At 33.2% G+C, this 72089-nt stretch overlaps 3 protein-coding genes across 5 annotated transcripts in view; 1 reads left to right on the forward strand and 2 right to left on the reverse strand.

Annotated features, from left to right (window-relative positions):
• The window catches only part of LOC108905724 (neutral ceramidase), a 79336-nt gene extending 71031 nt beyond the window's left edge, over positions 1-8305 (reverse strand). Inside the window, exon 1 of one of the 2 annotated variants that reach the window (XM_018708723.2) lies at positions 8205-8305. The gene's annotated coding sequence lies outside the window, so the exon portion shown is untranslated. The remainder of the gene's footprint in view (positions 1-8204) is intronic. The other variant, XM_023455643.1, reaches the window with a different exon arrangement.
• A 16754-nt stretch (positions 8306-25059) lies between these two features.
• On the forward strand, positions 25060-58668 carry LOC108905738 (prolyl 4-hydroxylase subunit alpha-1). 2 transcript variants are annotated; one of them, XM_018708742.2, is made up of 12 exons: positions 25060-25225; positions 27778-27821; positions 51119-51311; positions 51504-51655; positions 52182-52287; positions 53492-53721; positions 53781-53941; positions 57340-57579; positions 57635-57859; positions 57916-57981; positions 58042-58207; positions 58330-58668. In XM_018708742.2, exons 3-12 carry the CDS (start codon positions 51136-51138, stop codon positions 58413-58415), a joined length of 1608 nt encoding a protein of 535 aa, XP_018564258.1. In that variant the 5' UTR covers positions 25060-25225; positions 27778-27821; positions 51119-51135; the 3' UTR covers positions 58416-58668. The 2 variants fall into 2 exon arrangements, with proteins under 2 accessions (XP_018564258.1, XP_018564257.1); XM_018708741.1 differs by lacking the exon at positions 27778-27821 and having other exon boundaries at positions 25061-25225.
• A 5260-nt stretch (positions 58669-63928) lies between these two features.
• The window catches only part of LOC108905740 (J domain-containing protein), a 44380-nt gene continuing 36219 nt past the window's right edge, over positions 63929-72089 (reverse strand). The window contains exon 4 of the mRNA XM_018708745.2: positions 63929-65458. Within this exon, the coding sequence (XP_018564261.1) occupies positions 65234-65458 (225 nt within the window). The 3' untranslated portion in view covers positions 63929-65233. The remainder of the gene's footprint in view (positions 65459-72089) is intronic.

Consider the following 72089-nt stretch of genomic DNA (forward strand, 5'->3'; position numbering starts at 1 on the left):
GGACAAAATTTTTATTGAGAAACAACTTGCTACTTTAATAAGGTACAGAAAAATAAAACATTTTCTATTTTTAGTTAAAAAAATAATTGTTAATAATCAATAATGACATAAATGGAAAATTTATTACGATTTCGTCAGAATCATCTTCTTGGTCAATATTACATTCTTCCTGGTGGTCAGTCTTACTAGCAGCTCGAAGGGAGTTGTAAAATCCATGATTCATCGGTGGTATCAAATTAGCCTTACACAGACCCAAAAGACGCTTAATTTTTTACCATCAATTGGCAGCAAACATTGATATAATCTTGGAAATTGATATTCTTCGCGTTTGCGTGTATTTTTTGTTTGTAAGTCTAGTTCTTTATGATTTTCTCCAAAATTATACAAAAAAATACTTTATTGGGAGATTTTGGATCGCAGTGGATTTCTCTGATTTTGCTGATTTTAACAGCCTCTCCAGTAATATCTTTTTTCCAGTTTTGTTTCTCTACCATTGGTTTAAATGTTACAAAATCTTCTTGAGACATTTCTTTTACTTTGTACTGTGGGGCAGCAACTTTGGCCATTTTTATTAGACTAATCCACTGATCAAAACTATCAGGAGTGTATATAGCAGAGTGACGTTTTTTTGCAACTTCAATCACAGCATGCTTGCCGGAATAAAGAATAACCTTTCATATGCCATTTTCTTTAACACTTTTTAAAAAGATCCATAAACAACTTCCAATTTCATCCGGTCCTCTCTTCGATATTTGCTCATGCCATACATAGCAATAGCCTTGATTGCTGCCTAAATCATAAATTGTAAAGTAGTATGCGATTTTACTTTTATAATAAAAATCGCTGACTTCTGACTTGGGCGTAACTAACTCCTTCTGCAAATCAAAGCATGCTGTTATTAGAGATTTTTAAAGCTCTCGGATATTATTTATATTCTTATTTTTTCTTCCAAGCACATAACTTATACGGCTAAAGGGAAAATCCCATTTCTACAAAAGATTTAATTTTAATTTTTACGTTTTTTTTCTTTTCAATTTACGGTGGCTATATCTCAAGAATTTACAAAAAATATTCTTATACTTTTGGCGCCTCGTTAGTCGTTTGGGAGCCTATCTTCCAAAATAAGTCGGGTTTTGCCGACTGCCCGACCTGGCCAGTCCGGGCCTGTAGTAGGGTAACAGCCGATGAAACAGATGAGCTGCTTTATCTAAACTTAGAATGCATGGTTGAGAGACACTACTGAGGGTGCCGACAGTGAAGAACAGCAAACCATGTAGAAGAGTTGAATGCAACCAGTTAGTCAGGTCGCTATGAGAACCAGCAATGTTTTTTTTTTAATTAACAAAATCTGTGTGTTCCTTTATGATATGGTGTTATTATTGAAGCGTGTGGTACTGGAAAAAATCATTTTGAATTTGACCAATCGTAATGAACTCAGATAAGAAATTTTCTAACACACCCCATTCAGTTCCAACAGCTCCAAAAGTACTGATGTTGAGAATGACTGGAACTCGGTCTATCCATAAACTTAAAGTTAAGACATATTTTGCTTGAAACCGGACTACTTATTCCATTCCGTTCAAAAACGGTTATTAGTTATCAGATTTTTCCTTGAGATAAAAACAGTTGCTATTAATCCATCTAATATCAGATTAAAGTTTCCGAGACCCTTATAGGAATCAATTTTACGCCAAGACAGGAGCCAGGTTAGGTTAAAGTGAAATTTTCTGGATGAAGAACAAGCAGGATTTGAGATTAATGTCATAAAAAGTGTGGGAAATCGCATTTTTAACACTAGTTAGATGGAAGTATCACGATTACGCCAGTCGTAATTAATGTGCAGAAGGAACCACATTTAAGAGAAACATTAATTAATGGGAAAAATAACCTTTCCTCGCTTTATCCGGTTATGCGAAAAGATCCACAACAGTATACATGACCTAAGTATATATAATTTGGCAACCAAATAAAGGAAAATCATCCTAAGGCACTTATTTGTTTTAGGCCGATTATTTAATAACAGTTATTTAAATTTTAGCTCAATTTATTCGTGCATATGAACTTATGAATGTATGTACCGGGTGTCAAGGGAGTTAGTAGACAAACTATTGCTCATTAGTTCTCAGAAAATAAGTTTAAGGTTTGGGAAGGTAATATATAGGACGTCCTGAAAATAGTTGTAAAAAATGACACGCTGGAACGTTAAACTCCTTTGTCGACATTTCCATTTTTGAAACCTTTTTGATAGGGACAAAAATAATTTTTTGAGTGTAGATAAGATACGGAGCCTACAAATAATCTGTATATTGCGGATATAATTTAATGTTGCACGGGCTTTAGTCCGCAGAATAGTGGTTTCCCAGAGTATCATTAGTGAAAGAAATAATGTTACTTCAATTTTTCTCCAAAAACTGCTGCAGTTATAAAAATGAATTGTGACACAGATATAATAGTACTAATGAAACCGCACTGCTTTTTCAATGCTCTACGGTGCTTTAAAGTTAGATATAGAAGCAGAGAAATATTTTTAAAACGGCTCTGTTTGCTTGGAAACCTTATGTCTTATAAAATTTAGTTTTAATATTTTTAAATAGTAACGCTTGTTATTCTGACTGACATTGCCAGTTATTGCTATGAGACTGATGTTCATAATTTGAGTTATTTTTCTCATTTCTACTTTATTATATTTACGTCGCTCTTTTGGTCGGTGTACTTAAAAGAAAAGTATTTTATTTGTGCATGTATATAAATAAAACATCCCCTCTGAAATTCAACAAGGATTCCAGCAGTTTATTCCTTTCGCGGCACTATCTGGAAATAAAAGTTCATTTTTCACTCTTGCTTCATTTCCTGCTTTCCTTTAAGTCAGCATTGGATTTCAAAATGATTACAATGGCATGGGATTGATGTGGGTCTTCACTAATTAAAGGGGACATACGACCAAAAGAATAATATGTTGGGAGGAAACTATTTAACCACTAGACTTTATTCTACTGCCAACTAATCGGCGATTCTAGTTTTCATGGTGGTAGAAGTTTTATCCATTGTTATATAATTTCTTTTTTTTTCTTTCTTGTATCGAATTCAGTTGAATTTACTTTTCAACTCACTTTAATAATAATACAGAACATAAATATACAGAACTTTGAAAATGATTACATACAGATTTATTTTTTCCTGTTGGTAATTAAATTTCGGTAAAATAAAAAATGTTAAAACAATACATCATGATTACAACAACCGCTACATTCCGTTTCACCGGCTGAGATTAGTGTAATTTTTCGCGAGACTCTATTCAACCAATAAGCCATCGCATTGTCTCGAGCGTAGACGTAACAGTTTGTCATTGTTCAGTGTAAACGAATCAATAATATTCGTGGCGCCAAGATTTAGGGATTTTTCGTTACCAGTACCAGTCCTGCAATGTTGGTCGTCTAAGTTCGGCAGCCAAGTGGCTTATAAACATTTACAAAAGGTTCTGTATTTCTATTTAGATAATTCTGTCCTATTCATAAATTCAAATTTGAAATTGATTGCTTCCGAATCGAAAGAAACGGAAAAAACTAAATAAAATTTTCCTATATGTGTATTTCCAAGAAATTATAGATTTCATATGTTCTATTTCTCTGACACCCGGTATAAAATATATTATTATCATAGATTCCCACGTCGATGTGAAATTGTCGATTTTGAAGTAAAGAAATGAAGGTAACTACCATTACATCAGTTACCGAGCAAATATGTAGTTTTTCTGTATCGTTAAAATAACTTTGAGCAATGAATCTTTCTGGAGTATATTTTCGTCACGGAGTAAATCCATTTTTTTTCACCTTAAAGGTAAAAAAGTTACTGTTCAGTGCTATTATAAATTGCGGCATAGACTTATAACGATAATTTTAGTTATATGTCATTTTAGACAATCAACTACAACGAGTTGAAATAAGTTTTGAAATTTATTCTTAAAGGAAGGTAGGTCTTAAAAAAGAAGTCACTTACAAAAAGTTTACCTTGTAAGGCTTGCCCAAAAGTGTTAGACTAATAGTTCCTTTAATAATACCTCGGTATTAGATTTTTTTCACCTCCACTACGTGATACGCATCGGAGAAAAGTGTATGGTAGTTCATCGGTAGCAATATCAGTAAAGTCATTCTGACATCAACTGTAATTACCTCAATTTTTTTCTTAATAATTTGTTTTTTAAACACAGTTCAGTTAAATGTTACCAATTTATTTTTAAATCGAAAAAACGTAAACTTAACAGTAATAACAAAAAAATGAGTGGCTACAAAAAAGAACTAAATCAATAACAAAAGCCTAAAATAAATATTGAACATACATAATCTAAAATTTCAGAACTTTTTCTGAAGAAGAGATTTGTTGAAAAGTCAAGAAACCTAAACCGATTACATGAAAACCAGCCTTGAAATTGTTTATCCAAACATTCTATCTCAATAACAGACATAACAATTGAAAATAAATTCACTTTATGTAGAAGCACATGTCGAACACATAAACACATTTACAAACATATGTCGAAAACTCATCGTTTACTAGATACAGTGTGTTCAAATTGGATAAAAAATAATTAATATTTAAAAAAATTTCTAGAACTAATAAATTGCCTTTTTCATTTTATATGGTGGATACCGCAAACCAGTGGCGTGCAGCGAACACCACTTTTGAAGTCAAATATTGTCATTTTTTAAATACAATTCTCATAGTCAAGATATAAAAATTAATATTAATATTAAATTAATTAATAACTAGTCCAACTCTGTCTTTGCGATAGTCTCTAGCTCATTCAGATTGCTTTCCAGAGACATGTCCCAGTACCGAAGTTGGGATTCTATTTAAAGTTGCAAAGTATATTTTAAGCTACTAGAAAATTACGAAAGTGCCTTCCCGAAATTAAACACTTGCTGTATTTTAGTTCACTTCATTTTATAAGCAGAATATTACGCTAAAGCAGTAAAATATTATATATTTAAAATATAAAAGACATCAGTCTAAAATTACACTCAACGTTACTTCTCCAAATTAGCAAAAAATATTAAGGTAGGCGTTTCAAAATGTAATTTTTCTAAAAGCTTTTGGCAGCTATTAAGTAAAAACATGGCTGTTAACAAATCTGGAGAAGTACACGACTGAATAACGCATCTTTCTTGTTAAAAGTTATTTTAAATTTGGGGGAAGAAAATAACGCACAAAATATAGAAAAACAAATTGTCCAAGAAACAGCACCATTCGAATTATTGTGAATACATTTGGAGAAACTGATTCAATTCAAGGTCAAAGAAGTAAAATTTACAGTCGTAGTGGTCGTTCACAAGAAAATATTGAAGCTGTCAATGATAGTGTCACTACAGAACCAAACAAATCAATTCGCCAACGTCCACAGCAATTAGAAATTAAATAAACCACTTTATTGAATATTTGCACTTCATAGTCTAGGCGGTATCTGTTTTGACTTGGGTGAATCGTATATCCACGGAGATTTTTGGCTTTTTGGCTTTCAAATATCACTAGAAATGAAAATTTTTCTAGGCGCATAAAAAAAACGTGGGCTAACTTTTGGCGGCAAATATGTTAAAAAAATTCGAAAAATGTCATATTTTTCTTCCTATTTAATTGTGTATCTTTTCAAGAGTTGATTTTAGGCGAAAATGGTAGAGGAAAAAATTTTTGAAGTTAATTTTTTTACAAAACATGACTAGTTACAAAGCGAATGAATCATGATTATTATAGCAAAAATCGAAAAAATCGCAAAAATGGGGTTAAAAAACAATACTTTTTAGGGAATTTTTTTGGGGTATTTAAATTAGGTATAGGACCTTTATACTTGGCTCAAGAAAGCTTCATGTTATGTAGAATCATCACACCAAATTTCATCAAAATAGGATCTATAGATTTTGCATAATAATTTTGCAATCCAGATTTTGAAAAAAATTTGCAAATTTTCAAAATTTTTCACAGCAAAAACCAAGTCCCTTAGATACTTGAAAATTTAATCACATATAGAAGGGCTCTCAAACTTTCAAACTCTTTTTGAAAAATTCGAATCCGTCAATTAGGAGAGCTCTGGCGCTTGTTTAAACATTGGTCGAATTTTTGTACTTTTAAACAATTAGAATAACTTCGTGAATATTCGATCAAATCAAATTTTTTTAAAGTAGGTTTTAAAAGTTCTTGGAAAGACGCTTCTTTAAAAAAAAAAGGAGATCGATTGATCAATTAGTTACGTAGTTATAGCCGATTCAATTTCGAGCAGGCCCTCTGCTTCCCCCACCACCACCACCGTACGATTTTATTGAATTTCTCGCTTGCATAAATAACTTTAAACACGTTTTAAAGTAGGTTGCAAATGAAGAAAAGTATTGTAATCTTAGACCTGGTAAGTACTCGGAATACCAGGTCTTCGAAAAATTAGCCCGGATGTCCCAGTACATTTAGTGTAAATGACGGTTAACTTTGATCGGCTATAACTACGTAACTAATTGATCAATCGATCTGTTTTTTTTTTAAAGAAGCGTCTTTCCAAAAACTTTTAAAACCTGCTTTAAAAAATTTGATTTGATTTAATATTCACAAAGTTATTCTAATTGTTTATACGAGTAAGTACAAAAATTCGACCAATGTTTAAACAAGCGCCAGAGTTCTCCTAATTGACGGATTCGAATTTTTCAGAAAAAGTTTGAAAGCTGGAGAGCCCTTCTATATGTGATTAAATTTTCAAGTATCTAAGGGCCTTGGTTTTTGCTGTGCAAAATTTTGAAAATTTGCATATTTTTTTTTCAAAATCTGGATTGCAAAATTATTATGCAAAATCTATAGAAACGATTTTGATGAAATTTGATGTGATAATTCTACATAACATGAAGTTTTCTTGAGCCAAGTATAAAGGTCCTATACCTAATTTAAATACCCCAAAAAAATTAACTAAAAAGTATTGTTTTTAACCCCATTTTTGCGATTTTTTCGATTTTTACCATAATAATCATGATTCATTCGATGTCTAACTAGTCATGTTTTGTAAAAAATTTAATTACAAACATTTTTTTCCTCTTCCATTTTCGCCTAAATTCAACTCTTGAAAAGATACATAATTAAATAGGAAAAAAAATGACATTTTTCGAATTTTGAACATATTGTGGCGCCAAAAGTTAAGCCCACGTTTTTTTTATGCGCATAGAAAAATTTTCATTTCTAGTGATATTTGAAATCCAAAAAGCCAAAAATCTCCATGGATATACGATTCACCCAAATATGGCTTTTTGAAACAGATACCGTCTGGACTATTACAAAATACAGTTAGCACAAGAATTATTGCCATGGATTACGTCGCACATTTGTTAATAGGGCTCTTGCAGTGAAAGAAGAACAAAATTATTTTTAGTGATGAAGTTCATTTTGAAATTGGTGGATATGTAAACAAACAAAATTGTCATATCTGGGGTGAAAAATACCCACGAGTAATATTGGAACAACCAATGCATCTACAAAAAGTAACTGTTTGGTATGGTATTTGGTCTGGTGATCTACTTCTTCGGAAAGGAAGCTGGAAACGTTGTTACTGTGAATGGTGCTCGATATCAAACGATGATTAATAACTTTTTATGGGATGAATTGGAGCGTATTATGCAGAATATTTAGTTTCAACGGGATGGTGCAACATGTCATACAACAAAGGAAACAATCGATGTTTTGAAACAGAAATTTGGTAATTGAATAATTTCTCGAAGACATAATTAATCATGTGATCTACCACCATTAGGCTTCTTTTTATGGGTTTTTTTGACGAGCTTATGCTGACAATCCTCAAACCATTCAACTTTTGAAGGAAAATGTAATTGAGCAAATCACTCAAATTGACCACGTGATGGAAAATTTTACTAAAAAATTGGAGGCTTGTAGAGCTGCTAGAGATGGTCACTTGTCTGACATTCTTTTCCATTATTAACCTCAACATTTCTAATATGCAATGAAGATATCTAGTTATTTCGAATGAATTACGTGTTTTATTAAAAAAAAGTTAAAAAATTAACTCAAATTTGAACACCATATAGAATAAAAAATAGCTAGTTTAAATTTAGTAAATAAATATTTAAAAAATACTTTTCCAGGTGTACTAGATTTAATTATATATTAATCTGTAGATTATGGAAACAAATATGTACATATTAAAATAGATTTTCTGAATATATTACCTTAAGAAACGACCAATTTAGTACATTCACAGGCACTGAACTGAATAGCTTCTAGTGTTGCGTATTGGGTACTTAAAATATATTCCAAGTGGCTCGATAAATCACTTGATATCCCCATTTCGAGAGATAATTTGTTTACTTTGCTTCGTATTTACGTACAGTTTTTTTTTTTGTTTTGTCATAGCATAAAAACACTCCAATGTGTTTTATCTGGAGATGTGAAGTAGTTGCTGCTTCAACTTAAACAGGTGGATTATCTTGAAAATTGTTAAATTACTTATTACGATTTTACATTAAAAAAAATTATATGTATTTGTAGTACCTTTATATTGTACAAATAATTTTGTCAGAATATATAAAATAAACCTAAGCTACGAAATATTTTCGATCATAACTTCTCTCACAATCAAATGAGAATTTGGAAATCCTAAATACGATTTATTTATCTACATTTTAAGTTTTCAAAAAAAAAAATTGTTAGTGAAATCGCTACATGAGAAAGCAAAAAGATTTTTTGACCTGCCTTGTTGTTCTCGGGCTAGGTTCTGAAGGGGCGTGACCGCTACAAGAGCTAGGACCTAGGTTTATAAAAAAAGGAATTTGTTTAATTTTGCTTCACGAAAGTGTATTTGCTTGCCATGAAATTTGTGGGTTTTAGGACCTTAGAAAACAGTGATTTGACAGCTGAAAATTAAATATTGTGTTATAGTGTCCAGCATTGCGGGTTTGTTGTATTGATTTTCAACTGTAACATAGTTTCAGATCGTTTAAAATGAATTAAAATATCTGAAAAATAGTACAATTTTCTAGCCTTGTATCTTAAAAACAAATTGCTTGCTGACCTACACTATTCGAAAAAATACCTTTTCAATATTGTTTGTGAAAAAATTGTAGACAATTTGAATTGCGCAAAACCATGAAAATATTAAAAAAGATTTATTAATTGTAAGTTTATTTATATTTTGTCTGTGATAATATTTATAGAGATGTGCACTGAGTAGCTCCTTTGTGAATAAAAAACAAAGTTGTAAACCCACATGGAAAATATTAATAAGATAATATAAAAACTGTTATTTCGTAAAATTGAAAAAATTATAAATCTACCAGTAAAATTGAGAGAAATATAAATATACCAGTAAGCAGAATTTAGGTTAATGGGAGGAGGGATGGTTAAAAGCACTTTAGTTTTAAAAGTAGTCCCTTAATAATTATATATGTAATTTTTATGGTAGTAGATAACTTACTGTAAATTGTTTGGTCTTAAATTTAATTCCAGATTAATTAAAATTAATTTTAAATCACTACATTATACAAAAAGATTAATTGAATGAAGTTTGCCATAACCGTCACTTGTGAGATAACAGACACTTTTGAGTAGTCTCAAAATTCGTGATGTTACTGATTGTCTAAAACTTCAAAACGATCTTGATGCTTTTGTAATTTTTTGTAAACACAATAATTTGTTTATTAATATCGACAAATGCTATATAATCACTTTTCCTCGAAATAAACGTCGTTTCCTATATCAATATAACTTAATTGTAAATTGTAAAAATAAAATTAGAGACCTTGGAGTTATTTTTGATAGTAAAACGTTATTTGATGACCATATTAACAAACTAATATCTCTGGGTTTCATTATGAGACAGTCAAAACAGTTCACTAATTCTAAAGCCATATTACTTTTATATTACACGTTTATATTTATGATGCAACATAAATTTTTAAATTTTTTTTCTTTCAAGTGTAGCCAAACTTTGGACAACGACGATTTTCATAGATTGTGTGTTAAATATAAAATAAGAACTTTAGCTAACAGGAGAGTATTAGCGGATGTTATTAACGTGTATACAATTAATTAATTAATAATTAGTAAAATTTATTTTACTTCAGTTATATGGAATCCTCAATATAATATGATTCAACATAATTTTTTATTTTTTTTTTCTTTCAAGTGTAGCCAAACTTTGGACAACGACGATTTTCATAGATTGTGTGTTAAATATAAAATAAGAACTTTAGCTAACAGGAGAGTATTAGCGGATGTTATTAACGTGTATACAATTAATTAATTAATAATTAGTAAAATTTATTTTACTTCAGTTATATGGAATCCTCAATATAATATGATTCAACATAATTTTTTATTTTTTTTTTCTTTCAAGTGTAGGAGAACTTTGAATGATGACAATTTTCATAGATTGTCTGTTGAATATAATATTATCTTTAGCTAACAGGAAAGTACTAGCAGATGTTATTAACCTGTATAAAATTATTAATGGTACAATCGATTGTGTAGGCCGTTAAGGTCCTACGACTTATTTTTCATTCCTTTTAAGCATACCAATGCCTCCGCATACTGTCCGGTGTGCAGAATGATGCGCTCTTATAACGATATTTGTAATAGTTTAGATTTATTCTCTACATCTTGCTATATACAGGGTGTTAAAAAAAGAGTATAAAATATTTAAGGAGGTAATAGTATGAACCAAAATAAGCAGAAAAGTCTCAATAAACATGGGTCCGCAAAGTAACTGTTGCGGAGATATGGAATGTTTTATATTTTTTAGCCCCTTTTTTTATTTTGCAAAAACGTTGTGTATTTTCGTATAATGGTTGATATTTAGTGAAACAAACAGTACGTATTTGACAGTTGTTCTCAGTGCACAAGTTTTCTTTCGCTATGGCTGGTTACTCTAACGCAGAATTAACAGACATGCATTTCATGTATGGTCGTGCTAATGGGAACGCCACCGAAGCGCGACGTCTTTATGTTGACGCTTATCCAAATCGCCAGATTCCTTCACAACGCATGTTTGGAAGAATTCACCAAAGATTGCGTGATACCGGTTCCTTGAGCAAACAGTGCCATTTATCCGGAAGACCAAGGTCGGTATCCACTCCTAGAGCAGAAGAAGAAATTCTAGCACTGGTAGAGCAGAATCCAGGTACGAGTGTGCGGAGAATATCAGCCGAGGTAGGAATTAGTGGTCCTCTTGTTTGGAGAATCCTTCACGAGCAACTGCTTTATCCATACCATGTGCAACGAGTACAGGCCTTAAATCCAATAAATGATCATCAAGCACGTTTGGTTTTTTGCCGCTGGTTTCTACGTCATGATGCTGAAGACCCTCGTTTTCTTGCAAACATTCTTTTTACTGATGAGGCCGGGTTCACAAGAAATGGAGTGTTTAATTTTCACAATACGCATATTTGGGCCGACGAAAATCCTCATGCTCTAATAGAATCTGGACATCAGGCACGTTTTTCATTAAACATTTGGATGGGTATTGTAGGTGACAGGTTTCTAGGTCCTGTTGTTTTACCAAACCGATTAACAGGCGCTGCTTACCTCAACTTTCTGCAGAACACACTGTATGAGTTTTTGGAAGACATTCCTTTGAATCAGAGGCAACAAATGTGGTTCCAGCATGATGGTGCTCCAGCTCATTTTTCCATGGCCGTTAGAGAGCATTTACACCAAACTTTTCCACATAGATGGGTAGGAAGGGCCGGACCTGTTTTATGGCCTCCAAGATCGCCTGATCTGAACCCTCTAGATTTCTTTGTTTGGGGATATTTGAAGACATTAGTGTATGGTACTCCTGTAAATAGCCTGGAAGAGCTGCAGCTACGGATTAATCAAAAGTGTCAAGAAATCCAAACCAAGGAGGGTGTTTTCGAAAGAGTTCGAATATCGTTGAGACGAAGATGTCGTGCCTGCTTGGAAATGGACGGAGGGCACTTTGAACATCTTCTGTAACTTTGTTTTTTGTTTGTTAAAAGCTTCCTTTGTCGGTTTATTCCTAATAAAATAAAATGTTTTAAAAACGAATAGTGGTCCATATCTCCGCAACCGTTACTTTGCGGAGCCATGTTTATTAAGACTTTTCTGCTTATTTTGGTTCATACTATTACCTCCTGAAATATTTTACACTCTTTTTTTTAACACTCTGTAGATTTATTAAAAATTGTATGTTTAGATATATTTCAAACTTCTCAGAGTGTTGCACTTCAACGTATCAAAAATTGGGACGCGTTAACCTAGCCTAAATTTAAGAATATTTTCCAAATGAATAATTGCCTTTGAAGACCACATTTTTGTAATCACAAGGAGTTAAAATTCTCTTCAAAATTATATAAATTCTGGAGTCGGTATACACAACATTTTTTAACGATTTATAGTTTTTTTTCTTCGAATTGTTTTACTGCCATTTTTCTTTTTTATACTACACATTGTGTTCCCACCAATTCAGTAATTGGATATAATATGTTGAATGGTGTATCAAATAAATAAATAAATAAATACATAAATAGTAAATCCACGTGAAAATTACCAGAACGTAACAAATAGACTATACCCCCAAAATTACCGTTATCTCTAGAAAGGCATAGGCATATGTCTTGTAATCTTTACATCAAAGAACACTGACACATTGTATGAGTTACATCAAGAACCTACCTACCTATTTTTTAGCTTACATATCCTCATGATAGGTATCTCACTGTAACGAAAGACGTAACGCACCCACAAACATCAATGTTTCGGCGTAATAACAAAGCTAAATTCAAACTCAAAAATTGACCAAGAAAGGGCCACTGCACACTAGTCCGATGAGGAAAAAGTACCGACATAGATCGTTAAGAAAAAGAATCGGTACTGACGCTCCGGTACCAAGATTATTGTAAAAATAGTACTCCCTCGATGTCAATGATATCATTTCCTACATTCATGATCATAACGGGTATTATTATAGACCGGCCGATATTTCCTCCTTCTGTTTTCGCTTTCAATGCCACTGTCGGTCGATTTGTAATTGAAATCAGCTGATTCATGATAGGAACTGTGACGATCACGGTGGTGCATCTAGGAGAATAAATAATGGTGACAATTTAGTACTGAGTGTAACAGCGATGTTGTGACAAATATTAAGAGGTGGTTATTTTTATTAACATAAATAATAAAACGAGAGAAACCATTTCTTTTTTAAAAAAAGATACATAAAGCCTGTATCCTTCAAAGATTGAACTGAAACTCAATTTTAGAGCAGTTGTTCAAAAATTATTGAGGATATAGACTTCAAATTTGGTATAATATAATTAAGAAAAATTGTCTTAAACATTTTTGTTAAAAATTGAAAGAACCCCGCGCAAAATCAATGGAAAATGGATCCCAGTCGATTTTGCTGAAATTGCAGTATATTATGTTGACTTTCTGATCAAAAGTCGTCATGGGTCCAAAGCGATCTTATGGATAGAGTCAGAGATAAGGGGACTGCCTAGCCGGGTGTCTTGACCGGTGGATTTCGATCTGCCGAGGTAAGAATCACGGACGCAGGCTGGAATTTGGATGGGTACCCTAAGGCAGGCTCGGGGACGTGGCTGTGGCAGCCTACCAGAGACCTGGGTCGCTCAACATTTGCCGCATGCGTGTGATCCCCGATAAATGGTAATGAGAACAGAGCAAAGAAAATCTCTGTATTAACTCAAGACCATGCTATCATACATAAACTGTACGAGACTTTGCCACCAAGCCACCCGTGTAGTAAATAGGATAGTTTGAAGAAAAGTACTCGAGTAATAAAGGAGAGTGTACAAGGGGCCTAATAAGGCCTAAGTGCCGCGGTGGAAAAACAATTCCACCACTCTCCGACATACATACATAGAGTCAGAGATAAAGAGGGGGGGAAGTATATGATTTTGGCTGTAGGTCTGAGTAAGCTTCACGAAGTTTCATGTTGATGGATTCAAAAACTGAGGCATGTAATGAATTTTGCTACTGGGCAATGCTTTTGGGATCGGTGAACCTGAATTCGGGGATAGCTTAGCTGTCTAAGGTCATCTGGAGGTCAGGTAAAGGTCGTTTCAAGGTCAAACTGAAGAAATGACTTGTATTCAATTTTGACCAGTGAGTGTATAGGTTTTTTTGTTGGAGGGGGACTGAATTCGGGGATAGCTTAGCCCTACAGTCAAGGTCATTTCATTTGACTTAATCTCAATTCAAGCCCCGCAGGTGACTTTATAGGGCTAAGCTATCCCCGAATTCAGATTCAGCGACCTCAAAAGCATACATACTTTCAGGTTAACATTCGTGAAAGGTATTTTCTTTACTTTGACCTTGAAATGATCTTGACTTTACCTAAATGTGACCTTGTAGGGCTAAGCTATCCTCGAATTCAGTTCCCCCCATAAAAAAAAACTTATAAGAGATAATTTTAATGCACGGTCATCGAGCCGCACACTGTATTTATGTGAAATGTTGGATACGTTTGATATCGCAATGTTAATACAATAAGAAAAAAATCCCGATGTACATATTATGTAAGGCATTGTAAAATACATAAAGAGGAATATTCCCAATATGCTTTTATATGAGAAATTTGAAAACTCAGAAAAGATAGATAATAATATCTTGTAATTTAAAATTCGTCCAATATAACTGAAAGGTTTGAAATTTATTACGAATCGTAAAATTCCAAGCGCAAAACGAAAGAAAAGTATGTGAAAAACATGAATTTCTGTAACAATGGATTCGAAACTAAAGCAGGCTGCTCATCTATTGTTTCAATCAGGTTTAAAGCTATTTATAAATTGAAATTGTAGTTATTAATAAATATTAAAAAACTGTATATTTTATCATTAGCCCTCATATGCTTATTTTGTGGTAATAAGGTAATTCAAATAAATTCAAATCAGTCTCCAGAAGGTCTAACTTTTGGACAAGAATTCTAACTGAAAATAAAGCAAATATATCTATAAACAGTTTGTAAGTAAATACACTGATTAATCTGGTGGAAATATGTATACAAGAAAAATAGATAAAATGTGTAGAAAGTGTGAGCAGTGACAGTGAAAGAAAAAAATCTGACTCGATCAGAGCTGCGCGTGATTAGGAAAGAACGCACTCGCCTAGAAGGAATACGATGTAGACGCGGCGATTTGGAATAACGGCTACCTGGAGCTTTTTCTTGCCGTGCCCATCAATGCGCGTTTAAGGGCGAGGATAACTCAGACGCAAACTTATTTGTGTCTGAATGTTGTTTGTTTAGTTTCTGATTATGCATAAATGTATGTACATACTACGGTTTTTTTACAACTTGAAATAAACCCATATTTGATTCATTTTGAACACCCTGTATCTTAAAATCGAACCGGACATATATTTACAGAAACCTTTTTTAATTAATTTGTGACGCCATTAATGTTTGGCCTAGGATTTTAGTTATTGCCTGTATTAAATATTATATAATTTAGCAAAAACTTCTTCCGATGAATGTAAGTATGCTTAAGAGATTACATTTAAACCTTAATTACTGTTTCATAAAATTCATTACACACATTGAGTCACATTGAAAAAGCGAATTGTCAAGTACAAAGTGATTTATGCGAACTGCATACAATGAAGGTCTTCTGCTGTTCTTACTATTCATTATAGTACTTCACCATAAACACGGTTGCACATTACCTTTTCTTAATGCGCTTCCTATTGTATTCCATTCAAAACACGATGCTGATCCTGAAGCCTGTGTACGTCGCTTCATCATTGATAAATTCTAACCACAAAATACTGCATTAACCTGAGAAATTTGTTCTTAATAACACAACACAAATAAATACAGAAAAACCACCCAATTGTTTGGAGAAAAAATAATTTGTATTGTTTGTTTTCCATTTTATAATGAGTTCAAGCCTACAAGGCTTCTTCATCTGCCGTGTACTATAGAATTCCATAGCCATTGTAGGTATATAAACATTTTCGTCTGATGAACCGTTTCCATTATAAACAAACAATACGAGAAAATTACCTAGAGGACATGTTTTTTTCTTATTGGAGTTATAAATTTCCTCTGGGCAATTTTATCTACGTTTATACGTTATGTTTCCCGCAATATTCGATAAATTTATGATTATTTCCTTTTTCAATATCGCGATTACCGGAGCTTTCCACTCATAATCATGTTTCAGGAGGCTACAAGGAAATCAGGAGAAAAAACAAAAAGGCCTTTCGCTAGATCCATTTGAAATATATACATCTTAAAACTGAGGAGAAACATTTTATTGGAATATAGCGCCGAATTCTAGAGTGAATGTACCGGGTAGTCTGCCATAAGTGGTAACAGACATATAAAGACTCGGAGAAAGAAGCAGGAAAAATTGGGAAAAAAACTGTTTGAAAAAATAGAAAATTTGTAAACATGCATAGTAAAAATTTCATGTTATTCAATGGAATAACACAAAAATTTTCTGAGTAATAACATAAAAAAAACTAAAAAAATCCACGTTTATTTTGCTAATGTGTTCCAAATCATTCCCGAAATTTTAATATTTGGTTGAATTTTCTCAACAGGAGGTAAGTAGTAGCAGAGAAAACATATCTTATATCTCTGTAGAAAGTAGATAAATAAAATAAAACATAAGTAAAGTAAGTAATAAGTAAAGTAAGTTTTGAAAACAGAGGTATTCTATAAGCTAACTATGTCGTGTGTTCTGGTTAAGCAAAATTAAATTTATAAAATCAACCCCTTTGAAAAATGTTCAGTGTACCAGAGATATTAAATAAAAACAGTAACAAAAAATGCCACTAATACATATGATAAAAATACAAAAATTAAAAAAAAAATGAAGTAAAAACAGACATGAAACAATAAATAAATTTTATCCACATTCACCTTATAATCGATGTTTTATCACCACATTTGAACCGTCTAAAGTGATACTTTATCCAATAGTGGAATGAAGTAACTTTATTTCACTGGTAGAATAATAAACCTATAATGAATCAAATTTAATTCATTTACTTATTAACATTTATATTTATAGTAATAGACATTTCGTTTTTTGTTTTATCACATTTAACTCCATTTCCGTTAATGACAACCCTTGTAGGATTGTTGTTATCATTTTCGGAACGCATAACATCTGCCGAAGTTCGTGAAGAATTTGCACAAGTTACGGATGTCTCTTCTTGTAAGGAACAACTATATTTTCCTTGGATTTTCCTTGCAATATAAAGTTTGGTAGATATAGACTCCTAAACATAACTTTCTGCTACAGAGGAGCTCTTCCATCCACCATGCTATTTGATGGTTGTAAGACCAGCACCTTTATTGGCTAATAAAGTTGTTGAAGTGCGCCTCATACAATGGCCATTATATGCTTCTATAATCAGGATTGAAACAACTATTGAGGGTACCTTCGCCAATATGTTGATTCCAACAGGCTAAGAAGTACATTTTTGATTGATGTATCTTAAAAAGAATCTGTCTTGTGTTAGGCGAATTGGGCGCAAAGAAATATATTTTCTGCATATTTCAACAGCTTTCACGCAAAATCCTTCTTCTATAATTGTAAATTTTCTTAAAATGCCCGTCTTGGTGTTAGGTATTGAAACAAGTAGGTAACTGCCAACATCCTGTACGTCACTAATTTTCAAATTTGTCAATTCGCAGCATCGACAGGCACCAGAAGCCCCCATTATTAGTACAACTTAAATAATTCAAAGTTCACTATACAGGGTGTTAAAAAAAGGGTGTAAAATATTTCAGGAGGTAATAGTATGAACCAAAATAAGCAAAAAAGTCTTAATAAACATGGGTCCGCAAAGTAACGGTTGCGGAGATATGGACCACTATTCGTTTTTCAAACATTTTATTTTGTTAGGAATAAACCGACAAACGAAGCTTTTAACAAACAAAAAACAAAGTTACAAAAAATGTTCAAAGTGCCCTCTGTCCATTTCCAAGCAGGCACGACATCTTCGTCTCAACGATATTCGAACTCTTTCGAAAACACCCCCTTTGGTTTGGATTTCTTGACACTTTTGATTAATCCGTAGCTGCAGCTCTTCCAGGCTATTTACAGGAGTACCATACACTAATGTCTTCAAATATCCCCAAACAAAGAAATCTAAAGGGTTCAGATCAGGCGATCTTGGAGGCCATAAAACAGGTCCGGCCCTTCCTACCCATCTATGTGGAAAAGTTTGGTGTAAATGCTCTCTAACGGCCATGGAAAAATGAGCTGGAGCACCATCATGCTGGAACCACATTTGTTGCCTCTGATTCAAAGGAATGTCTTCCAAAAACTCATACAGTGTGTTCTGCAGAAAGTTGAGGTAAGCAGCGCCTGTTAATCGGTTTGGTAAAACAACAGGACCTAGAAACCTGTCACCTACAATACCCTGATGTCCAGATTCTATTAGAGCATGAAAAACATAAAACATTCCATATCTCCGCAACCGTTACTTTGCGGACCCATGTTTATTGAGACTTTTCTGCTCAGTTTGGTTCATACTATTACCTCCTTAAATATTTTACACTCTTTTTTTAACAGCCTGTATACCTAACAACATGTAAAACGTAAAAAGATATTATCGTAAATATTAGATCGGAAACCCCAGTCAAAAATTTTTCAATATGTGCTCTTTAGAATGCGGTAGCTTTTTTGCTTTGTATCCTCTCGATTCACAATAAGCAGTAAGCTTGTTATAATTTCTAATATCTATATTTTTGTAGACCTTTATAGTAGCCTTCAACATCGAATACTTCGACCACGTAGATGAAATTGCATATATTTTCTTCAAATTTAAAAATACGATAGCATGACTTCATTTATTGTCATTACTCTCTGTTTTTCCCTAATTCGTTAAATTCAGGGAACACTTTTTCGTAATGATCCCTGGATTTCGCTGGCAATAAATGCTTCTTGAGCTTCTTCAAAACAGCCACAGGAACACAATTACTTTCTTGCATTTTTACCAAATTCAGATAGAACTATTTATTAAATAATTTATAATAAACCACGTACTATAGCAACTAATAGGTATAACAAAACGTACCACGTTTCATTGAGTAGTAGTAAGAAATATCAAGTCGAATATTTGTTTATTAAATTCCAATAATTCTGACTCCACAAACATAATTGTGATGTAATTATGTATAAAATGTTGTATTGCATTCGTGTTTTAATTGCCTTTTATCCACTTAAGAATATTAAACGCTCGAACTACGTTCTCGCGTTTAAACATTCTTGCGTGGATAAAATGCTACTTAAAACACTTATACAATAAATAACTATTATAAAAATATTTTTCCCGGTATAGGGAGAGATAGTTTATTGACAAGGGTATGTATTTTTGTCACAGTATGTTAAAAATTTAAGTAAGTAAAGTCAAAGAGAATTAAAAAGTAAATGAAAATGATAAAAGATATATAACAATGTCGTGTGTCCTTAATTATCGGATATAGGTATACCTACTCATTATATTCAGTGATACTATAAAAGCAATTAGTCAGAAAAATATTTTAGCTAGTGCATAAAATTCCTTGCATCCAATCGATCTCACATAAATTTGTTGTACCTACAGATTATAATATACCTTATTTAACTGCGTGACTTTCAATCTTGAGTAGGGAATGCTGGTTAAAAAATTATGTCTTATTTTAATGGCGCATAATCCCTTATCAACTCTTTAAAATGCTTCAATTGAACTCTACCTATCGATTAATGTTCTTGGTACACTCACACTGTGTACTATTTGGTTGTTCTAAGTTCAAGTGTAACTGAAATATTGATTTTTTCAAAATTTGAAATCCCACTTTCAAGCTCTATAACTTCTCAGCATCCCCTGCATGCCCTTGTTCTGTGTCGGTTCTTATGCGAAACACCCTGTATATAAGTAATTAAGTAATAAAAATATTATATAAAGGAGCTGACGTGTTATTTTGTCAAAGAGAAATGTTAAAATTATTTATAAAATTTTATCATAACATTTACAAAAAAAAAAACATTAAAACTGATTATTAACTTACTGCATTCCACCTTCGCTAACAAACTGATCTATTTTGATTTTATTTGCGAATAAATAATGGCACTGTCTGTTTTTATTCTTAATGTAGCAATCATTACCTTCTAAGAGGCATCGTTAGCCTTATTTACTCATCAGTAGCTTGTATGGAAAATAAGATTGGTTTACAATTACCGAACTAATGAGATTCCTTCCAAAACGTAAAAAGGAATGTAGGTGGATAAACATTTTGCACAGTTTTACCTGATGAAGAGTCAACAGACACACACACACACTAGTTTATATAATGTGTCTCTAAATTAACGATCACAGACATAAATAAAATGAAAAAAAAATTGAGCAAGGCGTATTAAAATTAAGTATACAATATACTTATGTGTCATTTAATCCTCGTTATCTATTGAGGTTTTTGGAGGTAAAGTATAACAGGAAATTTAGGAGAAAAGATGTCCCGTTCGATCAAAAATCGACCTATCTCGGCGTTTTTCGGAAAAATAATTTTCTTGACAGTTATTCGCCCTATTTCATTTTCAAGAGCCCACCCTATATATTTGAGAATATACTTAGCAAAACTACGTAAGATAAAAACAGTTATTAATTGAATCCGACAAACATTCATTGATCACAATGAATTGATCACGTGTGCCACTAGCATTAAGATTAATGAACCGTTCTGGGGATCCGCTTTTATTTGTTCTAAATTTAATTGTGTAAATGTAACCCTCACACGGAAATATCAAGAATAGGAATTATTATCCCTAATTACTCGAAGCTCGGCTTAGGGCAACTCAAATAACTTTTTACTGCTTTCGTGTATTACGTTCTGCGCTGCCTCTTCCTGCCTGTTGCAATTATTGAAGAGCAGAGAATGGTTCACAACAAGCATGAGTTACGACAAAACCATTGATGAAGCTGTAAAAATCGATCAGACTCGGATTTCAGACAGGCCATAGGCGTACTACATCTTTACATCCGCGAGAAAAATAACTAAAAAAAGTATGTAGTAATGCAATAAAGTAATAAATAATATTTTAAATAATAATAAAGGAATTGTATACAATCCAAGTTGTTATATCTGGTAAGTTCAAGTAATATAATTGCTAGGTATATTTACTTATTATATCTTTTATCTCATTATTTAACATCAACTGTTTGAAGACAAAATACGACTTTTTATAATTTACGTGTTGATATTATAACACCTGCATCTAGGAATATCTTACATTACCGATAATCGATTGTATACCTCGTGGTTAAAAACTCGACAAAAGATATCAATTTATATGTTCACTATTATGTCTCTATCCCCGTCTTACCAACTTAGTTTTTACTTGGAACAAAACATAACTCTCAACAAACAACCCTAAACAGTTTTCTAATAAGTACCTTGTGTGGAATACACGTATATAATTATTTTCCTTCAAAGAATGGAATTCACCGACGTCGTTATTCTAAATAATTACCCTTTAGGCAATAGAAAGAACGAATATGGGACGTAAATGTGGTAAATAATAATTAGAGTTTGTCACATCGATACATAAATAAAAAACAGCCCGGTAACGAGACCTGTGCGTTCGAACTGTGCCTATCAAATTAATAAATGAAATGTACATTTTCCTGATTTATGCTGTGACTGAACAACAACAGAATGTGTTTATGAAACAAATCCGAAAAGCACAAGGTATGGCCCAGGATATCCCATTAATGTCCTGTTCATAATCATCATATCTCAGGACATTGACCGTATGTGTTCGAGACATATAGGTAATTTTATACCAGGTATTTTATACTGCAATATACGAAGGATATTTCCCACGTTGAAAATAATTTGAGTTTTAATGTAAAGAAATTTTGGTGGTTTGTTAATATTAAAAATAATAACAGTTTTCCATCTGTAATGACATTAAATGAGATGACCATTACAAATGCACCAGATATATGTGAGCTGTTTTTTGATAGTAAAATGTTATTTGATGCCATATTACAAACTATTGCATTTATATTACACGTTTGTATTTAGTAAAATTAATTTAGCTTCAGTTATATGGAATTCTCAATATATTAGTTGCATTGAAATGATTCAACATATATTTTTTTCTTTCAAGTGTAGGAGAACTTTGAACGACGTTTTCATAGATTGTCTGTTGAATATAATACTATAACTTTAGCTAACAGGAAAGTATTAGCAGATGTTATTAACCTGTATAAAATTATTAATGGTAAAATCGATTGTGTAGGCCGTTTAGGTCCTACGACTTAGTTTTCTCTCCTGAGTGCAGAATGATGCGTTCTTATAACGACATTTGTAGCAGTTTATATTTATTTAAGAGATTGCTCAAATGTATACTTCTTTTATAATATTTTTTATGCTATTTATGCTGTTTGATGTTTATCTGTCAATTTAGTGGATATTTTAGTGGTTTTTGTCGCCTGTTTGTATCCCAAATGTAAGTAAATAAATAAATATTCCATTATTAGTTTGGTATCCTATACACTTTTTGGAATATATCCCTGGAAATTGTATCAGAAATTAATGTTATAAAATAACTTAGCAAGGCCTCTTTAATCATGATGTGATGTGTGTCTTAATATTCAGAGACCTACAGATTGTCCAAACCTTATGTCCCTGGGATATATGGTGGGATATTTATAGGATATCCTGACTTGTAACCTAAGGTATCCCTCAGATGTCTGAAGGATAACCCATATCTGTTATAACATCAGACATCCTCAGACTGTCTGAAACATATGTCCCTGGGATATAAGATGGGATATTTGGAGGATATCTTATTCTGTAACATAAGATATCCCTCGAACATCAAATGAATAGACAAAGCCAAAACTGTACATTATGGTGATCATGGTCATGGAGGTATATCCCACCAGATATCTTAAGAATCCAGATATGTGGAACAGGTTTGTGTTACTTGGATATCGAAGGTATAATGCGTATAGAAAATAAAATCTTACATCTGTCGTAATGGACAATTTTATTAGATGATCTATATTTTGTTCAATGGGGCAATGAGGTCCTATCTCTCCTTGAGATAATGATGGATACTATGATAATGGTTCTCTTAACTGTTCTTATAATTCTTGCTTACAGGCATCGACCTGTAACATTGGTCGCATTTTTATTTTAATTATATTAAGTTGTTTCTTTAAAAAATGTTTGTCGTATTTGTAAGTTAATGTATACAGGGTGTTAAAAAAAGAGTGTAAAATATTTCAGGAGGTAATAGTATGAACCAAAATAAGCAGAAATGTCTCAATAAACATGGGTCCGCAAAGTAACGGTTGCGGAGATATGGAATGTTTTATGTTTTTAGCCCCTTTTTTTATTTTGCAAAAACGTTGTGTATTTTCTTATAATAGTTGGTTGATGTTTAGTGAAATAAACAGTACGTATTTGACAGTTGTTCTCAGTGCACAAGTTTTCTTTCGCTATGGCTGGTTACTCTAACGCAGAATTAACAGACATGCATTTCATGTATGGTCGTGCTAATGGGAACGCCACCGAAGCGCGACGTCTTTATGTTGACGCTTATCCAAATCGCCAGATTCCTTCACAACGCATGTTTGGAAGAATTCACCAAAGATTGCGTGATACCGGTTCCTTGAGCAAACAGTGCCATTTATCCGGAAGACCAAGGTCGGTATCCACTCCTAGAGCAGAAGAAGAAATTCTAGCACTGGTAGAGCAGAATCCAGGTACGAGTGTGCGGAGAATATCAGCCGAGGTAGGAATTAGTGGTCCTCTTGTTTGGAGAATCCTTCACGAGCAACTGCTTTATCCATACCATGTGCAACGAGTACAGGCCTTAAATCCAATAAATGATCATCAAGCACGTTTGGTTTTTTGCCGCTGGTTTCTACGTCATGATGCTGAAGACCCTCGTTTTCTTGCAAACATTCTTTTTACTGATGAGGCCGGGTTCACAAGAAATGGAGTGTTTAATTTTCACAATACGCATATTTGGGCCGACGAAAATCCTCATGCTCTAATAGAATCTGGACATCAGGCACGTTTTTCATTAAACATTTGGATGGGTATTGTAGGTGACAGGTTTCTAGGTCCTGTTGTTTTACCAAACCGATTAACAGGCGCTGCTTACCTCAACTTTCTGCAGAACACACTGTATGAGTTTTTGGAAGACATTCCTTTGAATCAGAGGCAACAAATGTGGTTCCAGCATGATGGTGCTCCAGCTCATTTTTCCATGGCCGTTAGAGAGCATTTACACCAAACTTTTCCACATAGATGGGTAGGAAGGGCCGGACCTGTTTTATGGCCTCCAAGATCGCCTGATCTGAACCCTCTAGATTTCTTTGTTTGGGGATATTTGAAGACATTAGTGTATGGTACTCCTGTAAATAGCCTGGAAGAGCTGCAGCTACGGATTAATCAAAAGTGTCAAGAAATCCAAACCAAGGAGGGTGTTTTCGAAAGAGTTCGAATATCGTTGAGACGAAGATGTCGTGCCTGCTTGGAAATGGACGGAGGGCACTTTGAACATCTTCTGTAACTTTGTTTTTTGTTTGTTAAAAGCTTCCTTTGTCGGTTTATTCCTAATAAAATAAAATGTTTGAAAAACGAATAGTGGTCCATATCTCCGCAACCGTTACTTTGCGGACCCATGTTTATTAAGACTTTTCTGCTTATTTTGGTTCATACTATTACCTCCTGAAATATTTTACACTTTTTTTTTAACACCCTGTATAAATAAAACTACTTACGTAAAATATCTTATCTCAGACGAATAAACATATTAGAATGAGTGTTTTTAATTATTAACGTATCTTTAAAATCTTAGCCTTATGCGCCATCTATTAGAATTCACGAACACCATAACTGAAGTGTACTCTTATTATACAGATCTCTACTATTCGAGGACATTGTAGCTTTTACATCTTCCCCGAAGATGACGCCTGCTTCTAAAATATCTGGTATCGACATTTACCGCCCCCGTTAGATGGTGGTAGAATGAAACTAAATAAAACAATAACAATCCCATCCACTCCATTCTCGAACGCATGGGAGAATTAGAATAACATGTGTTTATTACATTAAAATTGGCGTTGTGTCGGCCGGCAGTATTGGTTTTTATGCATTGGGAGACGTTCGTTAGTTCGTCAGTCTGTGTCAGTGCCGTGCTGTGTTCAGTTGGCGTTTTGGAAGTATTCCAAATAAACTGTCCAAAACAACTGATTCTGTGTGAGTACCCATGAAGGCATTGCCATTAGGGCACTGTTCCAGTCTGCTGATTTTGTATTTTTGTCGGCAAAATAACAAATCATCAAACGTTAGATCCCAACATATGATTTTAATATTCCCTGTATGTCCCTAATTTTAATGGAGCTATTTAATTTTCGCAGTTGTTTGTTTTAATTAAAGAGCGAATATTAATTTTGGCTGAACATTTTGCTGTACTTTCAACTTCTTAATTGCTTTTAATTAAATGGCAATTAAACATGTCCTATTATTATATAGGTTCCTACTTAATTAAAAAAATATATGTAATTGATTTTATTAGTGTCAATTGTGCGAAATTCTGTTAATAAACCAGAGAGATCTTCTTGATATTAAAATGAGTGCGTGACATATTAAAGGTTGCTTGCATGCATCTACATCGTTGATCCAAATAATAGACCGACACCGACCGATGTTAATATAAATATTTGTGCCCCTGGCGTTCTATTTAGGGTATTCACTTCAGTACGTCAGACAAAAAGCAAAAATTGCAAGCAATTTGTTTTTTTTAAAGCGGTAGTGATGTAATACATATAACATTCATAAGTTCGGAAGCTTATTTATGTCGTGCTCTTTCCACTCATACGCCTACGACAAGCATATATGTCAACTACATAAATTTTAATGATATGGATGCCTAATTTAAAGTGTAGCTTTATACAGGATGTTCTCCAAGTCCCGGACATATCTGCAAAAAATTGTTTCTTGAAACATTTTAAACTAAAACGGATTTATTAACAACGGATCTTCAACTACTGACTTTAGAGATAGGCATGTTGTGTTGATATTTAAAAAAAAATCATAGACCGATATCCAGCGTCATGGATACAATAAATATAATTGGCTGCACCGCTTCATATTAACCATTCTAGCGCAGCTTTTGAAGATAATTGATGTAAAATGTTTAAACTTGAACTAATGAGACAATCCACTGAAATGACACACAAATTGTGTGCTAAAATTCGACACCAATGAGTATTTTGGTATAGTATTTCCGATATTAATTGAAGAATCAAGAGGATGACAGTATGTACCAGGTTCGGTCGCTGACGCAGCAACTCGGCATAGAAATATTTGAAAAACTTGTTCCCATATTTATTTAACCATACCCATATACAGGTCTGATCAAACTAAACGTGAAGGTGGTAGAAATGTATACGCCCAGTTGAAGAATGCGCGTGCGGGCAAACGGTGTTATGCACTGTTGGTCTGGTCGACTGCGTCATAAATTTCAGTTGTCGACAAGTCGCCTGGCAGTGTAGTGCATCAATGCGAATTTTGGTGTGATTCATGTAATTTTAATTTATTATAGGCACTTTCTATTAATCATTCATATTACAATTGCGAAAGGGAGAAATAAGAGGGATATTTGGTTTACTAATATTATGGGATTTTGGAGACCTTTTGAAACGGAGCAAAACGAAATTTACCATCAATATTATAAAATTGTTTGAGGACATAAATAATTAAAATATGTTGTTGGTCAAATGAACATATAATAGAAATTTTCTACACATTATATACAAATTATTAGGTATAATTTTTTACCTTTAACAGAAAACTTTTTTAGGGACGCCTATGAAACTCATTAAATTTTATTGCTCGCTTTTTTGTACATGACTTCGGATAGACTATACTAAAAAAAATTTTCTCTATTTAGTTTGTTTTTAGTTGAATACATCTCCATAATTAAATTATCGTTCGTAACGACGAAACAGCGACATTGCAAAAAAATAATTTGTTGTATACAGAGTGATTCATAATGTCATTAATTTTAACCACGTATTCGGAAGGCTTAATAAAGACAGAAAATGGAAAAATACTTACTCGGCGTTTTAAAAAATAAGCGCAAACTACCCTTTAACTCCCGTTAATTCGGCGTAATACTTTACATCACATTTGCTAACTGGGAACGCGCCGGCGCGTCACAGCGTTCGAATGTTGAAGCGAAACAGCTAACTTCCCCAGTCTTGAATCTTGCAATTTGTTTCAAAAACAAAGTGCAGCGGATACCCATTTTATTACCAAAGTGCTATGGATGGATGAGTGTTTTTACTAACTAACGGTCGAAAACAATCATTATTTGTTTTTATTAACAAATAAATAATACTTGTTAATATTTAAAATGTAAAAAAATATCTTATTCATTCATGTGTTTAGCTAAAAAGCTCTGTTTATTCGTTGTCGTTCACAATGGATTAAAAACTTATTAAAAGCTAAGATAGTGACCGAATACAGTAGGTCAAGATTCACTCTCGATAAACCTCTGTGGGTCAGGAGCTTTCCAAAAAGAGGCTTAAATAATGACTTGAAAATATTTGTTAAGCTTAAATATGCATTTTAAAATTTTTTAAGAACGTATTCATATTCTTTTTATTTTTCCCTATATTCCCTTAAAATTAATGACATTATGACTGAATCGCCCTGTATATACTTTTTCTTTTGTAATATCATTATGACACATCATGTCAATGAAAAATTTACATATTTATTTATTTATTTATTTATTTATTTAGTTGGAAACAACTACTGCCAAGACAGAACGGAGCCCAATTATAAGGCAGGTATAATACAGATTATAAAACAGATAACATTTACATTAATATAATTAAAACACAAATAGAAAATACACACTATATATAAATACATAAAAATAGCGACTTCTATTGAGGATACATGTTTTAAAAGACGAAAAATGCTTAGTTCATCCCATTTAAGATAACACGTACAAGTAAAACTAAAAGTTATGGAAGAATATCGCATACCCAAGAAAACTGATAAAATTATGTCATAAATTAACAAATGAACTAGCAAATAAATAAGCTATTCGCCATCATAAAAAATGTCAAAAAATAAAAAACGCCCTGTATCTCTTAAACTACGTTAGATTTAAGAAATTATATTAAAATATTTTCAAATTAATCAAATGTCAAATCTGATATGCCAAATCACCGTTTAATAATAAAATGGGCGGGTTTTAAACTTCTTTCGACAGCATTTTGTATCTTCAACTAATCACGACATCGAGATATGGTTTTCGCCTTTTAATGTTCCAGAGAACGAACTCTAGGCTTTTTAACTATGTTGTTTTTCTTTATCTCCTTGAGAAATATGAGTAACTCCCCAATTTCGGTCTAGATATTATCAAAATTAGGTCACCATGTATAATCTAACTAATCAAATTGCCCTATTAATCAAAATATTGATCTAAAAATTAGTTACGACAGAAAACACCCTGTATAAATGAGAAGCACATCTTAATTGGTATCTAAGTCTAATTTATATAAATATTTTTTGCTAATATTAAAAATTAATTCTGTTGCGCTTGTTATTTTATTATCTGTGACACTATTAGAGATTAGTCAGGAGGAAATAAGCATAACATGGTTAAAAATAGACGACGCAGTCTTATTTTATTGCTTTAACGACATAAAACATTGGAAAGCCTCATTGAAACATTTGGTGTACTGTAACGTAATTAGTGTATGGACCGTTGCTCAATATCAGATTAAAATCATCGGTCATTATTTCCACCTCTTTGTTTTTTTATAATTCAAATTAAACATTAATTAAACCGCTCTTGCATAATTTGATTTATTTTCGGATTGTTTGTTGAGCTCTATTGTTCATTGACCTTTTCAGTGAGCACTGTTTGATAATTTGGCAATATTTCTATTGTCAGAATTTATCTAAAATATCTGTAATATACCATAACCCTCGCCATAGCCTTAGCAAGAGAGAAAAATTTTATTGTCGGCATATTAGGTTGAAAACAATTGATTACTTGTAGTAATTTTTAAATCTTGTCCTAACTTAAGTCTTTTTGTCTTTTTAAATGCAATCTTAAATTTATGTGTTTAACCTTATCTAAATGCCACGTTGACAAATTATATTTTTTTGTGAACTAGTCAATATGAGCAAGTTCTAGCTAATTTTAGTTCACGTTCAGAACCAACCAAAACGGCCCATTACATTGAACACCTAACCTACCTTATCTAAATGCCACGTTGACAAATTATATTTTTTGATGAACTAGTCAATATGAGCAAGTTCTACCTAATTTTAGTTCACGTTCAGAACCAACCAAAACGGTCCATTACATTGAACACTGTACGAGAGAGAAAGGTCATGGTTTACTATGAAAAATTTCAATATTTTTTAGTACTGTTTGTGGTTTAATTCATCCAAACTGGAACATCCTGTATATCTTCCAAATGTTTCCTTGCATTGCTTACTAATATTGTAAAACTAAGAATCAATTTAGTAATTTAAAATTAATTTTTAGTTGGTCATTCCTAACATTTTTCCCAGACAACAATGTCGCTAACGTTATATAATGATTTATAATTATTATCTATTTAAGGTGAAAAACCATTATTCCCCGTGCATAAAAAAATTAAAATCAAATGGTAAGCTCGTTGAATCAATCCGTGATGTTACTTATGCAATTCTATGTAATTGTTACACAATGCAACTGCATTTTTGTCGGGGAAACCCAACCGCGCGTAAATACAAAACATTGAAGCAAAGAACTCGGAGCTTTTTGAGAACCTTGTTATAATACTGCCTATCATCAGTAGTTATAAAGACAGTAGAGAGACAATTATTTTGATCTAAGATAGTAATAAGTTAAAGTTGCAACTACAGCAAAAACAAAGTTTATTTGCAACATTCAGAAAGTAGTACTCAACCTTGATATGGATACAAATATATTTTTCAGTTCTTCGAAATAATATTAAAAAAAAATGTAGACGTAGTGTATTGACGAACATACAGTTTTCGTTGGATTCCTCCGAGATCTATATGGCAGTGTCAACAACGATCAATAATAACGGGTAGTCACTTAAATGTAAATCTACGAAACATTGGATTTAATCGTAAGGAAACACCAACGCAGACACCACATTCTATTGATAAAAACCAAGAATATAACGAAATACATAGCTGATTTTAAACAAATCTTTATAAAATATATTGCAAACGTCGCTATTATCGCACACAGAATTTTCCCAACTCTTCCATCTACCATATATTTAACTCGAGTTAATACACAATACAGGGTGTTTCAATAAAGTTGATGAAGCTGTTGACCACAAGCTCTTCAGGGAAATCGAAATAACTGGAAATTAAAGTATGCAAAAGATATCCAATTCCACAGAAAAGATTTGTAACTGTTGATATTGCGGGAAATAACTACCCTATAGTTAATTGATGAAATATAGTCTCAAGTAAAACGTGGAAACAGAAGGATTTGTTTGTAGTAGCTGTTTTTTACATGTTGGTCATAGGTGGTGTTAGAACATCAAAAATATAAGACATTCACTTAATTTGATAAGATTTTTTATATCTTCACCATTAAGGAAAAATGTTTTATGAATTGTAGAAAAGCTGCAAGAGACTATTTCAAGAGCTTTGCACCTCTGAAAAAATTGTGTATAATTGCTAATGCAAGGAAATGTAAAAAAAGGGGCATTTTTCTCCTTTCTTTCATGTATAACTCGGAGAATATTGACATTAGAGAAATTAGTCAAAGAAAAAAAGTTTCGTTTTGAGATTCTCTTCAAAATAAAAGTGAAATTTTTGTGCATTATTGTTGCTTCAAAAAATCGTGAAAAAAGATCGTTTTTTCATGACTTTATTTAGGACATTGACTTTAGAGCAGCCATATAAAAAAATATGATTCTGAGTACTTCATGATATGGTAGTCTTGCAGAAATTTTTTCATCGAAATAGGCCGGGTAGACTTCGCACAATTGAATTATTGTTAATTAAGAAAATACAGAATTATACTTATTTTTCAATTCTCCCTCACGGTAAAACCAATGATTATTTGGAGCTCCCAATTTTTATACACACCCTTTGGAGTCTCAACTATCAACCCCCATTTAAACTTTTTTCGATTTTATCCATTTTAGCAACAATTTGAATTGTTTCAAAATTTTTTCGAAAAAATGCACAAATATTTAGAGCTGGAGCTACCGTATTTGCATGTTCTTCAAATGTAATTATAGGATCAAATAGAGGAAGGATTGACGAACAAAATCCACTTTTGATCTTGTGGGTACGATAAATCGTCATTGAGATATGAAAGCTCAAAGTTGAAGTGAGTTTACGTATAATAACAATCAAAATAATTTGTTAAATCGGAAATGTATTTTAACTGTTCTGATGCAAAAAAGATTGATACATTTCATAGGGATCAAGCAGAGTCAGAGTGAGAAGTGGGGGGACTATGCGAGCGGAGCAGCATAATTCACTTGCACAACTTTAATTGACTTTTTCTCAGCTTCTACAACATCGATGATTTTTGTTTTAATCGATAGAGGAAAGCGAGATCTATTTGAATCTTTAATGTCGATTAAAAAATCTTTCAATTTAAATTTATATGCAAAATAAAAAACATTTAAAATTTAAATTAAAAAAAAATACAAAGAAGGCTCTATTTTTCAAAAACTACATAGTTTTCGTTGAGATGAATCCTTAAATACGATTGTTCATTTCAAGATTAGTATTTATTTTGAATATAATATTTCTCGAATATAAAAAAATGATGTACAAATTGGTATTTAAAATAAATTAGAAGTCTGCTTCATTGAAAGCCTTTATTTTAAAATATAACGTTAATTTCTTATTGACGTTAATTGAAATACGTTTTGAGAAGAAACTATGTAGAACCTAAGAAAGAAATAAGAGATAATTTTAAATTTGTTTTCTAATAAAATCATCAATTTGTAATTTACATTTATTTGTTAGGTAAATCTTAAATCCCCAAAAATTTAATCCATCTTAATCATTAATTATTTATGCAATGCACATTTTGTAAATTTCTGAGGAAATAATCTGTTATCCACTGCGCAACCTCACTTTAGTGTTTCTTAATAGATTAGATTAATAAATCCTAAGGTAGATTCATCGGTATTTTGAATGACTGGAATGATCCTTAAAAATATTATCAAAAAATCTAAATAAAAAATCAATATTAAACCTAACTAATCCGATTAATGTAATTAATTAGAAAGTAGCAATATTGCCTTGAATAACAGGAATAATTCTGTAAATATTTACCAAATGCAATATTTTTTCATGTTTTATTTTATAGTACAATTGAAATAGGTACCTTCCTCTATCAAATAGCATTTTATTTAGATACAAAAATCATATAATTGCTGTTGAGTAATATTTATTTAATGTAGGTACCAAATTTTTTGCTATAAAGTGAGAATAAGTTGCACTAAAATATCCTGCCAAAATTGCAATATAATAGATAAACTATTGCTTATTCGGATCACATTGTGAAATCTTCTCAACCCAAAAAAAGGCCATGGTCCAATTGGTTTGTGGTTTCAGAAATATTCGCTATGAATAAATTAATAGTAATAATAAATACATATTTTTATAAAGCGTATTTCGAAACAAAAAAAATAAGTTTGTTATCTTGGCTAAGGAAATATGCTATTTTTAGCATTGCGTATCTAATAATACTCGTACATATTTGCCTATTATTTAGCCTTAGTGCGGCCTACCGCACTGTGGCATAGTCCACTTGAAAAAAAATTAACACCTATATTAAAGCTCTTCAGACAGGTCAGTGAGAGAGGTTTATCATTTAGACTCTAAAATGATATAATGACAAATGACACAGCACAAAACAAATGGAAAAGGGGGTATAATCAAATGGACTAAAAATGTAGTAAGCTGTACTGCATGACATCCAAAAGTGATCATGGGCCCAACGTCTGAAAATGGACAACTTTAGATATATAAAGGCGGGTATCCACTTGTGGCAATGCTCCGTAACGTAACAACGAACATGTTATGGCCTGTTGCAAAAGGTGACACGGTTCGCTGCGAAAGTATGTGTGGTTCTGGTTGTATCATTCATTCCGTAACGTAACAAAATAAGGTTACGGGACGACACAGGAACATAAACTCGCAGTATGAACCTGACTGCAATAATGGATTCGTCACTGCAATTGCAGTTAGCAGCAGCGTCATATATTTTTATTCATCTTACAATTTTGAAGAATAAGAAACGGAAATCTCCGGAAATCTTTTCTTTACTCCACTGCATAGCACAAACACAGAAAAACACACTCTTCCTAGTCACTGCAGAAAACAGACTGACCCCAGACCATATACAAAAGACTGACGAAACAAAAAATAAGACAGAATCACATGTGCAACAGGCAAAGTTACGGCCAAAAAGGTAACCCCGTCTCAACATGTTGCAGAAAGTACTGTTGCATCCCTTTGATGTGACGACTAAAGATCAACAACTGATGGTTCGTCCTGGATTAGTTACGCGTGTCAAATGTGTTACACGTATCATGCAACAATTTTCCGTCTCCACTAGCTGTAACGTAACATGTTCGGTTTTACGTTACGGGGTATTTGACACAAATGGATACCCGCCTTAAAGGATCAGGACTATCGGTATCCTCTATTGTCATAGCTGAGAGTATCATTTGGCGTATGGAGTTGTTAAACGTTGCTATATTCTAATGTATTTGGACATTACGTGGATTTTGCAGCACGACAATGCCTCCCCCCTCCCCAACCACCCTCTTTTTCGGAAATGACCCCTTTGACTTTTTGCTATTTCCCAAACTCGAAATGACACTCTAAGGACAACAATAGATGAGATAAAGGCAAAATTGCAAACCGTGCTCAAGACGATACTTAAAGAGGCTTTGCACAAGTGTTTTTCAAACTGGAAACTACGTTGGCGTAAGTGTATAAATCACGGGGAATATTTTGAAGCGGATGGGATAAAAATTGAAGGTTAAATATTTCCTGAGAAAATTTACAATTCCCGTTAGTTTTTGATCAAATCTCGTATAACTTCAAGAGAAAAAATAGTACACCCGTAGGTAGATATTCTAAACTTGACTGACTTCCTCCTTTCGCAGATATGTTCTGAGTACCCACTACACTCCTTAAATCGTGATATGGTCTACTCGGTTCGAACTGAAAAAAATTCTACCCTAATTTCACTTCAGATAACCGATCTTGCTTTCGGGGTTTCTAAATGAACTATAATTTCCGTTAAATGAAACATCCGCAAACCGTTGCCTCGCTTGGAACGATCCCGAAGAGTTATTGCACTGCATAGTCGATGTTTTATATTTTTTAGGGGGCAACGGACCTGTCAAATCGAAAATAGCTTTACTATCGTTTGGATAATGATCTTTGGTAGGTGGTACATTCCTTAGAAATAGAAGGAGGTCGTTTCATTCACTCCGACTTAGTAAAACTGATTTAACTAAGTTTAGAAAATTTTATACAGAGTATCAAATAATAATACAGACTTCAGAGCTGATAGTATTAGTTGACAAGAGAGAATTTTCAAGAGCATGTCTCTTGAAATGTATTTCAAGCTTAAACTCTGTACAGTTACACGATACTGCAGAAATTGGAACAAATTGCCTAGAACTCCTAAACATCTACCATACAGGATGTTAGAAGTTTGACTGCCTTAATTTTAACAGATATAATACATTAAAACAAACAAAAAAACCGTATATGACATGGGTCCTAAACTCAACCATTTCCGAGAAAAAAATTATCAAATTCTCCAACTTGATGTACAAAAGTTCGATTAATTAAGGAATATTGACATAACTGCGTGCATAGAACACCATAAAATACAATGTTTGTCGCTTTTTTGAACTTCTTTATGCTTTATTCTAAAAAATAATTAGCGTTGTAATCATTTTAAAATTTGATAAAATTCATATCGAGCAATCTGACAAAGGCGCGGCGGATAGCACGAGGTACAGCTTAGTACCTCGTGCTATACGTAATTCAGTTAATATCTGGATTGGATCGTGTCTGAGTGTTTTTTGCGTACCACTATTTCCTTTTCTTGAGGCGTTTTCCGTTTCTATACCATACAGAACACGTGGAAAGTCTTAATTAATTGGACGATTTACAAAAACTTAAAAAGTGCCACCTAGTGCTCAGTAATGAACCTACTGTATTTCGAATAAGATCAATTATTTGGCTAAATCGTTTAATAGTAGACTATGAATAATAATTAGTGCAATATACATTCTATCCCTCCTTATTTTTATTGCTTTCGTGTTTAGTAAAAATATATAAGTCGTAGGCAATTTTCTTGTGATTTCAAGACTGAACTTAGAAAAACATTGGAACTGCATTTCTGATATATTTATTAAATCTGTGTTTTCTTTATACACACTCTACATTTTTATATATTTATAATAAGGTTTCATGGATCTATCTCTAATAATAAGGAAGATATGGTCAAGAAAATATGCTAACAATCTTTCTTCTTTAGACCATATAGCCATATAGTCCTATTAAATGGGTCTTTCAATCGCAATTTTAGTCAATTTGCCTGAATTTTTTATATAAGTTAGTTTGAGATATAATATAATAACAATAAGTGACAGTAATTTTTTTTCAACCCCCAGCCAGGGGTGAAAAAAGGTAAAATGAAGGAGTTTCTTCAAAATAACTCAATAGGGGTAAGAGCTAGGAAAAATGTTCTTGTACAGCATAAAATTCTACATAAAAATGGTTTATTGACTTTTTCTTGTACAATTAAAATTAGCAGAGTTAGAGAGACTAGAAATTAAGGGATGATTTCAGAATTAAAAAAATCATAACAAGCAAAATGAATAAATTATATATTTTTTTTAAAAAATATAAACTTTCTTTTCAGAGAAATAGATATATGTACTTTTTTAATTTAAAAAAAAAGTTTTAGCATTTTCAATTTTTTAATCGTTAATTTTTATTATTTAACGCTAAAGCAATATTTTTCTATACCATTCGATTGATTTTTAAAATAATGAAAAGTTGTTTTCGAAATTTTGTTTTAAGATAAAAAATCACGTCCGTTTTGTCAAATTGTTATAAATTTTTTATTAAAAATTGAAAAATATATCTATTTCTCTGAAAAGATAGTTTACATATTTTCGAGTAGATTGAAAAAAGAATTATAAAATACATTCATTTTTCTGCTTGCTATGATTTTTTAAATTTCTGATATCATCCCTTAAATTCAGGTCTCCCTAACTCTGTTAATTTTAATAGTACAAGAAAAAGTCAATGGACCATTTTTTATGTGAATTTCAATGCTCTACAAATTTTATATGAAACTCCTACCCCTTTTGAGTTATTTTGAAAACCCCCTATCTTTTTTCACCCCTGGCCGGGGGTTGAAAAAAATTACTATCACTTATTGTTTTTATATACCTCAAACTAACTTATATCAAAAATTCAGGCAAGTTGAACAAAATTGCGATTTAAAGACCCATTTCATTGGACTAATATCTATCTCTCTTATTATTAGGATTGACCTGTCAAATCTTTTATCACTATGATGTTAAAGAAGCGCTCTCTCGTGATACATAAAAAATACAGTGCGTTTTGTTAAAAAAAATTTATAAGTGGCTTGTATTCCCAAAATCAACGTTGTTTTTCTATAAACAGTTTTATGATCACAAGACTGCACTCACACTTTACCCGTACTGTCACTTTAGCCCGTACTTTTTTAAAAGTACTATGCCATTTCGAATTGTTGTGCCATGACCTATGCACCTTGTAAAATTGTACTTCCTTAGCCTTGGTTAGGAACCTTTGACCTGCCCTTGTTGTTCTGCGACTAGACTCTGTTGGAGCCGACCTATTATCAGAACCTCTAGGCCCGTCCTGATGTTCTCTTTAATTATTGTTAGTTCTAAAACCGCTCCTAAGACAATGTACTTTCATAACGTTTTGCTCTTCTTGACTCCCGGCATCTTCAGTAGTGACTTTGCAAATGCTTACCCGCTACTGATACCGCTTGCTTGGGACCGACATTGTAAAAAACAAATTTAATGAAATAATGAACGGTAAATTTACCAATGTGCGATTTCCTGTTTCCAAATATGCCCATTCTAGGGTTTATAAAAATGTTTGTCGTATATTTATAAATCGCCACACGCGTATAACTTTATTTGATTGAATTTATTTTGGTTTCTATTTTGGGAAAAGACAAACAGAGGTAAAAAATGTTTAGGATTAATTGAAATCTTAAAAAGCAAGACCCGTGATCGTAATAAATAATGCTACACTGTAAAAAGCAAGCAAGTCATCCGAGATCACGAATATCTTGTTTTCCGCTTCATACCCGATCACGCCACAAGCTACGGTCTCATCAAATCATCTGGTTTAATAACACTGCCTTTTCTGTTCTAATTAAATTTGGAGTTATATAAACATCCTGATTGCACATGAAATCGTTTTTCAACGGATATAATCACAATCACATTGGTTGAATACTTTGTTTACTTACAGTCACGATCACCGTTGCAAAATTATTTAATTATCTGCGGATGAATGATGCACTCTTTTGGTGAAACGTGAATAAAATACATTTTGGGGGGGTTTATATACTGTTTAATTCTTTTGGTAGATCTTATTCTAACGCAAATGTTATGATTATTGTTTGAAGTTTTTTTGGAAATTTTGCCACCTGTGAAAAAATTTAAAAAATTTGTGAAAAAAATCCTTGCGCCAAAAGGGGTTATTTTGTATTTGTCTGCTTTTTTCATAAAAATAACCCTTGGCTGGTCCTTTTGGCGGAAGGGTTTGCTTCACAATTTTTTTAATTTTTTCATAGGTGGCAAAGTACCAAAAAAATAAAGAAAGAAGTTGATAAGATTAATTTATAAAAATTCCTGAATATGGAATTGCAAAAATATTGTAAATACCAATAACCGTCAAAAATAAGTATATTTTCCATCACAATTACAATTGAGGGTTGCTTTCGCTGTACAGCAAAAATAAAACGCTCTCTCAACGGTAAAAAATAAAGTATTTTTATTTGAAAACAAAACTCGTGAAAAAAGACGTCTTGTCGGTTCGAGTGTTTGCTGGAGAGTCCCTGTATGTGGAGTCGGTCGTAGGTATATGAGTAAGCATCCGGTCGTCGGCGCCAGTCCGCCGTAGACCCTTCCTGGAACGCTGGTGCGTCCGGCGGCGTCCTGCTGGCGCTCTTGACGTAATGCTTAAAAATGGGTCACTTGCGAACATGTGTACCTACACAATATTTAAAACTTATCATAAGAATCACTTTTTCTGTAGGGATGTTGGATTTAAAATTTTAAGAATATAAAATTATACCTATTCTTTAATTTTATAAATTAAAAAAAATTTACATACAAAAGCTATACAGGAAAACAAAAGAAACATTTAAATTCTATATTCTTGCCTTCTGCTAATTTTGAAGAAGTTTGAAAAGAAATTCTTAATTTAAAACAACCAAAGTCGGAGGGAGGGAAATTTTAGGGGATTGTGCATTCAAAACATCAATAATTATTACACTCATTTAGAAAGAGCAACGCTCAAGGCCGAAGTAACAAACCAATTTCAATTATGTGTAACAAATGTTAAATGTGTTTCTTCGATCCATCCAGACGCTATTTTATTATGGACTAATGATGTTTACCCTGCTATGGATGGGGGTAATAAGTTCTATGTGTATAAATATACACCCGACAAAAGTCCTTGAGACCTTGCGACGCAAAATGTTATTTGATCGACTTAATGACATTGGTGTAACGTTTAATATAGCAAAATTATTCCAGAAATATTTGTTTGGTCGAAAATAATGATTAAAAATAAACGGCTATACTACTAGCTTTGAAACAGTTGAAATGGAGTTCCTCAGAGCACATTTTTAGGACCTATACTATTTACAACATATGTGAACGAATGGTTTTCTGTCTAGAGAAATGGGAAAGTTATGAGTTAAGTAGGTAATACATCTGTTGTATGCAATGCATGTTCCTGGGATTTATTAAATACTGAAGTAGAAAGCGTTTTATCACTATCGTTTAGAAAAAAAAAAACTAATTAGCTTTTTATTCTGACAGGCGATCCCTACTAAATTTTAATTTCCATTCAGATTTGTAGTGAACATTCCACACATTTAGTTGTATCAAAAACAAAAATAGAATAAATTCACTATGTTCCAAAATTTAAAAAAAATCGCTGAATCAGGTCAATTAGTATATAGAAATTGTCACTTTCCTGCAAAATTTACTATTTTTTTTTTGAGCCATGGTTGACAGACCTATAACGTTACCGATTTTTTTTAATAGGACGCTCTATATTTTATAGTATAAATAGCCCTTCTAAAGACGAATTCAGCCTACTTTATACCTACTTTTTTGTCATAGTTGTCAAAAAATGTAAAAAATTGTCTTTTATGTCGTACTGACGACTATTTCACACAATCATAATCTCTTCTATACTTTAAAAAACAGGCAGGAGAGAGTTGCTTGAATGGCCACCACGCTCCTCTGACTTAACCCCACTAGATTTTTTTGTGGGGTTGTCTAGAAAACAAAGTGTATATGTGAACAGACCAGACACTATCGAAGGATTGAAAATCGTATCAGAGAAAAAGTTCAAAACATAACACCAAATGTTATTCCAAATGTAATTGATAACTTTGAACACCGAATTGGGTATTGTGCAATGGTTAATTGAACATTTGCTGTAATAAAATAAAAAGTGGTACTAAATTATTGTTTTCATTTAATTCCCCCATTTTTTGACAACTATGAAAAAAAGGAGGTATAACCTTATATCGCTGAATTATACTATAAAATATAGAACGTCCTATTAAAAAAAATGTCGGTAATGTTATAGGTCTGTCAAACATAGGTCAAAAGAATAGAAAAGACTGCAGAAAAGTGACAATTTCTAATTACTAATTGACCTGTTTCAGCGATTTTTTCCTATTTACTAATTGACTTGTTTCAGCGATTTTTTTAAATTTCACCTGAAAAAAATATGAATTATTTTGGGACAGAGTGTATGATATTCGTCGCCGAGAAATAGTGAAATTTCTGTCGTTTTTAGGTACTGAAATCTTTAAAAGTAAAACGTGTAGAACAAAAGTAAGCACAAAAATAAAATCCTCGATGTTTTGTTTATTCATTGTTACCATTTAAATTTACTCAAATAAAATAATAACTAAAAAAAAGCGTTTGTAAAACATGCGTTTATTGTTATTCTAACCCCACATTTTAAGAATTATTTTCACGTACTTATAAATAAAAGTAAACAATTTTATATGTAGGACTAAGCAAGTAAATGTTATAAGAATATTTACATGTGGAATTATATATAAAAAAGTTAGTATTTTCGTAGATTTCAGTACCTACCTAAAACCTTGATGGTTTGATCGTTTTTTGCACCTGTTTATTCGTTTTACTGCGGCGTCTTTGAAAATACTCAGGTGGCATGACATAACATTCCTATTATTTGATAAGCTTTAGATTATTCAGTTATTAAATGTTTGAAATTATTTGTCTTTGCGGAAAACACTATTTAAAGAATATGGGGCCCTTAACAAATCATCATTTTAAGAAACAATTGGAGTTAGGAAAATATGAAGAATTCGCAAAAATTGCTTTAATAATCTATTTTCTTGTAATTTCAAAATAGGTATTTCTTGAAAAAAATATACAATCCAAAACCATATATTTTAGTTTCTCTCCAAGAAACTGCTATAAATTAAATAATAATTATTAAAATAATTATTTTGTGTTAATTCTTAGTTTACGCATGTTGTGGTGTCTTAGGATATTAAACCTCTTAATATGCACGAAAATGATTTACAATTAAGTAAATAATTAAATTAAATTAATTAAAATTTAAAGTTGTAATTATATATCATGTTATTCTACGAACTACATGAAAAAAATAGCTGAAATGGCAAAGCCACTGCTGCTAGACACTTTAATTGTAGATAAAAAAAATTACATTTTCAGCATGCGATGTTTCATAGTCACGAATTCTGTTCGTTCTCCTAGTTCTAATAACGTTAACACAAGGACTATAACAATATAATAACGTGAAAGGGAATGACATATTTATTGATTGTTGTTATTATTACTCATAAAAACTTTTTTAATATTTACTTAATTGGAAACACTAAGACGATTATCGATGACATCAGCTTCTGCATGGATTATATCAGCTAGTGTTTTTGTTAATGTGTTAATAATATTTTTAAATAAATACTACCTACAGGTATATGATGATAAGATCTGCAAGGTGTTACCGGATTATCGCAGAGCTGTTTATACAGGGTGTTTCAAGTTTTAAGCGCGAGCATGACGATCTTGGACACCGTGAAAGATAGGAGGATTAGGAACTCGGAGAAAAACCAAAATGTACTTGTTAGCTGTTTAGATTTTTTTAAATTCATTCGGTTTTGTCATTCTAGACTTATTTGAAGAGTTATACGAAAATAGAACAGCTATCTTTATTGCTACGTGTTGTTTTCTAGCAGTCGTCATTGATTTCATTTTTTTAAATATAAACTTAATGCTTCTATGCCATATCTTACTGTTAGTGACGTTTCGAGCCAAAAAGTCATCATAGAAGTTATTTTTCTTCAAGGCTGTTGGTATTACAATAATAATTGTTTAAATTACGCAACTTTTAACAATATTACGATTCTGAGTTAGCAATGTTATAGCATCTAATTTGAAACACCCAGTATATGAGGCGGTGTTCACTTATTTTGTTACCTTCTTTACGCTGTGCACATATTTTTGATTGCCATGCTCTAATAAAAATATACCAAATTATTATCTGTAGATGTATTTGTTTTATTTTTAGGCTGCTCGAAAGCCATTCTTTGAAACACAAACAATAATTATCTTGCTTGATGAAGCTAACTAAATACATGTAATTTGGAAAAATGAATGTATTCGAATCAGCAACGTAAACAATTATTTGTTCTGCCACCACGACGCTGACACAGATTTATCAATTCCAAATTAGCCTCGATTGCTTAACTATTGTTTACAATTCTCGTTAATTTCCTCATAGAGATGTTGTGGTGATGTCTAAATATTATTATATAAAGTGATTCGCAGCATGGCTTAACCCCGAAATTGTTCTTTCAACATAACCCACAAAGCATACTGTTGTGTAAAGTACTATTGTTAATGTGAAAATAAGTTTGTTCCTTCTTAAACTCTGCTTCCTAATCAATTCTGTTTTATTTCTGGTTAAAGAATATTTATCGTTGAAGAAATTGACTTATTCATTAAAACGTAAAAATGTGCCGGAAAACAGAACAGATCATAATCAAATATTAAATCTTAGCAATATAAAAGGTTCAACTATTTTCCAAGAAGAATGGTCCGATGTCTCCAGCTCAAAATACGTACCAAGCGGTGACACGTTGTGGATTCAAGAATCATTTGTGGAATTTATGAACCCTAAATGTGAAAATTTTGTCGATTAACGCAGCCATCAAGAGAAAACTGAGCCATTTTGTTTGAAAAATCAGCATTCACTTGTTCCATAATCCATTCAACGAACTCTCTTTGCTCTGCGTGGTCAGTAGCTTAAGTTCTCAAGTCAATTGACTTTGTAAGCATGGAGAAGTAAATATTTCGCGAGAATACACTGTAGATATACAGGGTGTCCCGTAAAGTATGTTACAAACTTTGGGTGGTGATAGTACATAAAAAAATATGAGTAAAAACTCTAATAAACATAACCTCTTAAACGCACCGTTTTGAAGTTATAGGCCTTAAAAGGTGCAACTACAAAAGTAGTTTTTGTGACGTAACTCTTTGTTGGAAAAAGAAAACATAATGAAATTTTCAGGGACTAGTCAGCTTTAGGAAGCCAATAAATAATGTGGATATTAATAAAATTGAGAAAGCGGAAGGGTGTTTTTTTATCACCCTGTATCCTATTTTTTGCCAAAAAAAATTTTTCTGCAAAGATACAGCAAATATCATAAGATTTTTAGAAAGACCATTGAATTTAGAAATTTTTTTGTCTCTTGCATTTTTTATGTAAAATGATTAGTTTTCTAATAAATTTACAAAATGCAAAGGGAGTTTACTCACCGCTAGGTGTTAAATTTGACGTATTCAAAAAGTAGGCGCCTGTCACTTTTAACATAGTTGACATTTGTTACCATATTTTAATCGTGTCTGTTGACGAATTATTAATTTGTGAGTACAATGGCGGATAACAATCGTTTTACTAATCAAGAATATGCCGAAATGCATTTTATTTATGGATTATGTAATGGAAATGCAACAGCTGCTCGAAGAACATACATAGAACGTTATCCGCAGAGACGTCAGCCGTCTACACAATTATTTACTCGGATTCACAGACGGATTATTGAAACTGGTAGTGTGGTACCCCGTTACATACATTGTGGTAGAATTGCTAGAAGACTACCCGCGCAAGATGAACAAATTTTGAGATCTTTTGAACAAAATCCGGGAGAAAGTGTGCGAAGGGCAGCTAATCAGTTACAGCTTTCCAGAATGTCAGTTTGGCGTGTTTTGAAGGAAAACGGCCTTTATGCCTACCATCTCCAAAAAGTGCAACATTTAATGCCTGAAGATCTTCCCCGACGCCTAGAATTCTGCCGAATAATACTTAACCATCACCAACATAATGTGGAATTTATTAGCTCCATTTTATTTACCGATGAAGCCACCTTTACACGAGATGGTTTACTGAACTTGCACAATGCACATGCATGGTCAGACGAAAATCCTCATGCTACCATTGATAGTCATCACCAACACCGATTCTCAGTCAACGTATGGGCTGGAATAATAGGTGACTATTTGCTCGGGCCTTTCTTTCTACCTCAAAGGCTTGATGCAGTAGAATATTTAAACTTCCTAGAAAACCATCTCCCTGAGTTAATGGAAAATGTTCCTTTAAATTTGAGACAATACATGTGGTACCTCCATGACGGGGCACCTGCGCATTTCAGTGTTCATGTTAGAGAGTATCTACATATGCGGTTTCCTAATCGATGGATTGGAAGAGGATATAATGCACCAATAGCCTGGCCACCGCGATCACCGGACTTGAATCCTGTCGATTTTTATCTTTGGGGACACGCGAAATCTCAAGTTTATGCAACCCCTGTTGATACAGAAGATCAACTTAGACTGCGAATTGTAGAAACCTTTAATTTAATAAGAAATAGTCTATTCATATTCCAAAGAGTCAGATTTAACTTTATAAAGAGACTGACAGCATGTATCGATGCAGAAGGAGGTCAATTTCAACATTTATTATAATAACATATTTTGTTTTAGTTCTGTTTTGGTTACTTAATTAAAAAAATTATTTTGGAAATTGATTGTATTCTTAAAAATTCACTAGGCTTAAGAAATGTATGTAAATAATTCGGAAGCACTCATCTCTCTGCATTTTGTAAATTTACTAGAAAACTAAACATTTTACATAAAAAACACAAGAGACAAAAAAATTTCTAAATTTAATGGTCTTTCTAAAAATCTTATGATACTTGCTGTACCTTTGCAGAAAAATTTTTTTTAGCAAAAAATAGGATACAGGGTGATAAAAAAACACCCTTCTGCTTTCTCGATTTTATTCATATCCGCATTATTTATTGATTTCCTAAAGCTGATTAGCCCCTGAAAATTTCATTAAGTTTTCTTTTTCCAACAAAGAGTTACGTCATAAAAACTACTTTTATAGTTGCACCTTTGAAGGTCTGTAACTTCAAAATGGTGCGTTTAAGAGGTTATGTTTATTAGAGTTTTTAGTCATATTTTTTTATGTACTATCACCACCCAAAGTTTGTAACATACTTTACGGGACACCCTGTATTTTCGAAATGTCCTTGATCACGGTGCAGAATTGATGTTTCCGTACTCTCAGCAACACTCACGAATTGCTTTGATGATTTGGGTTGAACGACTTGTTGACAGCCAGAGTGTTCAAGATCACTAATTGATCCAGTCTCTGTTACGCTGTCTTTTTTTTGGCGTGAATTTTGGAACACCCGATACTATAAAACATATTATTTTCATATTAATCTTGGAGTAGTTCTCTGGAGAATTATCTAATTTTGAGACCCAAAATACTGTTGTAACAATATAATAGTAGGTAATGTTATAAGAATATTTATTTATGTTTATTAAAACTCATCGATAGAGGACGCTAGTTGCACTTTATTTAACAAAATAAATATGATACCTTTGCTCATCTCTGCGCATAACAATTTGGACCCAAGATATCCAAATTTGCTTAATTTTAGTGAAAATCAGTATAACATCAAAGAACAATTTTCAAAATAATTCTTTGTCGTTTTATTATTTATTTGGCTACAATACAGATTATCAAAAACTAAATAAATTTGTTCGAAAGCAACTTCAAACTTTTAGATAATATTTCTCAGACCAGTTTTACAGCCACACTTTTAAATCGATGTTCAATTGTTTTTCTGACAGCATACTCGTATTCTGATTACACAGGTTTTTTTTGCAATTTATATACATTTTACCCCTTTGAAATGTATTTCCATCAAATAAGTGCAACAAAATGAGAATTGCAGATTAGACTACTATTTTTGTATAAAATAAACTAATTTTTCATTATTTCTGGAGCACGTGTAATTAAAAAAATTAGGTAGTATTTTTTACCGATTTACTACTTTATTACCAATATTTTTTAAATTCATCAGAAAACAAAAGCTTCACCTCGATTAGTGAAATGACCACAAATCATTTTTTTCAGCATTCGATTACGAAATGATTAGTTCATAGTCCACCTTTACAAATCCAATGCTTAATGAAACACTCTATACAGGGTGTTCTACAAGATCTATGACAAACTTTGACGGATGATATCTGGCCATGCTATTGGACCTTGTTGACCTATCCATTTATTCGGGAAATGATCATTTAAGCAAGCAGTTCCTTGTCTTCCTCAATGTGGTGTTGCACCATTGAGATGGTACCCCATATAAACATAAACAAAAATGAATCAGTCCTGTGGTCATATAAAATAGAAAATATTTGAAATTAATCCAGCTACCATCTGCCAAAGTTTGTCATAGAGCTTGTAGAACACCCTGTATTTCAAATCCACTTGGAAGTGACTTGTAATAAATGTGCGCTGAAATTGCACACATTTATTAATTACTTCGTGATAATGCCTAATATTTTAATGCAAATTAGCCGTGTCTTGCGTGTTTCTTCGTTGACTAACAGCGCTGTATGACGAGACATTAAAAATGAACCTGTCAGAGAGAAAACAATATTGTAAAAACTGCTAATAATAATAGATAAGTAGGTATTATATTGGAATGTAAAATTAGTGGTTTGAGCACGTCCTTGTAACATTATGAGCCGATGGAAAGAAAAAACCTACTTAATACAATAGGTTTATCTCTAAGCAATTGTTACGATGCTTTGAATAATGGCTACTGCTTTTGAAAGTCGTTAATTAACCTTTAGGTACCGACAGAATTATTATCCTGAACTATTAAGAAAATACATAATTTGCATCCTAATCAAAGATCATGTTAGTTGGTTAAATGCGTCCTTAAACTTTGTAGATTTTCAATCAGAGAATAGGGAAATAATATAGTGTCTATTAATAAGTATGCACATGAAACTTAACATATTACCTATGTATTCTATTATATATAATTGTAAATTAGTTTCTAAAGTTACCGAGATAAATTAGATAGTGATTTTTTTATTAATAGAGAAACGATATGTGTATATAGAACCCACTCACTGAATATTTTATCATGCAACTATTAATTTCTTGTGTAGGTAGGTACAAAAATTTGACCACGATTCAATTTAACAAATATTGATGCAATAAGTTGTAAAATACATTTTTCAAGAGTGGGCCGTCAGTCAAGAGCAAAAAGGGTAAAGTACATTCGTAGCTTTAAGAAAATCCTGGAGATGTCGCCAGATCGTGAAACATGGAAGGGATCTGCATAAAATTTCTAGTTTATTTGATTATATAATTCATTAGAAATTTAGCCAATAGCAATTATAAATTTTACGTAGTTACTATGTATTGATAAGCGATTATACTCTTGACGTCGTGGTATAACCGTTTTGGTGTTTCGCCTCCTCCAACAATGTGAACTATGTCATGGTAACGATAGTTTTAACATTTGTCAATAAACGTCAAAAAAAATGGAACGCTTCGGTTCAAGTTCTGAATTATATAATCGTATCGAATACCACTCGAGCAAACGAAAATATTCGATTATACTAACCTCCTCACTCGACGTATATCCTTAAAACACCACTCCAGCTACGCTGTCGTGGTGTTTCGCAGAATACGTCTCGTGACTCGGAAGTATAATCGAATATTTTCTATGCTCTTGTGATATTATAACTGATAATAAACTTCTCTGTAATATTCACAATATGAATGTATAAAACAAATGCAACTGTTCAATGACACTTTATTCATTTCACTAAGAATAAAATCCAGAAGTAACGTTTAGAGTGTGTTCGATGAGATTATGTATAGATATATTATGTGTTCCCGGATTGGATGAATTATACCTGTAATTTTTTTTCGTAAAAAGTGACTTCATAAAATGTTTGCTTCTCTTGAAACTTTGAAGTAGTCTTATAATTCTAAACATTTTTACTGGGTATAATTTGGAAAATCCAAAATCATCTCTAAAGTAAACTGGCATTTGTAAGAGTTATAAAAAATGTTGTTAACAAAAATTATTTCTAATACTGCCCGTTTGTCTACCATTACGAGGCAAAACTCTCTACGAGGTAGATGAGCGGGATTTCCCACACCAATTTGTGCGTAGAAATGGTTTACTTTACGGGACTGAAAATAGCGCACAATTCAAATCCTGTGTTACTTTTGAAACACCCTTTATTTACTTAATTTTTGCAAAACATAAATTCACAAGAACATAACCATTACGCTTTCTGTAACAACAGTCAAGACGTAATGATTTATTTATTTTAACTATTGCTATGCTCTGAAAGATAAACCAATTTGGCCGCTTTTTTTCCTCTTAATTTATTTTTAATTTTCGAATGCACCAGGCCATACAAACCAAATACATATCATTTTCTCTAATCAGGCGGAAGGAATTTGTCTCAATGGCTGGGTATAAATGGTATAACCAACAAGAAATTAATTACGTTGATCTAAAGCAGAATAGAAGTATCAATTTATTAATTTCAGTTATCTTCAAAAAAAAAAATGAACTTCTCATTGAAGAATTTAAAAAATCAAAAAGTAATATGTATTTCGTGATTTTTTCTACCCTTTACAGGGTATAATTGTTTTTTATTTACATCCTTACCAGTAAAAAACAATGTATTAATTTATTGCATCTCTTGGAGTAATTTAAATCTATTTATTTTCATTTGAATGTGGTTGAATGTCCTGAGGATGTGCGCCTATGGATGTCATTTACTCAATTCCCTTATATTTTTATATGGGTATCACATAAAATATGTGTTTGTTTATTATATTATAAAATTCTTCATAAACGAAATTCGCCTATATTACATTTAGCCCAGTTACTGTAGCTGGAAACATAGCAATACCTCCGAATTTTTTATAACTGCACCGATCTTTCTCAAAATTTAGAATTAGGCTCATTTTACCCCCCACTTCAAAACTCATATATGCGCTAGGTGTGCTTTTTGTTCTTAAGGGGTGGAAACCACCCCTTATTGGAAGAAAAAGAAAAAACAAATTTAAGTATTTTATGTAATCAAATCTTTTTTATTTATGCAGTATGAGTGATTCCATGTGCTATTTAACATGAAACTTAATTTCTCCCAAATTTTCAACCCGGAAAAACATTTAAAAACCACCCCTTTGGCTGAAAATAATATAAAAAAATTTGTTCAACTTGAAACATTTTAATCATGCAAATTAAAATTGATTTCTTTATTAAAAAATCTTTTTTATCGATTGCAACTTTTCAACCCTTGAAAAATACCTCTTCTTTCGAAAATAAAATGAAAAAATATATGAATATAAAAGAGTAGAAAAATGTGCATTCGTATTAAATAATTATTGATTGCCTTCTTATAAAATATTATAATGCAAGTTTTCATACCTTCTTTCAAAGCAATTTCACTAGCTTTTACCAAAGCAGTATACAAGGTGTTGTAATCACTTGGTGATCCATTGATAAAAGGTAAAAAATGTATGTTTCATACATCATAATTATTAACTAGTTATCATGCTCATAAAACCATTCCAACCAACGAAATCATTTTCTTCTATTATAATATAGTACTGGTTTATTCGAATATACACTCATACTAAATACATATATATAGAAAAAGGACTTAAATGCTTCAAAATTCTTGTTTGACCTAAATTTTCCAGAAGTATCACCTATACACGTATTTATTTTTTTGACGATAACTTTCTTACTTTTTAAGATTTTTAATCGCACAAAGGTTCATTTTGCAGGGAATTGTAAGGGCTACGTGAACTGTTGAGTTGATCTTTTTTAAGCCCTTCATTTTTAAGTTTGAAGGGTTTAAAGGGCTCGAAAAGGGTGGTTCTCTAATTCATATGATAACTTAAAATGGCGATATCTCGATTAATATTAATTTTAGAGAAATAAAAAATAGAAGCAAAATCTTCAGCAAAAATAAAGCTATTTTTTTTTACTCTTGTATTTTTTCGTACGCCCTTTAATTTTTATGTTACAGCGTAAAAATCGAATTTTTTCAAAAACTTAAAAAATTTACATTTTCAACAATTAATTTTTTTTCGAAATCAAGCTTTGTAAGTGAGTCAAAGACCCAGAACATATTCTTAGAACATAAATGAAGAAATCTTTAAATGGATTGCATTTAATTTTAATTAATATTTCCGTTAATTTTGATTCTAAAGACTTTTAAAACAGCTCATTTTAAAGGTTTTTCAAAGTACTTTAAAAAAGTTCTAATAGTTTTTTTCCTAATATTTATGGTTTTGGCGTTATTTAACGTTAACTGGTACCAATTTAGGTTTTAGCTAACATATAATAATGTTTAAAAATCCATAACTCGGTTTATATTGCAATTAGAGAAAAACAAAATAATGCCATTAGATTTGTTTTTTTATTACCTTTCTTTTTGTTCATTATAACTTTTTCGTTAATTCCAATGGTTTCAGTTATTTGCAAAAAACTTTCCGAAAACAAGCACTTTTTCAGTAAAAAGTCAACATTTTCAATGACGAATTACTCGGAAAGTATTGGATTGTCCAAAAAACTTTATATGACATTTATTACTTAAAATTGACTCCTCTATTGATTCCTGTGGTTATTTTGGGCGTAAAACCCCCGAGAAGGGGTGGGAAACACCCCCAGGGCAAAAGCACACTTCGGCACTATATAAGTTTTGTTCCTTGAGGCATTCCCCATATTCAGTCAAAATTTCACGTCAATCAGTTCAGTTATAAAGAATTCGGAGGTAAAAACCCTGAGGAACTGGACTAATTTCCATATCTCAATCCTTAACCAACGTACAGTAGAATCATATTCGATGCAAAGTAATAAATCATTGCCAGTCAAGGGATCCAGTGCAATACGGTTTTAAGGGGTTTAGAAATTGAATAATTTATGCATTATGAAGGGATCAGTTCACGTCTGGCACCCCTGTTCCTACAAAAATTTCTTTATTCTAATACACTATTTTAAATGTAATATAAATCCAGTTTGTTTTTTAAATTCCACATATGTACTACATTTTACCTCTATACGCGCCATTGTTGTTTACTTGTTTTTTTGGAGGCGTTCTCTGATTTACCACTAAGCTCGTCAGGTTAGTATTTGACGTGTAACCGACCACTTTGTACACAAAAGACCGACAATTTTTTGCTCTACTTTGCATCGAATACGATCCTACTATAGATCTACAATATTGCCAGCTTCTAATGAATCACCTTATGTATGTATATTAAAAATATATCTTGTATGTATATTAAAAATATATCTTGTCGACATAATGCAGACTTAGAAAGAAAATTGTGCGTGTATATCTGATTATGTTAAAATACTTGCAGGACCAGACACCAACAAAATGCACACGCACTTTCTGACGGCCTTCCTGCTGTCCCTCGTGGCCCACTTAGTTAATTCCGAAGTATTCACAGCACTTGCCGAACTAGAGGAACTACTAAACACGGAAGCCGTGCTGATCCATACGCTGGAAAATTATATTAGAGCTGAAGAGCAAAAAATAGATTTATTAAAGAGGTAGGTACCTCTATGCATATTATTAAAATAACAAAATATGTATTAAGGAGTCTCGAGAAGTTCGATAATGTCATCCCTTCTACCACATAAGTCCGTATTTCTGGACCAGTCTCTGCTATTAAAATGAGATATATTATTATTGTTATATCTTATATGTATTTAGAAATATGCTTTTAAAGTCGTTTCCTTTAGATATGCAGATATCTATCAGAGACAACATGACAAAGCCACTGAGGATGTCCAGATGTATATTTCAAACCCCATCAACGCGTACACGCTGGTTAAAAGGCTGACAACGGATTGGAAGCAAGTGGAAGCCTTAATGGGCACAGATATAAGCACTGGTGAGTAACAGAACATTTAAACTTAAGCAAATTAATAACAGCTTAATTGAATTGCGTACGTGTTTTCTTTACATCTGTTTCATTCTCCACACATGTTAAGTGACCTTATAATTTTTACGACAATTAAAAATAAAAACGGAAATACAATTCTGCATGTTCGTTGTTATGTTAATTTCCATCACCATCACCTTATCATCTTCATTTAACATCACCCATCACCATCGTCATCCATCAATATCATCATCATCATCGTCGTCCACCATCATCATCAATCTGTCGACATCAATCGTCGTCAACAGTCGTCGTCATCAGTCGCCTTCCTCGGTCGTCGTCCACTCGTCATCCTTAGTTGATGTCATCCGTCGTACTCATCAGCATCATCATCACCATCATCATCATCATCATCATCATCATCATTATTTTTAATACTTTGATTTGGCAATAATAAATAAATATACGTATACCTAGAGTAAAGCCTTCACTCTCAGTGTATGTATATGTACTTTCTCATCCTTTACTGCCCTAGATTACATGGCAAACATAACTTACTTCAAGGAAACAATGAAATTTCCAACCGATGAAGATTTGAACGGAGCAGCAGTTGCTTTGACTCGTCTTCAGGACACTTACAGGTGAATTTTAAAAAGTTAAAACATTTTAGACACAGGGTGTTACAAAAAAGTAGATGATCCTTAGTTGCATTCTTTGGACAAAAAATAATATGATTTTCCTTAAACTATTTATTATTTGGACGATTATTCAAGATACAGGATTTCAAAGTTAACAATAAAACTAATTTTAAATAACTCCTTTCTCTTTTAAGATATTCAATTGTGCACAGACCTGTATCTCATATCGACACACTTTGTATTATTTTAGTAAAAAAAACGAACGAAGAAGTTGGGGTTGCATCAGCCATTTACCCCTTAACCCTTTAATATCTTTCAGTGCACGCCTGTGATTCAAGAATATTGTTTTTAAATGCTTACCGTTCATAAAAAAATATTGTATTTTGATATGTCGACTATGGCAACAGTTTTGGTTAAAGGTTCTCTTAATTTATTACTTAATTTAATTTGTGAAATAAATTAACTTAAAATCGATATTTTAAGTTATTTGTATTCCAATATTACAAAATTAGACAAATGAAAAAATTCGTATTAAAAATCAAAAGTTTAAAATGTGCCACGTTCATGAATGAACATTCGGATTTTATTAATGAGTGAGAATAAAATGTACTGTAAAATTTATAGTTTTGGCCTTGTGCAGTTGATTTTCACAATTATTGTCAAACTAAAACCACATATTTATGTTGTTGACAAATAAATATTTTTTTTTTCTTTTAAATACTAATTTAAAATAATTTGACTGTTATTGACTGAATGATTTTGTAAAGCTGAGTTTGTCACTTAAGAGAAAGAGACAAATTAATTAATCACATATTCAAGAAAGTCACATGAGTTGGTACAATTTGGTCAAGAATTGAAAAAGTATACAAAAGAAATGTTTGCTCCAAAATATAGTAAAACATAGACATGCACAAGAAGGTATTGCAATCATGTTTTCTTCCATTCATGCTTCAATTTTTCTTATCAAAATTACACAATTCCTTAAAAAACAGCAAAAATTAATGATAACCTTACTTTTAGATAATTTTGACACCCAGTACTTTTCTGCAACACCTTGTAGTAAAAACAAAACATATTTTTGTTCTTCAGTATTTTTTTTTATTAAAGTCCGCATTCATTTACACATGGACGGTATTTTTCCTTCTAACATATCACCATATATTTACCGATTAGGTGATGGTTGAGCCATTAAATTGTCTGTTTATAGACTGGACACCTCGTCATTGGCTAGGGGAGAATTGAACGGCATCAAATATAGCTCTGAGCTAAGTGCCGCGGACTGCTTCGAGTTGGGCAGACAGAGCTACAATAACGGCGATTTTTACCACACTCAGCTGTGGATGAGAGAGGCAGATGCAAGACTGAAGAGGGAAGCCAACGAAACGGTGGATAGGAGTGACATCCTCGAATATTTGGCGTTCTCTACATATAAACAAGGTAAAGCAATTAACTTGGACAAATAGTAGCAAAATATAATTTAAGTGTTATTATTTCAGGTAATATCCCATTAGCTTTAGATCTGACTAACAAACTTCTGGAAATTTTGCCTACGCACCAACGGGCACTAGGAAATAAAGTGTATTATGAGGAAGAAATGGAAAAGGCGTTTAGCAAAAGGAAAGGTGACGACGACTCTGAGGAAATAGTAGAAGAGGGGGTGAGCTAATTTATAATTTCTAGTATAATTTACTTAGGTTAATGTCCACAGAGGGTAATTATGTATGATTATTATTCTAATTGGCTTATTTATTGCGAAATAAATGTAAGTGTTGTCCAACCTCAGATCATCAGAGATACTAGAGAGAGCTAGTGCTTGCCTTCGTACGTAGCACGGGCCTCTTTAAAAAACTCTTTCAGGCGGCATGCACAATGGATCGTAAGACCTGAGTGCTGCGAGTAACTGCCGCATTCCACAACAACAACAAGCACTGTTAAGAGGTGAGCAAGCAATGTTAACGCCAACAATCCAGTTACTACGAGCCTGCATGATCAACGGTGTGGATGAGTTGGTTCAAGTCAAGTGTAGTATGTGATAAAGGAAGTCATAGAAATCCGTGCGATAGACAAGGATGGTTCATTGAAGACGTTTCATAATCTGAATAGTCACTTCCACTTCTAACCCAAAACGGGCGGTGACTATTCAGATTATGAAACGTCTTCACTATAGCCATCCTTGACTATCGCACGGATTCTTTACTTTACTTTGTCGCTCTCATGTAAAGGCAGATGGACCATGTGGATTTTCCAGCCCTGTATATCTGAGTGCTTCAGAAAAAGAAGAAACGATCAGAAAGTTTACTGGCAAAGGAGCAGCACGAAATGAAATAATTCTATAATATCCATTAATGTCTATCTTCGGAATTGTAGTAACCCTATTTCGTGGTTGAAAGCAAATATTTGCGTTTCCTAATGTTAATGTAGTAATGTTAGTTAAAGTGGATTTAGGATTTTGGAAATTGGCATCTCAGTTGTTTAATAAAAGGCATTATCTTTCAGAACACAATAACAATTTGTTTTTGTCTATTGTGTAAGAGTACTACTTTGAAACCATTTTGATTCTGCTGAACATAGTGAAAAACTCTCGTCAGTGTATTCGGTAGATCTAAATATATACGCTAAAATACTCGTAAAAATCCTTTTAAAAAACACCCTGAACAAATTCGATCCTCTTAAATTTAAATCTTGTTTATGAATGAAATTTGTTCTCTTTTTTTAAATATTTTTCTAGCTGTAAACAGCTAACTCCAGCTGCAGTCCAAGGCTAAATTTGAATTCTTTACACTACACTGAAGTTTAGGGCAGGCTTTGCTTATGACAATGTATTCTTTATAATTTTTTTTTCATACGACTGTGGCCCTGACTGGATAACACGCCAATTATCATGTAGATTAAATTAATTTTTGGATGCTACCATTAATAAGCTATTCTTAATATGGTAATCGATAATAATCGTTTTTGCAAGGTGACGAAAGTAATAAAATTGATATTTTTTATGTATAATCATAATAGGAAAGGGAAAGATCAATATATTTACGTAGTTATATACACCAGTGTCCGCCAAACTATGTGCCGCCAGAGATTCTAGGTGAATCGAGATCGCCAAAAAGTTTAACAAATAAGTAAAAATATCTGAGCGTAATGATCTTGGAAAAGGCTCCTGTTCACAGAGTCTCATTTTGTGGGTTAGAATTATTAGCATTTTGGGTTTCCATTTCGAGATAATAAAAAATCCGTGTTTGTTTAACTAATTTAGAATTGCTTTTTAACGTATATATTTATATCTTGATAATACAATATTTTGATATTACTAACAATGTATTTATTTTTATTCATATCGAATATATTCAATTTTGTTGCAATTTTTATTTGCTTTGCCGCGAAATAAATTTTTCTTGCCCAATGTGCGTGTTGACTAAAAAAAGTTTGACAAACACTGTTATATACTTTGGCATTTGCTTTCGGCACCACCATCAACGCCTGGTTATGGGATCTCACTTGCCCCCCGCCCCTCATTGCACGATCTTGCGTTCGGAATCAGGATTCGCTTTTGAAATTTCAAGATCAACAATTTTGATCCCGGGATCCTATGTATGGTTACCGACCCCGACATTTAACTAAAAGTACTTACTCTTTGTTAAGAAAAACATTCAAAGAAAAAGTTATATTACTCATAGAGGGAAATACGTTGCCTTGAATCAGTGCGAGATATTGATACTGGGAGGTGTTCGACCAACCGCGTCATCAATGAGGTTTTCTAGATTTCCGTCATTTCGCAATCAGTTAATGTTAAGTCTTCCTAATTAATCCGCCCCATCTTCCACAGGACGGCCATTTCTGAGCTAATTCTTGCTATTAGAATAAGAGGTAGAGATACTAATAATTCCACCAAAGTATAGGAACGTTGAATAAGTTCTTGTTATTTTCCAACAGATGGCATTATCAGAACTGCTTGCTTGTAATTTAGGATGGTAACACGCCTATAAGCAAGCTTGAAGTTCAGTGTGTTATTTCGCCGAAGTGTAAACTTTTTTTTCATAATGTTAAATATGTCTAATTGTCGTGCTGGAAAAAGAGTATTTGCTGGGAATTTTACTGCAATACTTTATTCAAAAGAAATCTGCAGCAGATTGATTTATACGTTTCAAACATAATGATTTTGATGTTGAAGATAAAGAACGCTCTGTCGCACCGAAACAGTTTGAAGATGAAAGATTAGATGCATTATCTCATGAAGACACATGTTAGACGCTAGCTGAATCATTAGGAGTTGATCACATTACATTTTCGAAATGTTTGAAAGCATTAATAATGATTCAAAGCCAAGGACATTGGGTGCCGTACGAGTTGAAGCGAGAGACGTCGAACGGCGTCTTTGCACGTGCTGCAACAGCTGCTTCAACGGCAGAAAAGGAAAGGTTTTTTGCATCGTATGCTACGATAATGCCATGCGTCAAAATCGTCGGCAAGGTTGAATGAATATCCATGGTTCCAAGCTTTTGCTCTGCATTTGGTGTGATCAGCTGGGTGCAGTTTATTATGAGCTGCTCAAACTGAATGAAACTATCACGAGAGATCGCTATCGACTACAATTGGTGCGTTTGTGAGCCGAGCATTGAAAGAAAAATGGCCGCTAAACGAACAGAGACACGGCAAAGTGATTTTACATTTTACCCTTTTCTGATTGTCACTTGTTCCAATCGATGGCTCATCGAGAAGCATTTCCATTTTTATGAAGATGCCAAAAAATGGGTAGACTCTCGAATAGCCTCAAAGACGTGTCGTTTTTCCGACGTGGAATTAAAATGCTGCCAGAAAGATGGGAAAAAGTAGCAGTGACATGTTTTTTTAGTCATTTTTTAAAATGAAGCATTACTTTTCATGAAAACAGCAAGAACGTATTCAACATCCCATTAAATGATGTTGAAACTTTCCAAAAAGTATACGAATCAACTATATATGTATTAATTTGTATACAACTTGATAAATCATTAAAATCACTATGTTTTTTTAGTTTTATGTTGCTTGTAGTAATATAAACTGTTGCTTTTTACTTAGCCACATATACACGACCCATATGGCAAAGAACACTATGAAATGTTGTGCAGAGGCGAAATTGAGCTCCCAGCGGAAGTAACGGCCAAATTGAAATGCCGATATGTGAACAACGATAACCCCTTCCTATTAATCGGCCCTTTTAAAGTAGAGGAGGCTTATCATAAGCCAGACCTTTTCATCTTCCACGATGTGTTGACGGATTCTGAGATAGAAACCATAAAGAGATTGGCAGTGCCAAGAGTAAGTGAACAATATATTTCATTATAGTGGACAAAGTTTATACCCTCTCATTTAGTTTCGTAGAGCTACAGTCCAGAATTCAAAAACAGGAGAATTGGAGATAGCGCAGTACAGAATAAGTAAGTCGGCTTGGTTAAAAGAAGAAGAGCACAAACATATAGCCGATGTCACCAAAAGAGTGACGGACATGACGGGGCTTACCATGACCACCGCGGAGGAATTGCAAGTGGTCAATTATGGTATAGGAGGGCACTATGAGCCCCATTTCGACTTTGCTAGGGTGAGTAGCATATGTTTCGCTTTTTATTACATTAAATATGTGCCTTTTTATTGCAGAGAGACGAAAAGAATGCCTTTAAGAGTCTTGGGACAGGGAATAGGATAGCAACAGTTCTCTTTTATGTGAGTCTTATACAAATTTTACAATTTTGTTCAATAAAAATAAATTTCTTTTTGTTTTAGATGAGCGATGTGCCTCAAGGTGGTGCCACCGTCTTCCCAGTAGTGGGAGTTGCTCTTAAGCCTAAAAAGGGGACAGCAGCCTTCTGGTACAACTTACACGCAAGTGGAGATGGAGACAAACTTACCAGGCATGCAGCATGTCCTGTTCTGGCCGGTTCCAAGTGGGGTAAGTTTTAAAAATGTGTCATCTCTGAGACCTCTAAAATATGTTTGTGTGGCATTTAATATTTAAGCAGGATAGTTCTTTTGTGCTCTTTTTTGAGTTCTACATATCTGTGACTATTTCAGTATCAAATAAGTGGATACACGAACGGGGCCAAGAATTTTTACGACCCTGCACCCTAGAGAGACCCCCTGAGGACTTAACGGCATAATCGACCAAGAAAGTATAAGTCGTTTAATGGAAATAAATTAAATCTGTAAAGACTGTTTTTTATTGTAATATATCTACATTAATACGCACATATCGGATTCTAAAGGATCGATTTTGCGTTTTTTATTAAACATTTGTACAAAATACTACCAGTACCAGTGAAATGCGTTTGTACATTGGATATGACAAATTTTGTAAGACTCGTATAGTGTAGATAGTGAAATGTAATATATTTAAATATATAATTATTTTATTGTTTGTTTGTCACTTATGCCCTACTTTTTGTTTTGAAATTAATGCCCTATTTACTGTTTTCATTGCGAATCTTGTATTTCATGTCAGTGGCACAACAGGATGAGCCTTTATACAATATAAAACACACCACAGAAATGAGACAACCCTCAAATCCAAAGGTTGTGCGGAAGGGGGCTAGACTTGAAAGAACGCGGACAAACACGACATTGCCAGTGCCGACGCCAGGGATCGAACCCGGACCAGAATAGGAAGCCTGGCCGAGAAATACTTGCCACCGCACTCTCGACCGACTCTGGTAGCGTGGCGATTATAAATCATTACAAGCCATATGACCAGTAATTTTGTTTGGAACAGTACTTTTATTTCCTTCAGGTTGGCAATTAAATTCCGGTAAAATTAAATTAAATAAAATGAGGATTACATTAAAACTACATTCTGTTCACCATCTGTGATTGGTGTAATTTTTCTCGAGACTCCAATCAACCAATCAGCGATCGCATTGTCTCGAACGTAGACGTAACAGTTTGTCATTGTTCATTATAAACGAATAATTAATATTGGTGACGCCAAGATTTAAGCGTTTTTTGTTATAGTACCAGCCTTGTAGTGTTGGTTGCCTACATGGCTTCTAAATATTTATAGATGCTCTTTAGGGGCTCAATAGGGTCTTAATGCCCCGCCCATTTCGCCGATAAATTGAAAAATGATTTGACATATCAGATTTGACATTTGAATGATATGATAATACCTTGATTTTTAAATGGATTATGTTAAAATAAAGGACGTTAGCCAAAATTAAACTCATGGTTACAATAAGCTTATACAGGGTGATTCACAACTTATCCAACAAAATTTGGGAATAGATGCGGCATGAGAAATGGAGTCAATATTGTAAACAAAATTTTTGTAAAATCCTTATAGTTTCTGAGAAAAAAATTATTGAAGTTATAGCACATTAAACCACTACATAGCTGGACAACTGTAGTCTCTAGCGTCATTCGCAATACGCGTGGAGAGCCATGTGACTCCTAATACTGAAATCCGTCGTTGCGGTAGTTTTTACCTGTTATCTGTGGTATTTACATCAGTTTTTTAGTAGTTAGTGTCAAAAATGGCTTGCGTGTATAGCAACTCAGAGTTGATGGATATCGTTTTAACTTATGGTGAAGCAAGACAACATTTGTATTATGGTGAAGTATTTGTGTTATGGTGAAGTAAGACATCATTTGTGTTAGTTCGTAGAAGGTGAGTAAGATGGACCCAAATGTGTTTACACGTGAGTGGATAAAATTTTGAACAATTGCTGTTGCAGCATCGGGTATGTCAAATGATTTTATTATTTAAAAACACAAATTAATTTTATTAATAATTAATAAAGGCAAAAGTATTTGAATTTGCCGATATAAAATAGGTGCAATAAAATTCTATTTACATATTTCTTTCCTTGCGAAAGTTTTTGTTCGTTTTTATCACGCCGCCATACCGCTCGCATTGTGCGGGGTCAGGTTTTACAGTGGACCAGTTTCCAGTGCCGTGCAGAAGTGTATTTTTAAATCAATTTCGAACTGACCTTTTTGATTTTTTCTTTACAAAATTGTATTTGTAAGGGTCCCCTGTACATCCAGAATTTTTTTTTGGAAAAGTTCTGAATCACCCTGTATAGTAGGCAGGTTAATACAAATCCGCAATTCTGACACTCCCCTATGGGCGGCGCCCATCAAAATACTACCTCATTGTCGCCATTGTTCTTTACAAAGGAAACAGATAACTTTAAAGTATAATCTTTTATTTTCTCTCAAACTTAATGCTTCACGTACTAGATCATAGACGGCATTGTTAATTTTAGACATTAAAAGTTCCTCTATTATTGAATCTGAAAATTAGGTGGTTGCTTTTGAGTTACAATCAAATAGATCATTTAAAGTGCCATCTTTAATATTTATCTGAAACCCTACACTTAAGAGACAGATCAAATACCTATCACACTTTCAAAATCTGCATTTTTCTGCAAATTTAAATGGAACTGTTTTGCAAGTCTTAACCCTGCACACTGCGTACTTTCTACTGCCTTTATTTAAAATGTCATCTTAATACTTTCACCTATAGATGTCGCTCTTGAAGCGCCATCTGTTACTTTCACTTGAAACAATAACTTTATGTGACATATACAGGGTGTCTTTAAATGAAGTAGCAAAAATGGTACCAGTGAATGTAGAGCCAAAAATAAGAGCATTGAAGTAAAAATGCATTATATGAAAGTTGCACCCTTGAGGCGATATTCCCTCTTACAGGAGGGGATTCAAATTCACATTTTATTTTTTTTTCTTTAACATGGGGAATGCTAGAGACACGAAAAACTTGGTATGAGCATCCTACTAATAAAGAGACAATTTTTCAATTTTTTTTCGCGTATTGGCGTATTTTATAAAGGAGTGAAACAGTCAACCCCATTGCAATATTTTATAAGAAATTTTTTAAATAAAGCAAATTATTTACTTAAAAATATTTATTGGGAAGACTGATTTATTGCGCAACTTTTTTACCTCTTGTAATTTTTCGATAAAATCGATAGTTTTCTAGTAAAAAAATTAGATGCGTCATCGTTCACTAAAGGGGTAATTGCAAAAATTTGTAATAATAAAGTAGGCGGATGTCATAACAAATAAATTGTTGTTTATCATATTAATAAATTGGCACTTTCTGTCAACCAATAATTAGTGGCAAATAATATTTATACCAATGACGAATATGTCGATAAGTGTTGCCATTGCGAAAAGTGTGACTGAATGTGCGAGAGAGACAGACAAGATCTCGGTACATACTGTCTCATTCTTCGCTTCAACGACGGGAGCCCTGCGGGAGCCAATGAGCGCGAGCATTCATTTCCAACTAGTCGCGCGCGTACTAGAGTGAGACAGCAAGTACAGAGATACTGTCTGTCTCTCTCGCACACTCAGCTACATTTTTCGCAATGGCATGCTACCTCCAGTAGTATATGCTCGAAGGGCCGTGTATTGAAATTCCCGTACGGAAACCGGTATCCGAACTCCCTGTCTAGTCTCCCTGAGTCAATCGTTGATTTGATTGATACCTAAAACCAAATTTGACAATGTTTTGGCCTTTTAAAGAAAAGCAACAATGTTTAGTGAAACCATTTTATGTATATGCACAGGTAGTCCAAGACTGTGTGTATATAAAATATTGAAACCCAAACATCAATTCTGACTTTAGAGCATATACTACATACTTGCGGCGACACAGTAGACGAGTGACAGAGAGTTTGAATACCATCTTTCTCTCTCGTGCAGATACGTGATTGACTATTTAATGGATCGCGCCATTATTCCATGGCTAGAAATTGGCCTCAATGATTTGGGATCGAGGGGGATTATCCCTCTTTATCCTGCCTCATCTCGTGTAGGCCTGGACAGCCTTCGTAGGTGGGCCCCATCCGTCGTCTACCCCGACCGCAAATGCGGCCGGTGTAGGCGCTTTGTGGGACCTCCTTTTGTCCTGGCTGGGCCCCGCCGGCTAGGGCCCTTTTATTTAATGGCTAATGTTTGAATTGACATAACCGTCTCCAATCAGTTTGCGCAGTGCAAATCGTGACCAAGGGGACTCACACTACTCTTTACGAGAAGCAAAAGGCGCGGATCGGCGAATAAAATTTTCGACTATGTTTCCAAAATTTCCGCCTAAGTTCTCAATGGAGATGAAGAGGTACTCGAAATACCGAAACAACAGCACAGTTGAAATATCACCCTAGTTTCGGATTTCAGAAAATAAATCTCTAAATAATAATGCGACATTCGAATTGAGGGAACAGACATATAAAACCAGATGCCGTGGGATACAACAATCTCCTAAAGGCTTCCAAAGCCATAGGTACTCCCAGGAGGTCTACACAAGCTCCTCAAGCTTCCAATTTTTCAGGTAGGTACTTTCCAGAGGCTTCAATAACAGTGCTAGGCATGGCAAGGCCACAAAAACACGAGAGTAACCACACTCGGTGTCCCCAAAACATAATTAGTACAACCAGAGTCAGTTGAAAGTTTCCAAAACCATGTTACCATGAGGGTGCACAAGTAAAGTTGACTACTCTTCCATGAACCTACCTTGCCTCTGATGCTTGCTACTTCCACACCTCCAAGCGTCCGTTGAAGTTGGCACCACAGGCAGTACATGAGGAGTTCGGTAAAAATGCCGGTAATCCCCGAAGTAATAATGATGATGAAAGATATGGCGCCGAACGTAGGGCGCGATTGTCTGAAACGCCAGAGGAAAATTATTGACGACAATGCGGACAGTGATTAGTATGCGTCTGCCCAAAATATTTTATTTTTATTAAGGGTGAAATTTTTCAGGTTAAATTTCCCACGCAAAGCATATTCCGCACATGGTCAGCTCACAATGTATAATTTAAGTAATAATAGTAGCAATAATCGAAACATGTTAAAATAGACAGTTTCTCAAACATAATACTTTGGATATTAAATGAAAAGCAATGGAAGCCTTTGCTTTTTAAACTAAATTATTTTATTTAGATTTCTCATAAAATTACAATATTACCATGTCAGGAATAGCATGACAATTAAGGATTTGGGATAAAGGGTAATTCACGGAGATAATTTATAAGAAAACTTAAAAGGATACTAGAGAAAAGTACAAAGAAATTACGAGACCTCATTAGTATGAATTTTATGGAGAATATAGTTCACCTAAAACTTTTCCCTTTACGAACATAATGCAATATGATAACTTAGTCATTTTATATCTCATTTGTCTTCTCAATGCCTGATCCAGAGGCGGCTTTACGCCCCTTCATGTACAAATTGGTGCCGCCCTCTGAAGCCCTACGGTACGCTGCTGGCAAAGCTCCAGTGTTCAGGCTTGAAGGACCAGAAGATCCCCCCGACGCTTTCTCCTTCGCTTTGATGGGCGACCTTGGCAACGACTGTAAAGTAAATATTCAAAAAATAACATTAAGTTCTGAAAAGTGTTCTGGGGATTCAATAAGTCACAGGCTGCTTCCGGTTTAGTGCACTTGGGATGACGGTGTAAGGCAGTTGTCCAAATTTTTGTACATGCTTCTCTATTTTGGAACACAAAGGGAAATACCATTTGGAAAGTATATACAGTTTCAAAAGTTAATATAAAAATTTTGACTATACAGTATACACAAGATTTAACCCTCTAACAAAGACTGGTTCCCTACTTTACAGGTTACACAAAAAATAATTATAATAAAAGGTTAACAGGAACGTCTTATTATAGATTTATTTACTTCAAACATTTATAAATATATTTTTCATAATGTATATAACATATGATTATAATGTGACAACATACATATATCAAAATACAGAGGTGTATAGGGATATGGACAGTTTGTGCTTACCCTGATCAAGAATAAGAAACGAAGATATACACAATTGTAACATTCAGTACACAGAGACACACGCGGAAAATGATGTAATATCACAATTCGCCGCACGCCATCTAGTGCCTCACGAACTGAAACAAAGACAAGCGCCATCTAGTATCAAACATCTACGATTATTAGTAGGGACCACAAACCTAAAGGGTCTGATATTTCGTTGAATTTTTTAAAAACTTGTACATTCAGATTTCAGGAATTGGTATTACATCATCCCCGCATCTGTAATTGAAATTGGCATTCCCTACAGGTGTGGTTACAGTATCACCATGCAGACGAAATGCTGTAAACTTTATACACATTTAACATTTAGAGAAATCAATAGGGGGCAACCTAGGAAATCGTTAAGGGGGAAATAAATTTAAATTATTAGGATAGAACGGGTCAAAAAATGCTATACTAGGTTTTCAACTAGGTACTTAAATACATAACTAATATCACATTACAATAATGGATAAAGAATTGGTTGGTCCAAATACAAAAATAGATTGTCGACAAAATGCCACTGGAATTAATATCAAAAATATAATGAAACGTCTAAGTAATACCAGTCGAAGTTAAATACGTTCAGAAAATATTATCTATACGCTTAATTGTATTTTAGACAGGGTATCTCATACATTCACATATTTAAACGAAAATATTTAGTATAAATATAACCCTTTTCTCATTATTTTTTTCAGATCAAGGTAGTTTTGAAGAATCACGCCCTTCAGAACTATATGAAAAATGTAATAACAAAAAAATAGAATAAATAAAAGTTACTTACTTTTGGTACTGACGGTATAAGATACCCTAGGAATTTTATTGAATAGGAGGTATGATATATACCACTTAAGTACTTGAGATTTTGACATTCATAATTTTAAATGGGCGCCTTAAAAGTTTTAATTTTGAAAATATTATGTCCAGTTTTCTATTTAGGGATTGTTACTTATTTAACTCATACCCAAGATACTTCTGATTAATTAAAATAATAGTGGTTCCGGTTTTAAATACGATTCTTTCTTTATTTTGTAATTTTTAAGGCACCCAAAGAGAATTGAACAAGTGAACGGCTTGCTACTGTTAAGGACTTGGATACACGAACGACATGACACATGACATGGGATGGGGGGCATGACGTTTTAAATCTCGTAATTTCTGAACTTGTTGACAACCTCGCTGGGCGCGTCACCGGCACCCCAAGCTGAGCCGACGCCGCTGCGGCCGCCCCAATGTAGGTTGGCGCCACCCTCCGAGGCGCGCCGCTGGGCGGCCGTCGTGCCGCCCGCTCCCAAGCTGGAAGGGCCAGACGATCCCCCCGATTCCAGCATGCGATCCTTAGTTTTCGGGGTACTCCAATGCATCGACTAAAAACAAAACAAAACCATTAGTAATTACTTTATGCAATTAATAGATAGAGGGCATGAAAATGAGCTATTAAGCAACCGATGGTGTAAATTTTCGAGAAAATTAATTAAAAAATTTAACCACCAATGTAAGCCGACCCAGTGCATCTTGCGCACGCGCACAGCCACGCTTCGGACTCGCTACATGCGTGAAGCGCTACTACAATCAAGAAAATCTTATGTTGTAGTCGGTATGTCTTGTATTCTTTAGTTGTATATTGCTTTATTACTTAGCCGGTGTATAAAATGTTTTAAATGAGACTTGTCGTTTGTATACGATCTGTTACCGCAACACACGACAACCTAACAGAAAAACAGTGCAAATGGCAGTTCAAAGGTTACGGGATACCGTCAATGTTCACCTGACATATGTAGGTCGCAACATGTTTTCGACAATGAAGAAAACATCATAAACCTCGTTGAGGAAAATCCGAGGCGCAGTACTCCCGACATTGGCCGAGAAGTTGGAGTATCTAACAGTACCGTGTGGCGTGTAGTTCATACATCATGGTTCAGAAACGGCGTTTCCAGGAAAAAAGTTTTTTTTCGCCGGTTCTATATGTTTTTTGGGGTGCTGAATCCGAATCTGAGGTTTTCCACCTCGCCAAGCGTAGGCTTCACAAAAAACCTCAAATTTTCCGCACTTTTTTCAGTTTTTTAACTATTACCAAATTAAAGTAGACACAATTTCCTACAAATACGTATAATAACTCTAAAGTCTGGACAATCCATAAAGTCGTTAGATCGTGTTGAAAAAATGGCATTTCTTGACTTTCCGCTAAAAAAGTTGAAAACATTCTAAGTGCGCGGTGGTGCCCTACCAGTGACTATAACAAGAATTTGGAACAAATTTGTATAATGAACAATAAATATCAAAATCGCTTGTAAAATATGTATATTATGTTGTCATAGCATCGAACATTTGACAGATGTAACATTATTGTCGTACTGCTTTGAAAATGGTGTATAATTATAGTGTTGATGAAAAAATTATATTGTTGAATGCTATCTTTCTTGTGAGGATGCCATGCGCACTAGACACGAACATGCACGAAGATTTCCCGCAAGTCGCATACCTCATAAAATGTATATCGGATATATCTACAACAAATGGAGAAATAAACCCCACAACGTTCTAAGATGAAATTATTTTATTTTACTTTAAAAAACCCAGAACATTCGATTCTCGATGCTTCGAGGTATTTGGAGTTCGATTGAGAGTTTTAAAAGTAAAACCCGATACAAAAATTATAAGGAAACTGCGTCACCGGTAGCACTACTACTATTAGCACTGCCACCATGTTTGATATTGCTATTATTATTTATTTTTATAATTTATTAGATTCTATCTTGTGGACTGAGGAAGCCACTTTTACAAGTGGAGTTTTTAATAGAAGGAATTCACAAGACTGGGCGTCAGAAAATCCACACAAATATATTCAGAGACAAAACAGTATTTCAGTCTGTTGTGGTATTTTTCGATATACCGTCTTTAGTCCAGTATTGTATAAAAGCTCTTTGAATGGAGCGAAATACATTGAACTTTTCAGAGGAGAAATATTTTATTTGGTAAATGCCCTTGATGTGCAAAATATTGTTTGGCAGCAAGACGGCGCTCCAGCACACAGAATAAATGCCGTTAAGCAGCACCTAGACAACATTTATATTGACTGGATAGGTACAATTTTGTGGCCTTCCCGAAGTCCCCGATAGATTTTTTTTCTCTGGGGGTACTTTAAAGAATAAACTATATAAAGGGAGAACAAATAATCACTTAAAAGAAAAGATTTCTCAAGAAATTATAATATAAATAATAATATTATAAAGATATATCTCTATTATACGAGGTGATTCACAACATATCCAAAAAAATTTAAGTAAGTTTTCAAAATACCCTGTGTGAATAACAATCCCCGGGGAAGAGGGTTCTTGAAAAAAGTTACTTAAAAATCTGTTTTTTCTCTGTTTCTGTTTCTGGACATGTTGTTACAAACAATTGAATAATCCCCTCTAATATTTATTCTAGTAGAGTCCCACATTTTTACATAAAAAGTAATTCTAATTTTTCCCTACGACCCAAAGACTTCTTCGACATTTGGAACATGAAATGCGAGGCATATTTTTAAATAAACGATTCAATATTTGTTGTTATTTTTTTAATCGCCTATTTTGACTTCTCCGCGCCGTAAGTACATCCCTGGCTTCTATATTTCAAAACAGTAGCCACGAAAACCCCCATTCATTACAAAATACAAGGTGAACCACATAATATCAAATGTGCTGCGTAAATTATACAGTAGTGTTTGTTACTCTCACTAATTGCACCGAAACCATTAATGAATTAATGAAGCACTACGCGGAATTAATTTATCACTATTTTAAAAATAGGAACCACAATTAAATTAACTTGTATCAAATAATGGTTTCGTCGAAAGCATTTTGGAATAAACAAACAATTAATTAATATATACGGCGCGGCGTTTGTAAGCTATTTGATTAATGGCAAACTAGCAAAAAAATATGGAAATGTGTGTCCATAACTGATTAATTTCATATTGCAAAAAAAGTTTAAGGTAGCCTCTACTCTCTACTTAAAGGCCGAACCTGAATATTTACTCCCACTTGTATTGAACAACCAGACTTGCGGGTGTTTTTTTACAGGCGTATAAAATTTTTAAAACGTATGCAAAAATTCCCACCTGGATGTTACTATCAACCACTGGTATAACCAGGTCGGACCAGTAGGAGGGCATACCTTCCTCCTCAAACTTTCGAGCGTGAAAATAGAAAAATATATTCTCCTTTTTTTTTTTGGTTATCACAAAACCCTTTTTTAACACATTTCATTCGACTCCCCTTCGGCTCTTCAGCTCCCTTCAAAACTTTTCTGGGTACGCCACTGTTATGAACATCCAAGTTCGTCCGTCAAAGAATTATTTTGTGTACTTTTTACAATTTCCAATTTCCTTTTCATCCCTCTAACAAAAACAAACGAAAATTATTTTAATTAGTAATTAAGCTATTGAATGCAAAAAATAGTGAATGTATTGTCGTGTGAGAAGCTGCTTCAAATTTCACCCATGTTTCTAATCCACATCAACAACTCGCCGGTAGAGTACAAAATCAGTTAGAGGAGGCAGTACATGACCCAGAACATCTAGCATGTTACTTAAGCCACCCAGACAATACCGGTTAAAAAAAAAAACAAAATTTTTACCGATCTTTCGAATTCCGCCGGTAGAGTATATAGTGCTTATAAAATCCGATGTGGTGGATGTTTGAAATTTTCTGGAAAATCTGCATGAAATTCACAAAATTCGCGCATGAATCGTCAAACACACCGTCCAACCATGCGACATAGTCGACACTAAAAGCTGAATCACCTCGGACAACGGATCAATATCGTTCTAGGAAAGGTAGAAACCCCTTCATTCAGAGTGCCCAAAATTCGAAAATCCATAATGGAAATCTGGCGGAGCCGTCAAGAGGTGCGACTGAACGTCGACTCTGTTCATCCGCAAATCACTCATCAGGACCTAATACCTGGCCAGTATGTGTTGTGAGACCGGTTAGCTTTCATCGCTGCGTATACAGCTTATCGAACCAAATATTATCCAAACCAATATACACAACAATATCCAGTAAACTTTTTAGATAGATAGATAATACAAATTGCTATAATTTGTTGTAAGCTCAACTCAGATTGGATCTAGCGTCCAAATTGACTAGGTTTCACTCAAGTCCTGCATCTGATACACAACTGCTCAATAGACCAAAAAAAAAGACACTGAAAGATTACAAAAAGTGCTTAAAAACAAAAAAATTCAAAGAAATTCAATCGAAAGTGTCATTAAAAGTGTGTCGAATAATTATACGCAACTACAACAGAATGTACCATACCAGGTTTCAAGTTCTAAGCTCTAGAAAAAGCCGAAATGGAAAAAGGCTAACCAGCGAGAATCTGTCAGCGTACATTCTCCAAATACGGTGCATTGTTATGGGAATAGGAATCCGCAATAACCCAATTCCGCGAGGTCAAGGCTCAGTTAACGACTAATATCGCAAGAAAGAACTAATGGAGAGGACGGGATATGACAATATCCAATACTAGTGCTTTTAATTATTTTGTTAAATTATGACTATATCATAAAAAAGTGAGAAATCTCTACTTCGGTGTAGATTTTTTAATTAACAACGAAAGAATGTTAAACTGTTATTGCTTCATAGTAAATTCATACAGTTCTAAAATGACCTAACAAATGACTGTAAACGCTAATGCTATATAAAATTCATACTTCTTTGTACAATGTTTAATAATACGTTGTACTAACACTCTAACATTACTAACATGTAACGTGGTAATAGATAAAGTAATCGTATGTGGACAATAAAATGCTACCAACACTGTTTCTGTTGAGAGTTTAAGCTCCGCGTAATTCCGTTAATCCGTTTCCAATATTTTTATGTTGATAGTTTTAATACGTAATAATTTACGAAACATATAGATATATATCGTTCAAAAGGAAAATGCATATGTAATTAATTGCGTTTAAAATTGTATAGGATAGATGTAAATATTGATATTCGTTTAATACGTTATAGATTTAAAAGTGCATTTTATCAAACCGAGTGACGAAAAGCATATATTCAAATGTTTTAGTCGAAGATATAGGGTATAAGAGGTTTGACTGCCATTACTTCAGCATGAGATAGAGTGATCATAATCATAAATGAATAAAAAAGTTGTTTATTACAGAGGCGTAACATTAACAGTTTTCAAAAAACAGCGAGTATTAATATTGGGGAGTTTCATCACAACGTGGCAACAGCGCTTAACCTATTGCTACACAGCCGATGTATACCACGTGTGCACGCGGCAGACTAGTGAAACTTGAACGAATGTTCTTCTGTTAGGGATGTGTCGGTGGGAAAAACGTCGACGGTAAATGCGTCGAGCCTCTCTATAAATTAATAATATATCGTGATACTCACGAATGGTAAACATTTTAAAAAAACAAAGAGAAACACCTTAAAAAAAAAGGAAATAGTGGTACGCAAAATACACTCCCGACATGGTCGAATTCCAGATACAAACTAAATTGCGTATTGGTGGACAGCTTAGTACCTCGTCTTATCTGCCGTGCCGTTGTCACATTGCGCGATATGAATTTTATCGAATTTTAAATTTATTACAGCGCTAATTACCTATTTTTTAGAAAAGAAGTTTAAAAAAATTATAAACATTGTATTTTATGGTATTCTATGCGCGCAGTTATGTCAATACTCCATAATTAATCGAACTTTTGTACATCAAGTTGGAGATATTGATAATTTTTTTCTCGGTAATGGTTGAGTTTAGGATCCATGTCATATAAGGTTTTTTTTGTTTATTTTAATGTATTCTATCGTGTGTTAAAATTAAGGCAGTCAAACTTCTAACACCCTATATATTTGTCGATTCTTGCATATTGGGAATAAATTTTTTCTCAAGTTAGCCGGAAAATAAATAATGTTTCTAATTTAGCGATATTATTATTACTTAGAGAACAGTATGAATCATGCCATGATTTAAATAAAATTAATAGTAGTATTAATTATCTGAAATTTTAGTAGATCAATTACTATAAATAATCGGTATAATTATTAAATTGTCGATGGTGAATACGAGACTTAGAAAATCATTTTGACTAGGTACATCCTTTGAAAGATTAATCTCAAACTAAATTCATCTCAACTTATTTACTTTTACTTTTAAAAGTACTAAATGTAGGACGTCAGTAAAATTTGTATTTGTTTAACAATGTTGTTTAATATTTGACGTAATAGTATTATTTTACCAAATATTGATAATATTTTGTATAATTACCAAATTATTTCTTTTATCATTACGTAAAAACTTTCGTTTTGGTACGACACGTGAGTAGCATCGATAGATTTCGCATCTGTTGACAAAGCCTTCTTCCTTTGCAAAGTAGGTAACAATTTATAAATTAGAGACACTAACAGATGTAAACAATAGCAGATGTTATAAAGCAGGAACTTTTTGTTAAGACTGGACAGCATAAAGGACAAATTATGAATACGTAGGTACCTGTGTTAAATACGTGGTGCGATTTTTTTTTATTTATTCATTGCCGTTGATACAAGGTCATATGTACCCATATTCATTTTTATGGTAGGTACCTAACTTTGTTACCTATTAATCAGTTTTATTTAATTTGCCAGAGTATTAAATGTACAGGGTGATTCACAACTTATCCAAAAAAATTTGGGAATAGATGCAGCATGAGAAATGGAATCAATATCGTAAAAAAAAATTTTGTAAAATCCTTATAGTTTCCGAGAAAAAAAATATTGAAGTTATATCACATTCAACCACTACATAGCTGGACAACTGTAGTCGCTAGCGTCATTCGCCACGTGGCCTTAGCGACTCCGAATACTGAATTCGGATTTTGCAATCGTCGTTGCGATATTTACCTGTTATCTGTGGTGTTTACAATAGGTTTTTAGTAGTTAGTGTCAAAAATGGGTAGTTAGTGTCAAAAATGGTTTGCGTGTACTCGGAGTTGATGGATATCGTTTTAATTTA

Source organism: Anoplophora glabripennis, unplaced genomic scaffold (assembly GCF_000390285.2).
Source record: "Anoplophora glabripennis isolate ALB-LARVAE unplaced genomic scaffold, Agla_2.0 scaffold31, whole genome shotgun sequence".
Lineage (NCBI taxonomy): Eukaryota > Metazoa > Arthropoda > Insecta > Coleoptera > Cerambycidae > Anoplophora > Anoplophora glabripennis.

Excerpts from the sequence above, each read along its gene's own strand:
- LOC108905738 (XM_018708742.2), top strand. The coding sequence starts at position 51,136 with ATGCACACGCACTTTCTGACGGCCTTCCTGCTGTCCCTCGTGGCCCAC. Across the intron at positions 57,860-57,915 it reads CCCATTTCGACTTTGCTAGG|AGAGACGAAAAGAATGCCTT; the intron begins GTGAGTAGCATA and ends TTTTTATTGCAG. Across the intron at positions 58,208-58,329 it reads TCTGGCCGGTTCCAAGTGGG|TATCAAATAAGTGGATACAC; the intron begins GTAAGTTTTAAA and ends TGACTATTTCAG.